General features: G+C 34.1%; 3 protein-coding genes across 3 annotated transcripts; 1 reads left to right on the top strand and 2 right to left on the bottom strand.

Moving 5' to 3' along the window:
* Positions 1–17,836: 17,836 nt before the first annotated feature.
* LOC101252712 (uncharacterized acetyltransferase At3g50280) lies at positions 17,837–19,814 on the top strand. The gene has a single exon (XM_004246289.5). It carries the CDS (start codon positions 17,987–17,989, stop codon positions 19,478–19,480), a length of 1,494 nt encoding a protein of 497 aa, XP_004246337.3. The 5' UTR covers positions 17,837–17,986; the 3' UTR covers positions 19,481–19,814.
* An 11,246-nt stretch (positions 19,815–31,060) lies between these two features.
* Positions 31,061–32,214, bottom strand: LOC138338274 (uncharacterized). The gene is made up of 2 exons (XM_069289063.1): positions 31,780–32,214; positions 31,061–31,510 (listed from the first exon to the last, which is right to left on the bottom strand). The coding sequence occupies exons 1-2, from the start codon at positions 32,212–32,214 to the stop codon at positions 31,061–31,063; spliced, it is 885 nt and encodes a 294-aa protein (XP_069145164.1).
* Positions 32,215–35,142: 2,928 nt separating this feature from the next.
* On the bottom strand, positions 35,143–41,261 carry LOC101252422 (sulfoquinovosyl transferase SQD2). The gene is made up of 11 exons (XM_004246288.5): positions 40,822–41,261; positions 39,242–39,308; positions 38,643–38,713; positions 38,340–38,457; positions 37,942–38,015; positions 37,646–37,701; positions 37,472–37,555; positions 37,233–37,320; positions 37,057–37,134; positions 36,735–36,791; positions 35,143–35,883 (listed from the first exon to the last, which is right to left on the bottom strand). The coding sequence occupies exons 1-11, from the start codon at positions 41,151–41,153 to the stop codon at positions 35,388–35,390; spliced, it is 1,521 nt and encodes a 506-aa protein (XP_004246336.1). The 5' UTR covers positions 41,154–41,261; the 3' UTR covers positions 35,143–35,387.
* Between the last annotated feature and the right edge of the window lie 19,687 nt (positions 41,262–60,948).

Consider the following 60,948-nt stretch of genomic DNA (forward strand, 5'->3'; position numbering starts at 1 on the left):
ATATAAAATTAGGTCTTTAGTCTAACTCACACCCCAAAAGTTAGCTTATACGGAGAAGGATTGTCCAAGCCTTATAAGGATTCACCCATCTCACTAACCACTGATGTGAGACTTTTTTTTATTTTTTAATAGTTATATATACCTAAAAAATAATTTTAACTATATATAATAAAAGTACATTTTTTGTCAAAAAGGATTAGAATGAACCCTCTAACATCTTGTTGGCTCCGCCCCTACCTATATATATGGAAAAAAATATGCCCCTACATACATATATATATATATATATATATGAAAAAAAATATCGTAGTAGATAATGGATTCTGTAATCAATTAAGATGTAGCTTAGTGACCGATAAAATAAATGTAAATGATTTTTAAATTCAACAGTTACATACCTACGTTAGATAACTTTCGTTGAAGGCAAGTAATTACATGAGATATGTGGTTCATCAAAAATAGCAAGTATTTAACGAAATAATTAAAATGCCAACCAACTATCTCAAATATTACCATTAAAAATTGAAGTCACCAAAATTTGTACAACTCGTAAAATTTTAACATGCATGCATGTAGAGAAATTATGTTGGTTTTTAACCATGTAGATGTTGGCAACTAATTTATATAACATATAGTCAGTACCCTAGTCTTAGGTGGCCAATTTTTTCTTCTATAATAGCTAATAGCTGGCATATCAATAATTAATCACATAATTATTTATTTCTGATTTTCAAATTCCAAATTCTGACAAAGTTTCACCTACATCAAGCTCCCCAAATAGACATGAAATTGTTGGTTCAGTTAACATTCCAAAGTAGATATATATACATTGTAAAGAGTCAAAAAAAAAAAATGTATTTTCCTTCTTTTTTTCTGACATGAAAGAAGTATCCATCAATCAAAAAATTGAATGTATTTTTTTATTATTAATAGATGGTAGTTAATATATATTTATGTTCAACAAAAGAATATTTGGTCTTTCAATAATGATTTTTAGTTAGTCATATGTGCCAAACTACTCCTAATTAATCATCAATGAAATAATGATTAGGGGGATTTAATTAAGCACATGATCCCAGGAATCAAATATTATTAGTCCTCCTTCCATTATATAGTTTTTTTGTACTCTTAACTTTTAAAAATGATTTTAAAAACATTATTCTTACACCTGTAATTAAGGCCTAGGGAGTTGAATATCGAGATAAAATAAATTGAGTTGGGTCAAGATATAGGATAAATAATGGGCAGTACCTAGCAAATCAAAAAAAAAAAAAAATAGTTTTTAACTTTTTTTTTGTTTGATTTTTTATTATTGTTTAATGGGGGTTTACCTAAATATCACTAATTTAGGAGTTAATTGGTTAGATATATTTCAATTTCCAGTATTAGAGTATCTTATCATATTTTAGTGCGTTTGAATATGTTGACATACATCGCGACTCATATATTATTGAGTTAAATAATGAGATCAAAATTAGATGGAATTTGTCCTAGAAATATTGTATCTAAGTAGATCTGCATGTATTTGGGATATGTAACAAATTTCGCTCGCATTCCTAATCTTTCTCTCATCTTGTCTGTATGTATTAGGTGTGTGGTTCACATGTATATGGATACAAACGTCTCTCACTTGCCTCTGTCATCATCTCGTTCGCCTCTCTCCTTGTTTTAGTATACTTGATAGTAAAAATACATTTATCTAAGTGTATTTTTTTCAATAAATAATAAGATATTCTTAGTTAGAGATAAGGTATATAATATTTTAAAATTATAAATAGTAATAATATATATGTTAGTAAAATATGTTTTTCCTTATTTAGCCATGAAGAAAAACTAACAACTTTTATTATAATTATGAATTGATTTCGACGGACCAAAATAGATAATATAACAAATAGACCAGTCATATTTTCACGGAAAACTGTATAAAATAACAAATTATAAATTCAAATTAAATGCTATAATTGCGGTTTGATTTCATTGTAACCCGTAGCAAACAATTGTCATTGGCCTGTCTCCTCGGTATTTTTGCTGCCAGTCTGTCTTTCACCTCTCTCATTTTATACAAACACAAATGTATAAAACACGTTTGCGTTTGTATAAAGCGAGAGAAAAATTTATATACAAATAAAAATACAAATACAAATATATATATTTTCATCATATTGCACTTAGAATTATACAAATAAAGATCTTCATTGCCCGGTTCTCTTTTGTCTTTCTCTCTTTCTCGCTTTATACAAACACAAATTATACAAATTACAATGTATAATTTCTGTTATATAAAGCGAGAAAGATATTTGATATACAAATATTTTATTTCGATTCAATTGTATAAATATTCAAATTTTATGCAAATATACAAACACATAAAATTATTTTGCAAGAGACTATCAACGATTTATGCAAACGAGAGGTTACCAAAGATTCAAACAAAATGAGAGGCTGACATCGATTTATAAATTATAATTATAGCATACAAATATGATTTTATATTTATCAAACCTAAAATTTACTTTGTTTTCACACGTGCAATTTGATCAGTCATCTAATCTCTCGTAAATATACTTACTATTACTGGGATTCACATAATTTAGTTAGAAATAATGCAAAGGAAAATATATAAGATTTTAAGATAAATTTCTAACAAGAATTTTTGTAAAAAGATATTTATTAAAGACATTATAATAAGTGATTAGCATTAAGTGACCTTTAGTGGTTTGGGAGGACAAGAAAAGGCTAAATACTCCTTTTTTTTTGGTCGAAGTTTTTTTCTAAGTGTCTTTTTTTTTTTTTTTTTTTTTTAAAAAAAAGAAGAAGATGTTTGGCTAAGTTTTTGATAGAAAAATTGTGTGATTGAAGAAACTGTTTTTCATAATTAAAAGAATATTTTTTTAATCGAAAAAAAATTAAAATGCTCCTCAACTATTTAAATTGATATAAAATTATTCTTCATCCACTTTGGAGCTCCTATATATATATATATATATATACCCATAACCTTAACCTTTTACTTAAAAATATTCTCTTTCAGATTTGTCAATTTCTGAAATTCTGTCATTTTCTTTTGAAGGGGAAAATAGATTATATAAAACAAAGGAAATTAAATAAATTAGATTGAAGAAGACATAATTACAACAATTGATGAAGTTAACATAAAACGTAAGAACAATCATCCAATACATACTTGCAAGTCAATTCTACTATAGTGTTTGTAATAAATTTTAAATATATAAAAAATAAATCAATCACAAATAAAATTTATATAGAAAAAAAGAGAATATTATTGATAAATATTATGGATATAGATTTGTTCCTTGAAATAATAATTTTTATTTCTGCGTTTTCTTCAATAGACAAATTACAAATTTCTATTTTCACTTAATCAAATATCTCAACTCTCTATAATAAATATCGTCAGAAATCATAGAAAGAGCAAAATAAATAAATAAAATATATTTTTATACTAAATATTTACGTCTAACCAAATAAATATATAAAATATACTTGAACACAACTATCAACTATATTGGTAATATTTACCTTACTATATTAATTTTTTGTAGATTTTCTTAACATAGAAAACAAATCCCACCTAATCATATATTTCTGTTTGTTTTTAAATAGTAAATTAGTCAGATGAAAATCTTATCTAAAGAAATTCACTCTAAACTTTAGTTTAACTTTTACTAATATAATACAAAGTTACTCAATCTCTTGGGACAACGTAATTTTGTTATCCTTTATTTATTTATTTGGGTGGTGGGTGGGTGGGTGGGTTAAGAGGTGTAAATTTCAATAATTATCAACAATAATGATGACAATGATAAGGTTGATAATACACCTAATTAATGAAAGATTAATTAGTGATGATTTTGTACGTATATTATTAATTAGTTGATTAGTCTAATACCAGACACAATTAGCAAAAGTTGATGAGAAGATATGATTGTGTCATTTTTGTGCTAATTAACAACTAATTTCCAAAGATTAAGCTTTTGTTTGGGCCTAATATGTATTACAAAAGGGTTAATTAGTAAATTAAATTAATAACAGAACACCCCAACTCTATCCTCAGATGCATGAACCAAGTTCTATTTTATTTAAGTTAATTTGTAATCTTTTTCACTTGATTTCGTCACACAATCCAGCACATAAAATTTGATATATATATATATATATATATATATATATATATGGGCGGGTCCAGGGTGTTCACCTGAACATTCTCGGTAAAAAAAATACACGATATATATATAATGTAAATTTTCTATATTTCTGTAGATAGATATATTTTGAACCCCTCAGTAATAAATAAAAATAGAAGGCTCAATGGTAAGACCCTTGAATATTAAGCTGCATGTCCCAAGTTCGAATTCATACAACAATATTTATTTATTATTCTTTATTCTTTATAGTTTTAATTTAGTTTTTATATATGTATATATTTTTTTTTATAGTTTCAGTTTATTTTAGTTTAAAAAAATCAGTTCTATTTTTCAAGCATTTTTATTTTAAAAACGTGTCAAAAGTGTGGTCTTAAACTCAAAAAAAGTTTAAAGGGTCCATTTCGAAAGACTTATTTACACGTTTATATTTTTATTTTTTGAACCTCCTAAACGAAAATCCTGAGTTCGCCACTGTATATATATGTTATTATTATTATTAGTATTATTATTATTATTATTTTCCCGAACGGTGTATCTAGGAAGAGGGAAGGTGTTCATCCGATCCTTTTAATAAAAATAAATTATACTTTATATTGAGATATTTTTTTATTTTTTAGTGTATGAATATGTATATAGATTTTAAATCTCCAAAAATAAAAGGTTAAATTAATGAGTCTCAAATTAAAATTCACTTTGACGTGGAGAATTCAAATCCCAAATTTATTTATTTTTTGAATTAATAGTAATTTATAGAAACTGAAAAATTCGATTCAAAATTGTATATTTATCTCTATTCGGAATATTAGATATTGCCAAACTAGCAAAGTTGTGGTTAGATACACCACTTTTTGAGAAAAAAAATAGTAAGTGGATGATGATGCAGCGACAGGTGGTGAGGTTGATAGGTTACATTAAATCGTTATTTTTATAAAATTAATCGTTATTTATTTTTTAATTTGAAAATTAATTTAAAATTACTATATATTTGTCCCTATTTTTTTCCCAAATACTCATTAGGTTGAGATATGAAGTGTTAGATCTTGCAAAACTAACAAAATTGTGGTTTGAACTTAATATTTGTAATAGTATAAGGGTAAAAAGAATTTTAATAGGGTGAACGAATGATACAACGATATGTGACAAAAATAATATATCATAACAGTTTGATTTACAAAAAAATATTGAATAATACTTTTTGGATATGATTGGTAAATGCAATTCAATCTGAAAAAACTTCAAAGTTGATATTACGATCACTAGTATCATGATGATAAGGTTCATCTAGTTTTAAAGACACAACGTGTGACAATCTTTCATGTCGTGACGAGTGAATTAATTATGAAAGAAATAGGATGAGAAAAACTTTTAAGGCAGTGAGGTAACATCTTTAGACTAGGCTTGACTCAAATAAAGTACGAGTAATATGAGGTATAGGACAATTCAAAGAAGATTTTGATAAAATATCTAAATTTGGATTGGTATTACTTGTATAACGCATGGCTAGGAAAATAGAAGGATTATAAAATGAAATGTCATATTGTTATCAAATGACATATAATGTATTTACTTGGCGTACAAATATGATTTGTTTTTATCGCGGTTGTGATTCATGATTGTTGGTTGACTCGAGTATCATGAGAGGTACATGATATCTCCTTGTTAGCTCAGGTACCACTCATGCTACATACTAATGATTGACATGAGTCACACGTCTAACACAAAGTATCCATGTATGATTGACTTGGATATCACACTAATACATACTAACGATTGGCTCGGATACTACACCTGATATATGATATTAATCCTTAATTGACTCTGATACCACATCTAGTACACTCAATTGATTGCCTTGAATATAGAATATCCATATATGGTTGGCTCGGATATCACTCCAATACATAAAAAAATATACATATATACTATTGACATTTAAAATGTGTGAAGAAAATGAAGAGTTGCGACTTTTATGAAAGATTGTGACTTTTGTGAAAAGTTGTGACTTTTATGAAAAATTGTGACTTTTATAAAAGGTGAAGACCTTTCCGAAACATTGTGACTTTTTTAAAGGTTTGTGACCTTTCCGGTAAGGCACAATAAGAACATTTTCTCACTACCCTTTGTTTTCTATAAAAAAATTGAGGAATTTTCTCTCATTTTAAAAATAGAATTTATGGACTTTTTCTTCTATTACTAAATCTAGTATTCTAAGTGTACTTTACTCCCGTTGAGTAACTCGCTGACACCAGCGTTTTGGGTATCAATACACTGGTGATTGAGATCATTCTACCTTGAGAGGACATATTCCAAATCAAACCTCGGATACTAGAGGGGAATAATTTCCTTAAGGGGACACTGTGCATTCAGTGGGCTTGATCTTCTTTCTGTTTTTCCAGATTCTGGTATGCGTTATAAATTTTAGATTTGTGAATTTGTTTCAGTTCTTCTATTCTTTTGTTCTTCACTGGTTCATTAAAGAAAAAACTACAAAAATGGCAAACTACCTTCTATATTAAAATAATATAGCTATATTATACTTTATTTATAATTTATGGTTATATTTAATGAATAAATAGCAAATTTGATTTAAAACGCCTAAATTCTTTTTATATAATTTCACACGCCTAATTCTTTTTTTCCCCTCTTTTCATGCTTCTCTCTTCCTATAGTCCAACTTTTTCAGTTTTTCTTTCATTATCTCAAATCAAATTCTTTACCCCAAATCAATTCAATTACTTTTAAATTAACTTCACCTTTTTAAATTATCCACGAAATGAATATTTTTGTCCATCAAATATTATTGAATACTTATAGTATACAATTATATTTTGAATACTTCCATTTGTATTTGAATACATTTTTGAATGCTTTCTAGTGTATTTAGAGTTATGTTGTTATTATGTTTTCTGAAAATGGCTGTAATAACGTGTAGTCATATGAGTGTAGTGTAACTTGAACAAATAAGTCTTTGTAGAGGGTATACCTTCCAAATTAGTATACTGTGGCATACATATAATCATTGAATTTTTATAGTGTGACATATCATTATACTTTGTATTTGAATACTTGTACATTTTTAAGTACCTTCTAGTGTATCTAAAAATACGTTGTCATTCTATGTTCAAATTATTACTTGCATCAATTTTGTTTTGTGTCAATGCATCTTCTATTTGAATGTGTTGTATTGTATGTATGCATAGAAGTAGATTACTAAGCAGCTATTAATGTAAAAAATGCAGTTTCATATTTTATTTTTTGATTTTGTATAACATCCTTCAAATGTAAACTTATCCATGTGTATTTGATCCACCGTTATCTCCTTTTGCGATTGTTCGTAATTATTTAATAATTTTTACCAACAGTGGTTGATCACCAAACGTTGAAACAATTGTCGATGTATCATCGGCACCAATTAATTCTTTATTATATTCAAGTTGCAACACATCACCTTCAATAGAAGTACTTCGAGAATCATAATATATTATGTCAATATAAAAAAATACTTACAAACACGGGATATACTCCAATTGACTGTTGATAATTTTCAACTAAACATATATCGCACACCTACTTACGATATTTTCATAGGTGTGTCTTTACCTTTGACAATATATTTAATTTTTATGTATTTTTTTGTAAGGTTGATGTTTAAGTGTATTGAAATCAAATCAACTAAATCAATATACGAAGCGTATTTCTTCAATACTGTCCTGTCAGTGCTATATTCACCTAACAATTCTCTTCGCTCCATTTTTTGAAATGCCAAAAAAAAGTGTGATAGTAGCCATGAAAGTGTATTTTTGTTTTAGGCATTAAATGAGAAGAAAAAAGAAACATAAAACTGATCAGAATCCTAAAAGGTATAAGACATTTACATTTTCTGAAATGCTAAATTAGTGGATTTTAAGGGCTAAAAAATAGCATTTTTTGTTACAATAATTAATTGACCACATTTAGTGGGAAATTATTTTGGATATATTTTTGTATTGAAAAAAATGAAGTACATATGGAATTCATCCATTTTAACTCAAAATGTAGCTATTTTTTTTTTTTATAAAAAATATGATACTTATAGCTATTTCAATCTAATAACCCTAAAACTATAGCTATTTTTGTAAGTTATACTTCATTAAGCTTTGGTAACTTTGTGTTTCTACAAAGTTTGTTGGAATCAATAAGATTCTTTAGACACATATTAACAACAATTTTTCTTTAAAAAAAATATTTCCTATATTTTTTCTAATTTGTTTCTAATTCTAGTTTCGCTAACACTTTTAATATTTTAGTTGTCAAAATGTTATTAATTCAGGGGCATAGTAAATGTCAAAGGACATTTACTTCCTTCGAATATGATTTAACATTTCTTCTTTCTTCTGTAGACTCATCCTTTGAGAAGATGGTGTCAATAGTGTGATTGATGCACTCTTGAGCAACCATATTGGAAGTAAATTGATCTTCTTCCAGAAAATAAACCTTTGGGTTCAAAGTGGATCTTTAAAAGGAAAATAACACTTGATGGAACTGTTGAGAAATATAAAGCAAGATTTTGTGTCAAAGTCTTTAGACAAAACAAGGTTTTAATCTTGTCGATATATGTATACTCATTAGTAACTAGAATTGCATCCATTCGGATGCTAAAATTATTTGTTATGGTATATGACCTCTCAATTCATCAAATGAATGTGAAAAGAACTTTCTGAAATGTAGAATTGGAGGAAGAAATTTACGTGAAACAACCCGAGGATTTTATGGTTCCTAGTAAATAAAAGAAAGTGTGCAAACTTGTTAAGTCACATTATGGACTAAAACAAGCACTTAAACAATGACATGAGAAATTTGACCAAACCATATTGGCAAATGGATTTAAGTTGTGTTCACATTAAAATCATAAGATCATTGTTTGTTTGTATATTGGTGATATGTTGATCATTAATAGAGACACTAATGACATAAATGCTATTAAAAATATGCTAGAAAGCAAGTTTGAAATGAAAAATATTGAAGTTGCTCATGCGATCTTACATATAAGAATCCTTAGAAATTCATAATGTTTAGCATTTTCACGGTCTCATTGCATTGAAAAGGTACTTGACTAGTTCAAATATTTAGATGTCAATATTGTCAAGTCTCCAATAATTGTGAGCTTTGCAATTTTTTTTTAAAAGTGACTTAAAATTGGATTGTGCTAGAGTATTGAGAAATATAATGTATATTATGAAGTGTGTGTGATCAGGTATAACATTTGCTATTATAAACTGAGTCGGTTCACAAGTGATCCAAAATAAACTCATTAGATTGCAATGGATAGAGTTTTGGAGTATTTAATATAATATTTAAAACTACGCCTTGCATTACAAGAATATCCAACAGTATTGAAAAGATATAGTGATGCAAATTAGATCATCGGACAAACAAAGTAAAATCCACGAGTGGATATGTATTTACTCTTTGTAAAAGAGCAGTCTCTTAGAAATATTTCAAAAGACACTTGTATCACTAGATCTACAATGATCTCTGAGCTAGGTGCTCTAGATAAGGTTGGTGAATAAGTTGAAAGACTCCATAATTTCTTGATAGATATTCTTTTTTGGCCCAAACCATTGACATTAGTATGCATACACTTTGATAGTCAAGATGCAATAGGTTGGGCATGGAGCATGACGTATAACGGAAAGTCTCGTCATATATGACATAGACATGATATCGTTGGAAAACTACTCTCTAGTGAAATTATCTGATTTGACTACGTAAAGTCAAAGGATAATGTGTCGGATCCACTTATAAAAAAGGCCTAATGTCACGACCCAAAATGAGCCGCGAGTGGCACCCACACTTACCCTCCTATGTGAGCGAACCAACCCATCTAAACCCCCACGTTTCAAACATAATAAACAGAATAAAATGCGGAGGAATTAAAACTCAAAAATATAACCAATAAATAACTTCTCAAATTTATCAATTACTATCCCCAAAATCTGGAAGTCATCACCACAAGAACATCTATCCTCAAGATACTAAATCTAAGAATATCTAGGAAGCTAAAATAATAAACAGCTAGTCTATGCTGGAACTTCAAGGCATCAAGACATGAAGAAGAAGATCCAGTCCAAGCTAGAAGCATAAGCTCACCCTGAGATCCGACCTGATGAAGACTGGCTAGAGTTGCGGTTGAGTTGAAGTAGATGGCACGTTTGCTACACTCCACAAATAACAAAGAAAAACAATTACAAGTAGGGGTCAGTACAAAACACGAGTACTGAGTAGGTATCAACGGCCAACTCAAAATAGAAAGCAATATATTTCAGATAATAACATAAAATCAACTACAATACTCAACAGGTAGCAGCAAATAGTACAAAAATCATTGATAATATCGCCAAGTACACCTATGAGGACTCAAGCCTCCACATCATACTCTTTTTGGGAAACAGGTTATTTAGATTGAGTATATTAACATATTTCAAGATTCATTCTCTTTAATAATCCTGGTGTCAGAACGTGACACTCCGATCCATCCACTATCCTGGTGTCGGAACGTGACACTTTGATCCATATACTATCCTGGTGTCGGAATGTGACACCCGATCCATTACTATCCTGATGTCGGAACGTCACACTCCGATCCATATACTATCCTGGTGCCGAAACGTGACACCCGATCCATTACTATCCTGGTGTCGGAACGTGACACTCCGATCCATATACTATCCTGGTGCCGGAACGTTACACCCGATCCATATATTATCCTGGTGCCGGAACGTGACACCCGATCCATCTACTATTCTCAATCTTTTAGTTCATCAAGCCTTCTTTTATACCAAGGCATCATTATTAACAAAAAGATTTTAGGGTTTAAGATTCAACAGCCTCATCATGCTAATTCATCAAAATTATGTAATCATATCATACATACACACAATTAAGCAATATAGGAGACTTTACATTACTACCCAATACATATCATTCGCTATTAAGAGTTTACTATGAAATAGCATAAACCATAACCTACCTCCATCGAAGAATTGCGATCAAGCAATCTACTTTCCCAAAGTTGCGTTCTTCCTCTCTCTCAATCGATCGTTTCTCCCTCTCTCTCTCTGTTCTTTTTCTTTTTCTTATTCAAACCCTCTTTCTTTTACCCTAATTAGCATATAATTAAGTATAAAAGATGATAAAATACCCCTCTACTTGTTTCAAGGTCTCTTTTAACCCCCAAGTAATTAAATTATTAACATTAAACCACTAACTTTATAATTATAAGCAGGAATAGTCCAAAACGCCCCTTAAAATATTTAACAGAAATCCGACCCAGTCAGGGTCACGCAGCCTGTGACGGTCCGTCACAACTGTGACGGTCCGTCACAACTGTGACGGTCCGTCCTGCACGTCCGTCACAAAGTTCACAGAGTTAATTCTGTGGAAGGATTTGTGATGGTCCGTCGAGCCCTCAACGGTCCGTCCCGCCATTTCGTCGTGAAGTTCAGAAAGTCGATCTCAGTACCCAAATTTCTAAATTCTAAGTGTTTTGGAACGAGACACCCTCGACGGTCCGTCGTGCCCATGACGGTCCGTCGTGGGATCCGTCGATCCAGATAGTGATTTTCAGAAATTAACTCTGCTGCTCCAAACGACTAAACAGGTCGTTACACCTAACTAGAGAGAAAGTCGAAAGATCATCTAAGAGAATGGATTTACGGCTTAGGACAAGTCATCATGGCGCTAACTCTATATAGAAGACTGGAGATCCCAAGAGTTAGATTCAAAGAGAAAAACAAAGTTGTGAATGACGGTTCAGCATTATCAACAAACTCTATCCATTCTATGATGAAGACAATGCTCAGGGATAAGGATACAACATTAAGACTTGTTAATGAGTTAATAAAGCTTAATCGTTTTAATGATTTGCAAACTTTGACAGATTTGACCAAATAGTGTATCTACACGATAACACGGTTAGAAATCACCTATGTGAGTGTGAAGTGTAAGACGTTTCAAAGAAGGTGATTGTCAAAAGTCCATCTCTCTATACACTCATGAAATCAGGAGGTATTCATGGCCGAAACAAACACAACCGTAAGAACCATAAACAGTAAAGGATTGATCGTGTGACATATGGTTGTCTAGCTATACACCACAGCTCGACGATTCAAAGATATCACATCTACTTAGTGACCGAGTATGTCCGACATATGTTCACTATGGAAAGTCCAAAGGGAAACCTACTTATTCAAATATAATTAGTTCTTGCTTGTAAAATATACGTACTTGTCCGTTTCTTTGTCTTGGAGTGATTCCCCATTCATGTAGGGGATTGTTGGATTTTAAAAGGTTGAATAGAAAATGAAGAGTTGCGACTTTTATGAAGAGTTGTGACTTTTATGAAAGGCGCCGACTTTTGTGAAAAGTTGTGACTTTTATAGAAAGTTGTGACTTTTATGAAAGGTGAAGACCTTTCCGAAAGATTGTGACTTTTTCAAAGGTTTGTGATCTTTCCAGTAAGGCACAATAAGAACATTTTCTCACTACCCTTTGTTTTCTATAAATTGAGGGATTTCTTCTCATTTTAAAAATAGAATTTATGGACTTTTTCTTCTTCTACTAAATCTAGCATTCTAAGTGTACTTTACTGTCGTTGAGTGACTCGATGACACCAGCGTTCTAAGTATCAATACACTGGTGATTGAGATCATTCTACCCTGAGAGGACATATTCCAAATCAAACCTCGAATACTAGAGAGGAATAATTTCTTTAAGGGGACACTGTGCATTCAGTGGGCTTGATCTTCATTCTATTTTTTTCCCAATTCTGGTATGTGTTACAAATTTTAGATTTGTGAATTAATTTCAGTTCTTCTATTCTTTTGTTCTTCACAAGTTCATTAAACTTTGGTAACTTTGTGTTTCTACAAAGTTTGTTGGAATCAGTAAGATTCTTTAGACATATATTAACAACAATTCTTCTTTTTGAGAAAAATATTTTGTATATTTTTCCTAATCTGTTTTTAATTCTAGTTTTGCTACTAGTTTTAATTTTCTAATTGTGAAAATATTCTTAAACTTTGTTGTCTTACAAAGTTTTTCAAAGTTTTATTCTAAGTATGTTAGAAATACAAAATAAACAACATATACATCCTATCGAACCACTCTCAAGTCTTTAATCTACTAGTTAGATTGTTGAATAACAATTTATTCAATAGAGAGGAGGGAAAAAAAAGGTTGGTGAGTCATAAAATCAATTGTTACTAAATCACAGGGACTGATGGTGTATACAGTGAGATACACTTTGATTATATATACTCTAAAATAAATTTAAAAGCTTATTGAGAAATTCTCTTGCAATCAAATGAATTTGATTAATGTTCAATCCAAACTAATATACATATCAAGTGTCACCTTAGTTTCTGCATCTTTATATTTTATATTCATTATCTAATGTTGTTCTACTCTTTGCTAAGCAATTGGATATCATAAAACTGAATACTACGAATCATATACTTTTAGTACTTATTTTTTCATAGAGTTATAAATTTAAATGTTATAAAACTAAATACTACAAATCATAAGGTTTTAAAGTTAATGTTTCTTTTATACTTTTCATATAATTCCAAATTTAAGTATTATGAAACTAATACTACAAATCATAAGGTTTTATAATTAATGATTCTTTAATATTATCTAACATGGCATTATTTTCTCAAAAAAAAAAACAATACCTTTTACTGATAAAAATTAATATACAATATTTTTTGAATTTGGGAATAATTTAAATAATTTTTGTTTGCAACAAATTTTAAATATATGGAAAATAAAAAAGTCATACAAATAAAATATGAAGAAACATAATTTTATTGATAAAGATAGATTGCGGGTACAATTCTGTTGATCTCTTGATTCTACTCTCCTAAGATTTATCCATGATTCGAGGGCCGTTAGTGGCGTATTTCTCGAACTAGGATGATTTAGATTTGACCTCTCTATATGAATAATCTATCAATTGCGGAGTATTCGAGATCTTGATCTCTATGTGGAATATATGGAATTTCCGAGATAAACTAGGATTTATAGTTGAGTAGCCTCGAATAATCCTTATTTGAGTTGAACACAATTTGTAGAGTCTCAACTCGAATTAAACGCATCTTGTAGTCCCACAAAATTTTAATGTATACAATTTTTTACTAACAAAATTTGAAATTTCAAATGTGTAATAATGGTGTATACGTTTTAATATAAAATATATAAATCTGATATATTTGGAGGGAAGTTAATTAAATGTGATATGATCAAACACTAATTTTCAAATAATAAAGAGTTCTTTTTTTTTGAAAAAAAAATTAAAAAATTCTCATGAAAAGTTGTTTTAAAATCAAAACACCAAAGTGTTGAGATAATTATGGATAATAATAATTTGTGGCCGACCATATAACCAGGTTGCTATTTCTATATTTCGACCAATCCCACAATGAATGTACCCTTTTTGTCTTTTAATTAAAAAAATAAAATTGATTAATAGTGATGGGTCACAAACACGTGGGGTAAAATAGGTACTATAAGATCCTCTAATTACTTTATTACAATAGGTAAATTAAAAAAAATATTAATTATATCATGGAGCCATATACACCCACCATTCTATAAATTATAATAATTAACATTTCATAACAACAATCAAGTTAATTATGTTATAATTTATATTATATATTTCATTATAAAAAAGATAAATAAAATTTACAATCATATTAGAAATTCAAAAATCAAAATTAGAAATTATTTTCAATTGTATCGTTATAAACAGAAGTAACTAAATAAAACATACCTTGTATTTATAACTTTTCTAAATGGATGTGAAATAAACTAAAATAACAGATATAATGAAACAAAGAGAGTATGCAATAATTTGATTGTTTATCACGATAGTAAATAAGAGAAATGAACACATATGGTTGATATAAACCCTTACACGCTAAAAAATGTTTAGCTATCGTAATCCTTATTCTCGATATATGTAAAAAAGAAAAAGAATAACGAACTTATTTTTGACTTTGCATAAGCAACTTTTAGAAAAAAACAAAAAAAAAAGTTAGTAGAGTATCATTTTAAGCACGTTTTCCTTAATGGACAAAAAAAAAATGTATGGCTTCGAAGGAGTTTCCGACCACCAATAAGGAACAAGACTATTAACCTTCTTGGAAATTAGTTAAAAACACCAAAATGTGCAAATGTTATTATTATTTTTATGATTTTCGATTAGGTGTTTGATCTTTGAATTCAAATTAGACTGAATTTGGATTTTATTGAAAAATCTAAGATGAACGCTCTCTCACAAAAGTAATTTCATCATGTCTAGTAAATTTTGAACTCGAAATTTATGATTATTCGGTGCGAATATTTTCTCCCAACTATCAATTTGAGAAATAGAGGACCATATATCACATGTAAGGTTTAGTAGGCTAAGGTTGGCAACAAGTTAAATCATCTTTATGTCTAGTCAATGTTAAAAGTTCAATTAAGGCTAAACATACACATTTAAGGACTAACATGAATTAAACAAGTGTTGGGGCTTTGTGCAAGCACTGGCCAAATCATTTCTTAATGGCAATGTTTAGATTCCATGAAGTTTAAGAAATAATACAAGTTTTCTCAAACAAGTATTCAAAAAGATTCTAAAATATTTTTGAGATTAGGTATTATTTCCCTAATGATCATGGTACCAAATATTTCATGGCATAATATAATTACGATCTCTTATTATTTAACGAAAAGATTGTCATTTTGAATAACAATAGAATATTATAGAAAGGGATTAAAAGTAAGTGTATCAAAGTCGATTAAATCTTTTAAATAAGTTAAACCAACAAAGTAGAGATCGAGTATTAAAATATAGTTAGATTGTTCAAAGAAAAGGAAAATAAATAAGGGGAAAAGATGAAGGGCTTTCTTTCATTAGAACCATAAAATGTATCTTGTCATCTTTTTAGTGAGAGCCTTTGATACCCTTCTCTTTTCTTTTTCTTTCTTTTGGTAGGGCTCTTTTATAGTCCAAAAGGTCATGTCTAACTCATAATGTGAAAAGACTACATGTTAGTTTTGAAAAGGCTATTTGATAACACGCGACTCACTTCTGGCTGAGGGCTCGAGGCTTGTTGGAGGCATACTAGATTAGATTTGAGGTTGACTTCGATCTGTCTGAGTGCAATTATGCAGGCGATCCAACTTAAAAATGTTTTGTTTTTTTTAGAGAAATCTTGTAAGTTAACGATTACAAAGGGATCTTAGGTTGTATCAATGCGATAATGATTAATGTCATGCCGAGGACTATTTCACCCTATACAAATAGTCCTCCACTTTTCGGATACCTAAATATAATACGTTTGGGAAGTGAAAAAATTCCTGATTATAACTCAAATATTTAAATAAAATCTACGAGCAAGATTAAAGGGTCATCATTGTTATAATACATCCTATGAGAGTATATAAATTCATAATCAAAGTCAAAAATTTTAAATTTCATGAATTTAAGAATAATGATTATAAGTGATTAGGTCTAGATTCCTAATCTAATATTCTTATATATTCAATAATTTTCTAGTAACACATAACCTATTTAAACAAAAATTACTAAGTTCATCCGAATTCATAATCTGACATATGTCTACAACGTCAACATCCATCACACTCTACTCGGGATTAAATTTTTTGAATAAAGAGTTGAGGTAAAAGAGCAAATTTGTGTCAGCCATAGATCACATGATGAAACTACATGGAACTAGAGTGTTGAACAACCTTGTCCACCTAATATGGAATGGGTTAGTGTAATAGAAAAAAAAAACCCATTCCATGTACAAAAGTGTCTGGCACTTGTGACTTGTTACTTCATCACTAATTTCCCAACCTGTATGATTGTACAAACTCAGTAAACACCACAGCTATCTCCACTACACTCCTCATCATTCACTCATGTACTCTCTACTCATCATCAATGATTCAATACATGTGTGGTAGAAAGTAGATAAACAAGGACAATCAAAGAGTGTGGAGGTTAGATGAGATTTCTCCTTATACAAAATTTAAAATTTATGAATTTTTTATATTATACTCAAGTCAGTAAAATAATTCTTTATTTATTTTTTTAAAAAAATGATCTACTTTATTATTATTTTTGTCTTTAAAAAAGATGACCATTTCCTTTTTTTTTTTTTGAACAATTGAATTTTAGTTTTTAACATGACATGTTTAAGGTCATAAAATTAAAAAAATAGTGTGATATATTTGACATGATTTTAATTTAAAATCACGAGAATAAAAACTCTTTTCTTTATTTTCTTAAATTACGTAGCAAGACAAAATAGGTCATTTTGCCTTTAAATTGAGGAAATAATGCACTCACTATAAAGCAAAAGAAAGTTATGAACTTCCTTGCTATAATGTGTCCTAAGTTATTTAGAGGACTTCTATAATTTACCTAAAGAATATCAAAAATTATTCTACTCGTATGAAGCCATAAACTTAATTAGAAAATTTTGAGTTTGAGTTTCAAAGATATAAAGAAACTTATATGGGAAAGGCTTCTTCCTTTATTGAGCTCTACTTGTTGAAATTCAAATTGATCATCGCTAATATGTGTTATTTGATTATATTTGTGTCTTTTACACTTGATTAAAAAATAGCTTCGATACGCACAACTATTCATATGACAACACTATAAAAACAAATTACTCTTCTAAACATTATACTTATTACCATCGACTTTGAATACCAGATGATTAAAAAAAAAAAGGTCGAAATGATTCAAATTAAAAAGTCAGTAACAACCAAAGTGCATGAACCCAGACTTGACTCCTAAAAAATCTCTATATATACCTTCCAACTGTCTTACTTCTTTCCCCATCTCCATCCCCATTTCTTCCAACCCTCTAAAACTCCCTGCAAATATGCCTACTTCTTCACTTTTTGTAGTTTCAAAATGCACAATTTACCCTGATCATCATACATCGCTTAATAATACCTTAAAACTCTCTGTTTCTGATCTTCCTATGCTTTCTTGCCAATACATTCAAAAGGGTGTTTTGTTAACTCAATCTCCTTTTGAATCTTCAAATTCCCTTATTTCCCATCTCAAAACTGCACTTTCGAAGACCCTTTCTCATTTCCCACCACTCGCCGGACGGTTAATTACGGATTCTGATGGATATGTTTACATCCTATGTAACGATGCCGGAATTGATTTTGTACATACCAAAGCACCCCATCTCATGATTTCAACTCTTGTTCCACAAAATCAATCTGATATTCCCATTTATTTCAGAAAATTCTTCCAATTTGATAAAACACTTAGTTATGCTGGACATCATAAACCCTTAATGGCGATTCAGGTTACGGAGCTAAACGACGCCGTGTTCATCGGATGTACCATGAATCACGCCGTCGTTGATGGAACATCCTTCTGGAATTTCTTCAATACTTTTGCAGAGTTTTCAAAAGGGGAGATGAAGATTACTAGGCAGCCGTGTTTTGGGCGTAAAACGGTATTTGATTCACCGGCGGTGCTTAAGTTCCCGGAAGGTGGACCGTCGGCGACTTTCTCCGGCGACGAGCCGTTGCGTGAGAAGATCTTCCATTTTAGCCGAGAAGCTATTTTGAAGCTCAAGCTCAGAGCTAACAAAACGGGAGTTAACGGTAAAACTAACGGAAAGATAACGCCAGTTAATGATGAGACGGGTTTGAAAAACGGCGCGGCTATGAAGAATTCGGCTTCGGAGATTTCGTCGTTTCAGTCGTTAAGTGCTCAGCTGTGGAGATCCGTGACGAGGGCTAGGAAATTGGAAGGGAACAAAACGACGACGTTTAGGATGGCGGTCAATTGCCGACATCGGTTGGAGCAACGGTTGGAGCCGCTCTATTTTGGGAACGCGATCCAAAGCATCCCAACCATTGCTTCGGTTAAGGAGTTGTTATCTAACGACTTATATTGGAGTGCGAATCAGCTACATCAAAATGTAGTGGCGCATGGTGATGTCACCGTGCGCCAAGGTGTAAAGGACTGGGAAAGTAACCCTAGGTTATTTCCTTTAGGAAATTTTGATGGAGCTATGATTACTATGGGAAGTTCACCTAGGTTTCCAATGTATGATAATGATTTTGGGTGGGGTCGACCGGTTGCGGTCAGAAGTGGCATGGCTAATAAATTTGATGGTAAGATCTCCGCCTTCCCCGGACGAGAAGGAAATGGAACTGTTGATCTTGAAGTTGTTTTGGCACCCGAGACAATGGTGGGACTTGAAGAGGACATGGAATTTATGCAATATGTTTCTTAATGGTGTTTATTAATGTGCAAAAAAAATCGAATCAAGGTGTTTAAATGGAAAATTTGTAAGTTTATATACAATGCAAGTTTAAATGGTCATTTCGCAATTGTGTTTTATGTAACAAAATGTGTGAAGATTTATATTGAACAATACTTTTCTAAGTAATTGAAAAAAAGGATCGAAATGAGTCACGAAAATCAACCATAGAATATTTGAAATCACGAAGGGCAAAAAAGTTTTTTTTTTCTTATAAAAATGCTCCCCTTCTATTTTTAGTGGATATGTTCATGTGGTAATTGACCTATTTAAAGATAAAATGAATCATTAAGGTGAATTTATTTAATCTTTTGAGGCTCCTTGCGTTTGTTTTTCATTTTCAAGAACAAAGCTACAAACAAAGGGAAAAAATATTGAATGGTCCAAAATAGAATATTTGGGCCCTTTACTGTCAAGGATAAAATGTGGGGTTAGGCTACAATTAATGGTGCTTGATGCCTTAAACGGCATTTAATAGTTGATTAGAGCTATGCAATTATAGTAATATATATTATTAGGATCATATATTAATTATCTTGTCAAACGTTACATTTGATAGCAAAAATGTTACTTTATTTCTTAACTAAATCAACGAAGCAAAAGCTATATTCGATCATGACTTTGACCCGAGCTACCTAGTTCCTCATGGTCTTGTCAAAGGCATGATGTTGGCATTACCAACACATATAATAGTAACTAAGGGAGTTCGGACTCAAAATGACAAAAGATTGTTAAAAAATTTCAAAGGGCACATTGATTTTTTAACCAAAAGAGCAAAATCGCTCCTGACGAAGCTTTTTCCTTGTGACAAAATACATAATAAAAAAGGTTTCAAGACGCATATAAATACATATCATATACATATTTTCTTTTATATATATAGTAGAAAGGGGAAGCCCGTGCAAAAATCATTATTTGAAATTCATAATGTTTATTGAGGAACTTTCACATGTCGTCACTCAAAAATAGTCTAATTACTCTTCATAGCTATAGTTTGATAATTACAATTCATAGCTACATGTAATTGGGAGGAGAGAGGCAAGCGGGACTGAAGAGAGAGGAGAGAGGCCAGTGAGAGAGGACAAAGAGTAGGAGAGAAATGCATTTTATATGTATATCAGTTAGATAATGTATATATAGCAAGCTAGACTAGAAGAGAGAGGAAGAGGCAAGCGAGATTGAGAGAGGGAGTAGAGAAGCGAGCGAGATTGAGAGAGGGAGGAGAGAGGTGAGCGAAATTGGGCAGAGTAGGAGAGAGGTGAATTATATATGTATATCAATGAGATAATTGTATATTACACATATGTATTTGTATATTTTGGTGAATTATATATATACAAAAATGACTAATTAAACTTACTCGAAGTCATCCCACGTAATTAATGTATAATGTTAGTCGTGAGTGATAATTATAGCAAACTATATCTATGATGAATAATTAAGTAGTTTAAATTTGCTTAACCATGTTATTTTTTCATATTTTTGATATGTAGAAATTTAAAAATTATCTATAATATAATTAAAAATAAATAATAAAAATAAGGATTAATTACGTGAATATACAACTTAAGTTTACATATTCTCCATATTTCCCTTATTTTTTTAAAAAATACTAAAATCCCTATTTTTTAATAAGTCTAATTTAACAGATACATTATTAAATTAGAATCCTAATAAATCCTAACCAATTAAATCTTATCCCTAATTTTACTCTTTATTTTCCCCAAATAAAGAACCCATTTACACCACTCCCAAAATTAATGCGTCAATTTCTCAACGGTTCATCTTCTCAATTTTGAAAATCAAAATTTGTGCTATCCATCCATCAGCCTTCGTTTAATCTGTCCGCCATTTTTGTCTACTTTGTCAGCCTTTGAAAATCAAAATTGTGCTCTCCGTCCGTCCGTCTTCGTCTAATCTGTCCGCCATTTTTGTCTACTCTGTCCGCCTTAAAAAATCAAATCGCCAATTTCGTCTACTCTGTCCGCCATTTTCGTCCAATATTCTTGAAAGGTATTGTGTTCTTCTTCGATTCTCTCTTTTCATTCTTCTATTTTTCTAATATTTCATGGATCATCTGTCATTTAGTATTGGGATTACTCAAATAATCACTTCAAACTCTAAACAAATCTATATTTTTGAAGATCCGAAATTGGTTGAAAACAAGTCTAAGAGCTTGCATAATTGGTTTGCATTGTGTTGTTACAATTATGTATCAAGCACAATTTATGTTTCATGTATCATGTTAAAGTTTGTCGTTTATATAAAGTATCAAGTAGACAGACTTATAACTATAGTTACACGTATGTATCAAGTACAACTTTGCATTTTTTGTATCATGTTAGTATCAAGTAGACAGACTTATAACTGTAGTTACACTTATGTATCAAGTACAACTTTGCATTTTTTGTATCATGTTAGGCTATAAAGTGTCTGTTAAGTATCATTTTGACTGACGTATGATATGTTGTTAGAATTATGTATCAAGTTTATTTTTGCATTTTATGTATCATATTAACAACTTTGCATTTTTTGTATCATGTTAGTATCAAGCAGACAGACTTATAATTGTAGTTACCTTTATGTATCAAGTACAACTTTGCATTTTTTGTATCATGTTAGGCTATAAAGTGTCTGTTAAGTATCATTTTGACTGACTTATGATATGTTGTTAGAACAGATTGGGCAGCATTGGATGCATATAAAGACAAGAAAACTGGAGAACTTTTGGGTCCACAACATTCGTTTAATGTGGAGTTTGCTCAAGACAACATGCAACAAATAAGTGATAGCCTGTGAGTATTGTTTATTATTTTATTTTATTTTTTGTATCTATTCATCCTTATAATTATTCTTATTGTTTTTGTAGTGATTGCGGACTATTCGTAGTTGTATATGCAGAATTCTGAGTGACAAAATCAACATGTCATGTAATAGTTTTAAGAGTAGCTATCTTCGCAAAAGATATGCGATTCTTTTATTGAAGTATGGTCTCGACAAGATGAATGCTGGATATGTTAGCAACAGTGATGACCCTTCAAGAATGAAGAATGTATTAAACCCATCATCTGAAGATGAAATTGTTAATGTAGGCTAGTTAGTTTTCAATGTTTGATTTTTTTTTTATTTTTTGGATTTAAACAAGATGTTTGAAGTATTTATTAACATAACAACACATATTGTTAAATTATGAAAGTGTTTTGATTTTTAAAATTATTTATTCTATTACTTTAATTTTATTTTTATTACCGTTATGAATTCAGGAATTATGTATACTGTTATTGGGACATGAATGTCATTATTGTATCAAAACTATAATAATAATTACATTAATGTAATTATTGTCATAAAAAAACACTTATTATATATACGTAAATATATTGCATGATACAAAAAAAGAAAATTATATACGTAATTATATTTTGTATATGATACATGAAATATCAAAATATATAATATCACAAACAGTGATACTAGTTATTACACTAGATACATGCCAGTTTTTTTTTAAAAAAATTAATATCTTTTGTACAAATAAGATATATTCAGTACTATGATTTATATATATTACGAACAATTATTTGTCCTTCAAAATATGAAATTTTTTTAAGTATCTACACACATGATACTATATTACTAAATTAAATTAAATTAGAACTGACAATAATTTGGGTGAAATATCCGCAATTAATATTGATTAAAGTAAGTTTGAACAAAGATTATAAAATAAAGTATTTGATATATAAATATAATATAAAATTTAAATAGTGTTTAACAAAAAAAAAAAGAATTAGTCTGCCAAAAAAAAGGGAAGATCACTAATGAAAAATTATAATTTAATTTAGAGTTTTATATTGGATAAAACTGATCTTGAAACACACAAGTTAATGCTTTTTTATGGGATTAATAACTGTAGCATATTAAAAGTAGGAATTAATTCAAATTTCAGTTTTTAATCCCCCAAATCACTCAACAAACGGATAAAATAGCATAATATAGAATGTATCCGACTGTTTTATTATGTATCAGAAACTTCTTAAAAATAAGAGATTTTTTGTAAATTGAAAAAAAATAGGGATAGAAGGTAATTTATGTTTTACACTATGTGATTTACATAATTTTTACTAAAAATAAACATGATAAATATAAAATATAAATGAAGCCCATAAGATATTTTCATGACCCCATCTTAGGAAGAATCTTAAGAAAGTTTACAATTGAAATTTTAAATGGATTCCACATTTTTTCATTGGATGAAGAAGAGGTAGCACATAGCAGGTTTATTCCCATTTTTTAATTGGATGAAGAAGAGACGGTATGTAGCATTTTTTGTTTTAAATAAAGAGCATATAGTAGTTAGATAGTAATATGTATAACAACAACAATATATTTCAGTAAATTTCAATTAAGTGAAATCTCGAAAATATTAAACAAGATGGATTTAAATTTTAGCAAGTCCAACCTTGTCATTTTATCACGAGGATCAGAAGAGGATATAAAAATAGAGAATCAATAAAATGGATAGTGTAGCCATCATTTTGAAAGAATTGTGGAAGAAAGATACAATTTTATTTTGAGAATGTACATCGATACAGCTTAATTTTGTCTCAAGATTCTCAACTAGCAACTGAATACTCCAAATCTTCTTCATTGTGTGTCATGGACATTGGAATATAAATTTTTGAAGTATCTAAATAATCATTTTATAAATTGGGTCAAAGTGTTCAACTGACACAATAAGACAAGTTCGGATACATAAATATATATGCTTCAAGTTGGAGTGTGTAACGACCCTTTGGTCGTCTTGAGTACTAGATCTTTTATTTCATAAAAGACTCTTTCGATAGATTCTAAATAGGTATCTTGAACTATTCGCTATTAAATTATAAAATTAGTGGGGTAGATTTAATAATTAATTTAGTTGGTGATTAAAGAAGATAACATTAAACCTAGTAATGGGCCACTTTCACCCCTCTTATAATTATTTATATAATAATTAGCGTAAAATGAATCTGTAAAAGAAAAGAAAAGAAAAAAAGAGGAGAATAACAAAAAGCACCGTGAATAAAAGAACATGAGTGACTCGACTAAATCAATCACGCCTCTTAAATCTTGTTTACATTGTGGGTTGTTTCATATCATGATATCAATTATTATATAATGAATAGTGAAAAGGAGGTCGAAAAAGTGAATTGGAAAATATTAAAATGTTAGATCTTTAACACTATGTTTGGATCATTGTTACCCATTGTTTCATAATGTATTGTATTGTATTGTGTTTTATTGTACTGTATTGAATGGTAGATATAATGTTTGGCTAGACTGTATTGTTTGTTGTTGTTTAATAATATTTTAATTGTTTGATATGATTTTATCGAACTGTATTGTATTTTATAAATTTACAAAAATATCTTTAATTATTCTAGAGTAGGAGGTTGACTAGATTTGAATAATTAAAGGTAAAAGGTAAAATAGAATTGTGAAATATTATGTAAATACATAATTAAAGAAAAAGAAATTCAGTAACAATAGGAACACACCAAATTGGTTGTTCCATAAAATAGGGGTTTTCATTGTTACGTAATAATGAAATTTGACAATACAATATAATACATTTTAAGTAACAATCAAAACAAACATTATAGATATAATAACGATACAATACAATAAAATGAGTAACAATGATCCAAACATAGTGTAATAGTTAGGCAAGACAAATAATAGTTGATAATAATTGTCATAATGTTTGGCAATGATGAGATAATAATAATAAAAAAATAAAGGATGTGATTATTATAGAATAGACCAAATTCAATTCATGGCAAGAAATTATACTTCCTAGTTACTGGTATTAATGCCAATGACCTTTGATGTTCGAGTTTTTGTGTGTATGTTATCAAATTATAATTCAAGTTTAAATTTATTGAGAAAATAATAAAATATTGGATGTATTATTTAATTTTAGTATCAATAAAGTTATGATAATTGGAGAAATTGAGACTTGTTTTTGGATTTAAACTTTAGAAAATTGATCATATATTGAAATGGGTTATTGAATCTAGGTTTGGTATAAATATAGCAATATGAGTGTTATGGACTCATTTACTTACAAATAATGCATACTTGATAGATTGGGAGCATTCCAAGACATCCAAGGAAGGAAAAGAATTTGTGGCTTGCTTGATCTTGGTTCTTCAGTTGAGGTAGGTTATGATTTAGTCTATTTGATAGATAGATTCTTAATAGTGATTGATATGCGTTGAATGATATTGTGAAGTCCTCTATGTACTTGATTGTGTGATTGTGTAGCTTGGTCGTGCGATTTGTGATTAGTCTAAAATCCTGAGACCGTGAAATTTATAATCTTGAGCCTCTCTATAGAAGTTATGCCTTGAATAAAGAAGGCTCGATAAATATTGTTAATGCAGTCAAAAGTGGTGATAATAAATGATAAATTCACAGTATTATTGGATCGGAGTGTCACGTTTCTACACGATATAATGGATCAGAGTGTCATGTTTCGACACGGTATAATTGGATTGGAGTGTCACGTTCCGATGGGTTAGTATTGGATCGGAGTGTCACGTTTCGACACGGTATTGATTGGATCGGAGTGTCACTTTCTGACACGGTAACATAAAGGAAAAAGATTGATACCAATTGAAGAAACCTTACCCCAGAACAAGAACCAGGTTCTTGTAAGTTGCTTTTAAGTAAAGACACAAACACGTATTGAATTAAAAACCTTCCTCACTCAAGGAAGGAAAAACCTCGTTTTATTAAATCAATTATAAGATTTTGTGATTACAACTCAATAATCAAAAGTCTTATCTCTACTACCTCCCTCGACTGACTCCAATCGATCTCTCCAAAAGGCCAAACCCACCTTTTGTTACAACTCTTACTAACACTCAACCCTACAAAGAGTCAAACCCACCCTTTGTACAATAAACTATATATTACAATCAAAACAAAAACAAGACAAATAGTTCTACACAATAAAACCTTCTCACTCAAGAATGTTTTAAAAGTAGCAATCCTATCAACCTTGAAGACTTCAATTTGATGAATAATTCTCCTTTGTTCTCTGCGTGAAGTCGTCTTGTTTTCCTCTGCCTCGTGCTCTTCTTATAGAGTTTTTTTCCTTGTACACTGATAAGGTAAGAAAGTTATGTTTAAACAAGAATTCTTTTTTAAATTAGAATCCTTATTATACACAACTTCCTTCCTTAATAATATATTTAAGGTTTTCTTTATTTGTATTAACTTGTACCTTTAATATATTATTTTGGCTTTTACAAATAATTCTATTTTACTTGATCTTGGACTCTAGCTTGACTTCTTTTGCTGCGTACATTTGCTACTGTTCTTTGCGCTTTTTGTCTATCATCAAAATGAATTATCGATTCTATCACATTCTATCATATTCCCCCCTTTTTATGAAGACAAACGTGTAACGTGTGATGCATGCACAAATAACTCTTCCCCCTTTTGACGAATCAAAAAGAAACCAACAGCAGCTAATCAACACTAATCAATATCCATAGCAACAAAATACGCCCAGCCAGTTGAGCAATATAACTTGTTCTGGCAACAAAACAAAGAGCAACAATACAGAGTGAAACCAACTAAGAGAACTAGGTTCAACAACATGCTTTGTCATTGTGGAGGTTGACCAGGCTTAGTTGAAGCAGAAGCCAGCATATCCAAAACCCTGTCAACTCTTGCATTGTTAGCAAGTTGCTGCTGCACCAACTGATCTTTCAACCTGTGTATTTCAGCATTGATGAATCAAGCTCAGCACGTAACTTCTGGTTGCCTGATTCAAGAGAGGCGTTCTTTTCTTCAGCTACTTTAAGTTCCCTAAGTAACTGAGCAACAGGACCAGATGTACGTGGAGACGCAGTTGCAACCTGCTCCGACTCCATAGGAATGCCACAATCAGCAAGGATAGTTTGAGTGAACACTCTAGTCAACAAGTCAACAAGTTTCCAAAAGCTAACTGATGAGAACACTCTAGTCAACAAGTTTCCAAAAGCTAACTGATGAGAACCTAACTTAGGATCCACAATTCTAGCAAGATGTTTGATAATCAGTGTAGGCCAATCAATGCGCTCTTTGCACTCAAGTGCATTCATAAGTCCCATGTCTATTATGGAGGCAATGTGACGTTGGTGACCTCTAGGCAGTATCACCTTATGAACTATCTCAAAAAGAAGCTTATGCAAAGATCACATTATTCTCTTTAAAACAGTTTGAGCCCTAGAATTGACTCTACCTTGAGAGAATTTGGCTGGCAGACTAGAATATTCATCAAAACCCCAATTGTACTCATTTATCCCACAGATGGTATATGCAAGATTTCACCAAGCTTGGTTGCATCAAACACAATGTCAACCCCCTTTACACTAGACGACACCACATCTCCTTCTAGGATTACCAGGTTCGTATAGAAATCGACCACTTCCTTTTCATAAATCAAACTAGGTTCTAGAAATAACTCCTCCCATCCCTGAAACCTTAGTAGTTCACAAACCTGCTTCACTATATCCATTGAAAGTATATCAGGGTGAAAGTTTCTACCCCTAAGCACTGATTTGGTTTGGAAATACTTTTTCCGTCCCACTTTGAGAAATTTATCTGCATTTCTTTTTGCAGATTTTGATTTTGATTGGGGGGTAGCAGAATTTTTACCCTCAGACACATCATCAGTTGCAGAATCAAGATTCATTGGAGAGACTGATGAATGAACAGGAGACTTACCTAATCGGCGACGCTTCACCCCAGATGTTGCACCATCAGTTGGCTTGACCACATGCGCACTCCCTGTCACAGGCCAGTGTGGTAGAACCAACTTAACTGAACCTGGTTTATATCTCCTTAGAACTTGGTTGGACAGAGATCAATCCAAAAAGATGAGCCCTAACTCAAGTCTATTTTTCTGAAACGACTCTCTTCCTAGTGCCTTAGTGAAAACGTCAGCAACTTGATTCTTAGTTTTGCAGAACTCCATTACTATGTTTCCTTTTTCAACATTATCACGAAGAAAGTGATGTCTAACATCTATGTGTTTGGTGCGTTTGTGTTGAACTGGGTTTTTGGCCATGTTCATAGCACTTGTGTTATCACATAGAATAGGAATACAACCTGTTTCTATACCAAAGTCTTTAAGCTGCTGTTTTATCCAAAGGAGTTGGGCACAACATGAAGCAACTGCAACATACTCAGCCTCTGCAGTAGATAGAGCCACTAAATTTTGTTCTCTAGTTGCCCAAGATATTAAACATGGTCCTAAAAAGTGTGCCATCCCAGAGGTGCTTTTTCTATCAACCATATGTCCTGCATAATCTGCGTCAGCAAATCCCTTTAGATCAAAAGAGTCCCCAGTTGGATACCAAAGAACCAGGTTCATTGTGCCTTTCAAATATCTCAAGATTCTCTTGACAGCTTTCAGATGTGATTCCTTTGGACAGGACTGAAACCTTGCACATAGACCAATACTGTACACTATATCAGGTCTGCTGGTAGTGAGATATAGGAGTGATCCAATCATACCTCGATATCTGGTGTCGTTGACTGGTGAACCTGGTTCATCTTTATCAAGCTTTGTTGTTGTCCTAATGGGGGTGTCATTTGACTTGACTTCATTCATATCATACTTCTTCAGTAATTCCTTGATGTATTTTTGTTGATGAATTGATGTTCCAACTCAAGTTTGCTTAATTTGGAGTCCCAAAAAGAAGTTCAACTCTCCCATCATACTCATCTCAAACTCACTATTCATTAGTTGAGCAAATTCTACTCCCAGTGAGTCATTGGTTCCTCCAAATATGATGTCATCTACATATACTTGGACTATGAACAGATCTTTACCTTGTTTTCGAAGAAACAGTGTATTATCAATTTTTTCTCTTGTATATCCATGTGTGAGAAGGAAAGTAGACAATCGATCATACCATGCTCTAGGTGCTTATTTTAACCCATAGAGTGCTTTGTCCAGTTTATATACATGATCAGAATACATGGTATTCTCAAAACCTGGGGGTTGTTTTACATACACCTCTTCTTGTAGGTAACCATTTAAGAAGGCGCTTTTGACATCCATTTGGTAGAGTTTGAACTCCATGTGAGCAACATATGCGACCAATATTCTAATTGCCTCAATTCTTGCTACTGGTGCAAAGGTTTCATCATAGTCTATACCTTCTTCTTGGTTGTATCCCTGTACAACTAGCCTAGCTTTGTTGCGCACTATTTGACCTTGCTCATCGAGCTTGTTCCTAAACACCCACCTAGTTCCTATCACTGTCCTGTTTTGGGGTTTTGGAACCAGGTTCCACACTCTACTTCTTTCAAACTGGTTGAGTTCTTCTTGCATAACACCAATTCAATCGGAGTCTAGCAGTGGTTCCTTTATATTTTTAGGCTCAATCAGGGACACATAGGCAGAGAATGCACACATACTACGTAATTTGGATCTTGTAGATATGCATGAGTTAAGAGGAGTAAGAATGTTTTGCAAAGGGTGAGAACTTTGATGTTTCCAACTGTGAGTTGGAATACTTCCTGGTTCTTGAGGTGCAGATGAACCAGTTTCATTGGTAGACTTATCTCCTATTTCAGATGTTTTATCAGAGGGTATGGGTTCTTTTTCACATATTTTTGGTTCTGATGGCTTGGACCAGGTTCCCTCATTTTGTTCATCCTCTGAATTTCCTTCTTCACTAGTGTGTTCATTAAAGACACTTTCTTCTACACGGTTTGTTCTTTTGTTCAGTACCTTGTAGGCCTTGCTTTGTGATGAGTAGCCCAGAAAAATTCCTTCATCACTCTTGGCATCAAATTTTCCCAAATTGTCTTTGTCATTGTTGTGTATAAAACATGAACACCCAAAGGCCCTAAGATGTACTAGATTTGGTTTTCTTCCTTTTAGCAGCTCATATGGAGTTTTGTCTAACACTGATATGATCATACATCTGTTTATTAGATAGCATCATGTGTTCACTGCTTCAGCCCAATAGAATTTTGGAAGTTTGCTTGAGATTAGCATTGTTCTTGCAATATCTTCCAGTGTTCTATTTTTTCTCTCAACAACACCATTTTGTTGTGGTGTTCTAGGTGCTGAAAAGTTATGTTCAATCCCATTTGTAGTACAAAATTGTAGGAATTGTGAGTTCTCAAACTCCAGCCCATGATCAGATCTGATGCTGATTATTTCTTTGTTGAATTTCTTCTGAACCAGCTTTGCAAAGATTTCAAACATAGTGAATGTCTCGTCCTTTGCTGCAAGAAACAATGCCCAAGTGAATCTTGAGTAGTCATCAACTATTACAAACACATATCTCTTTCCACCCCTGCTTAGTACACGCATTGGTCCACACAGATCCATGTGAAGCAGCTCTAGTGGCTTGGTAGTACTTACTGTCAACTTTGGTTTGAAGGATGACCTAACCTGTTTTCCTTGAATGCAGGTTCCACATACTTGGTTGTCCTTGAAACTTTTGGTTGGCAGTCCCCTAACCAGGTCTTTAGATATGAGCTTTTTTATAGTTGTCATGCTAATGTGTCCCATCTTTTGTGCCATAGCATAGAGCAAGCAGACACTGCACTTAGACATTTAAGAGTACCTTCCTTGGAGTCAACAATCTTGGCTTTGTACACATTCTTGTGTCTCTTACCTAGCAGAACCATGTTCCCAGTTACTGAGTTTGTTACTCTGCATTCTTTTTTTGTAAAAAGAACATTGTTTCCTTTATCACATATTTGAGATACGCTCAATAGATTATGTTGTAGGCCATTGACATAATATATATTCTCAATTGCATGAGTATTCATTGATCCAACCTTTCCAATTCCCTGAATTTCACCACTTTTTCCATTACCAAAGGCAACGTTTTCTCCTTTGATGTTCTTGAGTGAGAGGAAGCTTCTTTTATCTCCAGTCATGTGTCTGGAACATGCACTATCCAGGTACCATTGTTGCTGCTTCCTCTTCACTGATCCCTGCAATTTAATTTTGGGAATTAGATTTTGGTACCCAAATCCACTTTGATTTATGCTTAGGGAATGGGTGGATAAGATTTCTTCTGGCCCATCTAGGAAGAGATTTGTCTTTAGGAATTTGGTTTTGCTCATTGGGTTTCTCATGATGAGGTTTTCTCAAGGACTTCAAGTTTTTGCTATGAGCAATTTGTTTTCTTTGACAATTATGGCTTTTATGTCCTTCCAGCCCACAGTGCATGCATAGACAATCTATGTTGAGATTTTTTTACTTGAAAGCTAGTTCTATCAAAACCTATCCCATGTTTCTCAGATGTGCGATTCTTGTGCATATTGTCAAGCAGTATGAAAGACCTGGTCCATCTCATTCCATTTTCTGCTTCAGTTTTAGTCACAAGAAGCTCTTTGGAGAGTGCTTTATTCCTTTTAGTTATCAAGTCTAGGTTTTTACTTAGTTTAGCATTTTTGGATAAAAGATGAAGATTCTGTTTTTCAAGAATCTTGTTTTCTTCTCTTAGTGATGCATAGTCTTCCATTATCAATTCCCTTTTTGAGTCTACGGTTTTATATGCATCAATGAGAGTGTAGAGTAGGGATTCTAGATCCCTTTTTGAGTATGAACTTAGATTGTCTTGTATGTGATGAAGACTAACCTTTTCATTCATATCTTCTTCTTCTTTCTCCTCTTCAGAATCTGATCCAGCCATGAGTGCTAGTATGGTTTCTTATGATCTGCATGTTTCCTTTTCTTCCTTGGTTTCCACTGCTACGACGGCAAGAAAGTCATAATCATCTTCTTTTTCTAGTGCAAGAAGAGACTGGTTTTCTGTCTCATCACCCTCAAACTCTTCATCAGATGAATTCCCCATTGCTGCAAAAGCCCTCTTCATTGACATGTCTGCCTCTTGAGTTGTCATTCTTTTGTTTGAGGGGACAAACTTATCCTTTTTGATATCTTTCCCTTTCTCAAACTTTACCTTTTTCTGCTCTAGGGCCCAAAGTGGACAGAATTTGATGAAGTGATCTGGGCTCCCACACTTGTGACAAGCCTGGTCTTTAGTGTTTTCAGATGGTTTTTGAAACGCTTTCTTTTGAAAGGTCTGCCCTCTCTTTAGCATTCTAGTGAACCTTTTGGTTATGAGGGAAATATTTTCATCTTCAAAATCATCTGATGCAGTAGCTTTTAGAACTAGGTTCCTTTCCTTTCTTTTTCCTCCAATTTCCTTTTCTTGGTTTTTCTTAAGTTCGTATCTGATGAGATTACCAATTAACTCATCCATTCCCAGTGAGTCTAGGTCGCGGGCTTCAGTGATAGCCTCGACTTTACTTTCCCAAGTTTCAGGAAGGACACTCAAGAGTTTCCTTACTGCCTTTCCGTTAGGCACTATCTCTCCTAAAGAGTACATCTCATTAATGATGGAGGTGAACCTGGTGTGCATGTCTTGAATAGTCTCCCCTTCTGCCATCCTGAACAGCTCATATTGCCTTTTCAAGTTATCAATTTTAGACTTCTTGACTTGCGTTGTTCCCTCATGAGCTGTTTGCAGTGTTTCCCATATGGCTTTGGCATCTTGACATGACGAGATTCGATTGTATTCGTCTGGTCCTATGCCACATCAGAATTTTCTTGGCTTTGGCATTGTTTTGAATTGCAAGCTTGTCTTCAACACTCCATTCTTTTCTTTCCTTTGGGATTTTGGTGATTCCATCAGTTGTGGTTTTCATAGGTATGGTTGGGCCATCTAGAATTACTCCCTATAGATCAGAGTTTTCGCCAATAAGATGGTCCATCATACGATTTTTCCACCATCCATAATATTTGCCATTAAACAGTGGTGGACGTGTTTGTGAAGCTCCCTCTTGTGGGGTAGGTGGTGCTGTCATTGAGTCTTTTCAAGGTGTGAATCTTTTAACGAAAACAAGACGACTTCACGCAGAGAACAAAGGAGAATTATTCATCAAATTGAAGCCTTCAAGGTTGATAGGATTGCTACTTTTAAAACATTCTTGAGTGAGAAGGTTTTATTGTGTAGAACTATTTGTCTTGTTTTTGTTTTGATTGTAATATATAGTTTATTGTACAAAGGGTGGGTTTGGCTCTTTGTAGGGTTGAGTGTTAGTAAGAGTTGTAACAAAAGGTAGGTTTGGCCTTTTGGAGAGATCGATTGGAGTCAATCGAGGGAGGTAGTAGAGATAAGACTTTTGATTATTGAGTTGTAATCACAAAATCTTATAATTGATTTAATAAAACGAGGTTTTTCCTTCCTTGAGTGAGGAAGGTTTTTAATTCAATACGTGTTTGTGTCTTTACTTAAAAGCAACTTACAAGAACCTGGTCTTGTTCTGGGGTAAGGTTTCTTCAAAGATATTGAATTAACTTAATGTACTCAACCTCAATGAACCCATTCCCTAAACGAGTGTGGTGTGGAGGCATGAGTCCTCGTGTGTGTGTTTGATATTGTGATTGAATACGTACTTGCTTCAATTGTCACTTGTTCATGTTATTTGTTGTTTATCACCTGTTAAGTGTTATAGTTGATTTTATACTATTATTCATTGCATATTAGTTACTATTTTGAATTAGCCGATGATATCTACCCAGTACATGTTGCTCTGTACAGAGCCTACTTGTGTTTTTCTTTATTTTCTTGTTATGGAGTGCAGCGAGTGTGCTAACGTCTTTGACTCGCCTTCAGCTCTAACCAGTCTCAACATATCAGTTTCAAGGGTGAGCTATTCATTCGAACTTGTGTTGGATTCTCTCGATCATGGCCTGATGTCCTTAGTTTTCGGACACAAAATACTTTATTTCATTTAATTTGGTGTCTTTGATACTCTTAGACTTAGTATTTGGAGATTAGATGTCCTCGACGTGACGACTTTCATGTTTTGACAATGACATATAGTAGACTTTTAAGGGATTTGTGTTTCTTACCTTAATAAGATTGAGATTCCGCATTATGGTTTGTGTTTCATAAGTTTAACAATTAATATATGTTGGGGTTTCGATTCCTTGTTTCGCCCACCTAGGAGGTTAAGTGTTGGTGCAACTCATGACTCGTTTTGAATCGTGATTGAGTGCTTACTCATCAACGAAGAGTTGTGACCATATTTGTTTATGTACTATGCCAAGAAGAAAATGTTTCAAGTTAAAAATCAAATGTTTTGAAAAAATTGACCACCTCAAGCAATTCCTACATATGTGAAGCATTACAAATTGAGAATTTTAGTAGGCAATTGATGCATAGAAAAACAAGTTTCATGTCATATTTTTATCCACCTTTTGGGCTTTTGATCAAAATTACTACTCTTACAAGGACACTTATTCTGAATAATTTGGATAGAGATTACTCATACAAAATAACAAAAAAGTATTTGCTTCAACAGGAATCACACATGAAGAGATGAGAGAACTATTTAATGCATAAATATAGGTCTTGAATCTATAAATGGTGATATCGTCGAAAATCACATGAATAAAATGGTGGTGAGATAGACAAAATGAAGAAATGTCAATCAAGTATCGTAAGTAAATTGCTCTCAATTATCCAATCACTGGATAACCAGAGTCATTCTTTGAGACCCTCAAGAAAATAGCTTCATCTCAAAAAAATAAGTACATGATTTGATTCATCTTGAGAGTAGAATATGCAGCTCACTAAATTCAAACAAACTTACATGTACATGAGTTTAATTTAAATACATAACAGCACAACAGACCTAGTTTTGAGGTCTACATTGTACAATCAATTGATAGCAAACATCATAGTATATTTTCAAGGCAATATTCTACAAACATATCTTGATGCAAAGCTATGAAGGATTACACCTTACAAAAAGCATAAAAAACAAGCTTTATGCTTTCAGAGAAAAGGATCTATTACCTACAGTCGACTTCTGGAGCTGCGAATATACGCTGAAACAACCATTGAAATGGTCTCAGGAATTGTGCTTTTTGCTTCCGACAGAACCAAATGGCTGCACTGTACTGTTCGTTACGAATTGTTCTTGTTGCAGCCTTCCAGTCATATTTCTCCATTTCTATACGTGCAGCTTTTCCCATGGTTTCTCTCAATTCTATATCGCGCAAAAGAGGCACTAGTTTACTCATGCAGTCGTCAAGGTCCCCAGGAGTAAACAGATATCCAATCTTGCCCTGCTGATCATCAGGAATGATGTCTGGAACTCCCCCGGCACGGGCAGCCACTACAGGAAGCCCTGATGACATGGCCTCCAAAACGACGAGCCCCAATGTCTCCGACTCTGAAGGCATAAGAAAAACATCTCCACTGGCATATGCTTGGGAAAGCTCCTCCCCTAGTAATGTACCTGTGAACACGGCTGGCATGCCCTGGAACATTTTCTCCAATTCCTCCCTACAAGCATGAACAGAATGATAATTTACAACCTTTGACGAACAAAAGAAGAATTGGTAGAAATCCTCACGAGTGAGGCAAATCAAACCTATTGCATCTCATTATAATGTTGAGAAACCATGAAGCATTTTTCTCGACAACACTTCTTTTAAAAATTGAGGAAATTCATATTATAAACAACATCCTCAAGGTATACATAATAACATCCTTAGTCAATTCAGCCCCACACTCCTTCCCCTTCTACACTTAATTCAAATTCGCGGCATGCACCTACCACAAGTTCAGAGTTGTGCTACCTTTACCGTCAAACCAGAGCCAGGGGGACATTTGAGAATAGATTCTTGCAAGCAAACAGCCATCCCTTATCAGAAAAAGCTGCTGGCGTCGCATCGTAAGAGTCTCAGCAATATTTAACTATTATTTCTGCCAAGAAGGTAATTATTCACTTTTGACAAGGAAAATACCAGAAAATGAATTCACCTATATAATGATCACACATCAAGTATCTATATAGGACCAGTCAAAGTGACTAAATAATGTGCTGAAGTCTACTTCTTACTTGTGTTATCTATCACATCCAATTAATTAACACAGTAATCCTTAACAAACGACTTCCTTTGAATTTTTTAGCGCACGACCTAAGTAACCATTCTCGTGATACTATTAAGAACAGGTAAATAACCCCTGAAGGGTCCAATCACGTCTTGGCATGCTCTAAAACTGCCATCACAAAAATTCGTAGACTGAACACTGATTATGGCACAAGAAACAAGATTTGGTGACTTTCTTAGCAAAGAACAGAAAACAGGCTGATGTTCCAGAAATAAAGCAAAACAATCATTATAACTCACCTGTATGGCCCATCTCCAATAAAAGCTATCCGAGCACCTGGAAGTCTATCCATTACCCTGTTTCAAAGTCATTCTCAAATGTCATGTGCAAGTTATCGACATATTAATTTGACAAGCACATAATGTGCTTGATACAATATATTGCCCAGAAATTGCAAGTACATTTCCCCCACATTGATGAAGGAAGATTATTTTGTAATGCTGCCCTGAGATGAATTTAAATGGTGAACATGAACAGTGAGGAATCATATAGACGATAGACGATTGTTTGAGACTGAGGCATAATAATTGTTATTGTATACTATTGAAGGAAGAGTTGTACCTTTTGAGGAAATCCAAACTCTTCTCAACTCCAATTCGTCCAACATGAACTATCAATGGTTTATCAGGTTCTCCACCACTTATTGTGAATAACAGCAGGAGAAAAGAAGAAAGAATAATCAGCACATACTAATGATTGCTTCATACTGGATCAAGTTTTCAGATAAAAGATCCTACCTAAGTCTCACTCGCATTTCATGAGACCGATATTGTGGGTGGAAGCTCACTGAATCGACACCCTTATTCCACAAACGTATTTTATTTGCTGAGAGTGAAAGAAAAAGAGTGACCAACTTGTATAGGTAAAGCATCTGAATCCAGCAAAACAACTGCTTTGACAGAATAAAGAAGACTTTTCTATCCGATCACTAATAACAAAATGAGAGCCATTGACTAGTTCAAGTTCTTCCTATTACCTGATGTTACCTTATAAGCTTCCAGATCCTTTGCAATAGCAGCAGATGGAACCAATGTAAGATCAGCCGCTCTATGTAGAAACTCTGGTGAGCAGTAAATGTATCTTAATTAGTATCAAGAAGCAGAGAAGTAAGAGAATAGCTAATTGATAAGACATTTCTCAACTGACATACTTATAACCATCCACATTGGTTGAACCAGCCAACTAAAGGTGTATCTCGGTATGTACCTAAAGAATAAGAATGAGAATCTAAGTACTTATCCAAAGAGAAAAGAAATGTGAATAGGATCAAAGTAAAGCCCTCCGATAATATTGTGTAATTGTTCTTGAAGAAACTTCCGAGACTTATTGCTTAGTATTCTCCACCAGAAAGATCAGTGTCAGATAGAACTTATGTTTCATGGTATTTAACATATCAAATTTTACTACGTGGATTTGAGCTAAGAACTTAAGGAGGAGCGAACTTACACTGGCACATGTGTGTGGTAAGACATTACAATCGGCACAGACAGAAGTTTAGCAATGATAAGAGCACCAAATACCTAAACAAGGAAAAATAAGGTTATACAAGACAGGAAGGAAGCTACAAACAACAACAACATACTCAGTGTAATACCAAAAAGTAGGGTGTGGGGACAGGAGAGTGCACGCAGACCTTACCAAACCTCAGAGGTAGAGAGATTGTTTCCGATAGATCACCAACTCAGGAAAAGAAGTAACATAAGTACAAGAAACAATAGATAATAACAAAAATAGCAGATAGTAACATACTATAATTGAGGTACAAGAAACAACATATAGTTACAGAAATTGAAGGACAGCAACAAGAACATAACTGAAAAGGAAAAGAGCAGCTGAAAACTTACCATTATACCAGGTGATGATGCATGTATGATATCAGGCTTGAATTGTGCTACCTCTGAGATTATTCTAGGGCTGAGAGCAAGTGAGAGAGGTACTTTCGCGTAGCAGGGGCAGGGAAAACTGCAAATAAAGGAAAAACATCAAGAAGAAGCTTTCTTAGGGGATAAGAAAAGCTCCATACATTGACAATCTTTTCATAATCATGGAGTCCTCAACCTCAACTGTTTGATGGTAACATAGAAAAATGAGTGATTTTAATTATTTAAACAAGGAAAGGGAAAACTAGTAATGGTAACAGTTGCAACCTTCGTGATCCTATCAACTTTGCCCCATAAAATTCTTCAGGTACTCCTTCATGTGTTGTCACAACCATAACCTGCATCAAATGCAAAAGATCTGTTCAGCAGTTGATCATCAGGAGTAAATCACCTTTGCTTATACCATACATACTGCTCCACTTAATAGACTATATGAACTATGCCTAGGGGTATATTTATGACAATGGATATCTCTGAGATATTACTATTTAAATAAACATTAGCTTCAATATGTATAGAAAAAGTATATAAAATTGCTTGACATTACTGGGAATCTACCTGCCAAGGTAGGGTAAGGTTTGTGTACACTCTACCCTCCCCACCCCCGACGACACTTGTGGGACTATACTGGGAATGTTGTTGTGAACTTGCTTGACATTGATTCAGGTGAAAGAAAATAGAAACGGTCTACGAATATTAAATTCTTTATTGATATAATATCATATAATATTCATTGGATTTAATAATATGAACATGGAAATTACACAAGCAGATCATTACGTTATTATCATGTCATTCAGGCCCTACCAAAAGAACACAAGCAGACATTATAAACTAACAACATCATTGTCAGACACAGAAAGTACCTCATCCCCCATTTCTCGGAGGTACTTTATAAAATTTTGGAACCTGTTCTTATATCCAGAAACATACCTGTATCACACAAAAGGAAAACTATGGTTATCATCAATAATAAGAAAATTCAAGAATAAACACTATCATGCATAAATCTTGATCATAAAATATGAAAAATTCAGTATAGAGCTAATTTTCTAAAACTAGAATCTTTCTTGTCTAAAGGCATATTTGCATATGCAAATGTCAATGTAAAGGTAAAATTTTAGTACTGGAGAGGACAGTGGAGACTCTCAGAGAAGGATCTCTCCCCAACCCCCACCCCACCTAAATGAAAAAAAGAAGAAGATGAAATAGGTACCGCTTATAAGGAATATAAACTAGAAGGAGGAATACACTTAAGTCTATCCAAGGTTGAAGGTCATCTATTTTGAACAAAAAATCATTCCAGAATATGACATCAAGATGACGTTTGATGTTTTGCAAATCTCATGAGGATCCCTCTAAGTTGTGTAAGCTTAAGGAACAATGCAGGGACAGTGAAGAGCCAAAATGTGGCGAAAAGCAATTAGCTTCATGTAGTTTAGCCGTAATGAGCATGATGAGCACTAGAATAGTGAATTGTACCTAAGAAGTATTTGTTCATAAGAAGAAATGAGAAAGAAAACACCACATTATGATCCATCAACACCACATTGCAGAGTAAAATTGATACTTGTCAACACATAATGGCAATCAACTTAGCTAAAATAACACAGGAATTCCAATACGATGAGCATATGATACAAAATACCACCAAGTAAGAAGAGTTGAATGCAAAATGCAAAGCAGAGTAGTGGCATTTCCCTAAAATGCGACTCACATAAGATAACTAACAAAGCTACTCATCGTAGGAGGAACAGATGGTTAGTCATCAACTCCTAAGCTGCAATATCTGGTAGCACACATGAATACACACATATGTATTAAAAATATATGGTCAGCAAGTATGAATACACTTCCTCATAACCACAGAGAAATGAAATAACAATAATAATAAGGCATTATACATAAACAGACACTCAAAACTTGATCTCAGGTGACAAGTAAGAACTCCAACTTTTAGTTTGCTCATCTAGGCTCCTCAACTTCATTAGTTGAACACTCCAACTTACAAAATCATCACCTAAGAAATCTCAAAAATTTATGTCATGTCAGCATCAGTGTCCACGAGACACAATGGGGACGAGTTGGAGTATTTAGTTGTTAGTTGAGACCGAATTGAGTTCTGACCAAGTTTGACTGTCCATTTAAGTATTATGCCTAATCATAATATAAGCATATATATATAACACCCCACATCCAAAAGTTCCTTTAATTCATAGTCATAGAGCTCATAAACAATTCAAAAGAAAGGGATCTAGTGGATCAAAAAAAACTGAAGTCAAACATATCAAACATAAAGAATCAAGAAACTAAAGTTTACTAGCAAATACATCTAAAGCCAACAACTTTCCTATTTGAGTAATAATTAAAAATTATTCAAGAAAATCTTACACACACAATAATATAATCAAGAATTGGGATATAACAAATTTTAGTATTTACTCACGAAAAAGGAGAAGGCTCAACAAAGAGAGCAATACGCCTAGGCTCTTTCATCTCAGATTCAAGTAAAAGAGGAGGATACTCTTCTTCCTCTTCATCTCTGTACTCAGTAATTGTCATCTTACTACTAATTAAGGCTCTTTTATTGATGGGTTCTCTTCTAAAACTCTTTTCACAGAGTAAAAAAGTGATCTTTTTGGAAATTAATCTAATGGGGTTTGTTCTTGAAGTAGAAAAGCAAGAAACTTTATATAGACTAGAGGTGAAAAAGGAACAAGGGAAAAATGGTTGTAAGGAATCAGACGGTATAAAGAGAGAAGAAGTAAAGGTGGACATGTTAAGAGTTGTCTAAATGATGTTTTATAATATACTTAAGGTGGGAGAGTTTTTTCTTCTTTTTTTTTTCGGCGGAGTGAGATTGTGGGGTCTTGTTTTTCACGTCATATTTCGATATCTATATTGTGATTCAACTAAAATAAAATCTACATCGAAAATTAATATGATAAGGAGGTAAAGCACTTCGTAACAAATGCGACTCTGTAGAAAAAGTCAAATTCACACTATAAAATATTATATTAGAAAATAAAATACTTCTTAATAAAAATAAATTTATATAAATATTTATATTAAAGTGTATGCTTAACTAAATTTGAATTCACAATCATAAAATTGAGGAGCCAATGAGAAGGAGACTCTAAGGGAATATTCTTTTTTAGAGAAGGGTGGAAATGTGGAATAATTGGAAACTATGAGTAGCATATGCTTATTTAGAATATGAGCCTTAATTCATTAGATGTAATTTTCAATGTGGGGTTTGATTTTATTTCTTATATTATAAAATTGTTGAAGCTTGTGAAATTGAATATCTGGCATTTGATAGAAATTTTATATTTTTGTGTGGCTGACAAATTTAATTTATAATTCTTTACAAATTTGATTTTAATTTTATATCTTTTTTATAAGAAGATATTATTTTCTTACATAAGATATATTTTTATTTCTCTAAATAGGAAATTTATATTATTTTCTTACATAAGATATATTTTTATTTCTCTAAATAGGAAATTTACAACTCCCATTTTTCTTTTATTTCAATTTAAATTGTTGATCATGATAGATTATTGTATAGAAAATATAAAGTTTCTAATTTTATGGTATAGTAAATTTTTCAAAATTGTATTTTGTAGCAGAATTTTACTTTGCTACAGATGTGACTTTTTGTATATTAGTGCACTGTGAAATTTTCTCAATTATAAAATTGTGTATATAGCTTTAATTTGTATATATGATCTTTTATATAATTGTATATTCAAAATATGTATATAAATATAAAGATAAAGTACATGTACGTCATATACATATAAATGTAAAGATAAAGTACATGTACGTTATATACATATTCATATTGATGTTGTTGAAGTATATGAAACTGTTGACTATTTATTGAGATTTGTAAGTTATATACATATACCTATTGAGTGTATTTTGTGAATTTTATAAGTATATGAAACTATTGAAGTTTATACGAATTTGTATATTTATATAGTGCAGGTTATTCTGTGTATTTATTTGTAATAAATATATGTATGTATAAATTATTTTAGGTTTGTAAATTGTATATTTGTGTAAAACTTTAATTTGTGTATATAAAGGTATATATGAGTATATAACTTGAAAATGTGTATAAGTGAAAATATAAATATATATTCTGCCTATTTAGAAAATGATGAGGACATGGAGAATTTTAAAATTTGAAATTGAATTTGTGAAGATTAAGGAGAAACTGAAGGAATGAAGAAAAGAGATTATATAAAATAAAGAGAAAAGAGAATCAAGATTTTGCTTATTAATAAAAATAACCGAAATAGTAAAATTACATTTAATTTAAATTATTAATTTATTATTCTCTACAATCATCCCTGGATTATTTCCTATGTATGGTTGTGTGCTTTTGAGTTTCAATATTGGAGATATTGAAAGCATATGCTATATGCTATATAGGATTCTATCGACAAAAAATTGTATAAAATATTATTTAAAATTAATTTATAAAGGGTACAAAAGCAATTATTTTTCACCTCAGAGTCTTTTTTCTCACGTTATAAATGTATTTTGTATTTGTATAATAGAAGAAAAGGAAATTGGAAACTTCGAATGTCTTTTTATGTATATTATTTAGTTTTTGTTTTGATATTTCTTTCTTCAAAATATCATGTGTAAGAGAGACACACATAAAGAGTATCTAGTTTAGGCTATAGTAAAAAAATTCCCCACTTTCAGGGTATTTTTAATACGGAGGAACATGTTTATGTTTGACTAATTAAAAAGTCTAATTATTTTTTGAGTAAAATAATTTCTTTTAATTTAAGAAATTATTTCGTGATAAAAATAAATTTTAAATACATACTCTCTATATAACACTTGTTTATATTAAGATATTTGCAACTTGTATATTTGAGACTTAGGTAGATGATTCTTAAAGGAGATGCCTTGTATTTTATGTTTGTTTTTTCTTGTCAACGTTTTAGGTCATATATTATTGTTAAAGCGCACACATTCATGACTTTTTTTTTCTTCATAATTGCAATTAAGATGTTTTTAATTTTATTTTCAATTAATAAAATTAAGTTAATTTAGGGACTTTTCTTTTGTTTTGTTTTTGTCTTTCACTCGGTGTTTGATATCTAATTTAGATCCCAACTTATTTAAATTTGTTGTGCAAGGCTTCATTCGGGAGAAAACACTTCCCCATTAAAAAAAATTATGTCTAGGACTCGAACTCGAGAGACTCTTGTATTCAGCCCCTAATGCATTTACTTCTTGTTACTTATGAACTAGGGATTAAAGTAACTTTTTTCAAGTTTCTTCATATCAAAACATATTGAACTAAAACGAATAAAATGTCAATTTTTATGTAAAAGAAAGAAGAAGAAAAAATCTATTAAAATCAATTAAGTGTTTAAATCTTAATAAAAACAAATATACTAAGCTTGAACTATTTAAATTCAAACATCCATTAAATGAGAATAAATGAGACTTAAGTTTCCTAACAAATACAAATTGTATGGACACCTACAATTGTATGTACATCTACTTTAATTATTGACTTCTAGTCTCATTATGGTCGATAAAAAAAATAAGCAGGATCTACAAAAAAAAATATCTTTTTTTCTAAAATAATGGTCCTCCCCCTACTACCCCTCCGCTTGAAGAAGATATATCATATTAGACGCGAATTTAATATTTAAGCATATTTCTAAATTTTAAAAATTTCAGTATTGAATTTATAATACTCTTAAAACTATGAATCTAATGCCTAATATACATTGAGTGTGTAATATTCATACTTCTATCTCTAAATTAGTATAAATCGTATAATTACTTAAATATGTTATATAAATACTTTGTTCAATATTGTTTACCCTAACAAATGAATGTATCATATATCTATATTTTATATACACATTTTGAATTGACAATTAACCGTAGTTAAATAATATGTATTTACATTTATATTTATCATCAGTCAAAACAACTTTTTGTGATTTTATCTTTGCATACATAGGAGGTAAGTAACTAATTATTGTAACGACCTGTTTAGTCGTTTTGAGCAGCATATTTTATTTCTGAAAAAACAGGCTGAGACGACGGAACCCACGACGGACTGTTATGAGCACGACGGACCGTCGAGGGGTCTCGTTTCAAAACACTTAGAAATTCTGAAAAATGGGTACTGAAATCGACTCTCTGAACTTCGTAACGGAATGGCAGGACGGACCGTCACAGGCGTGACGGACCGTCACAGACTCTTCAGAGAATTGAGTCTCTGAACTCTGTGACGGAGCAGCAGGACGGACCATCGCAGGCACGACGGCCCGTCACAGGCTGCGTAATCCCAGGCGGAGTCGGATTTCTTTAATGTTTTAAGGGACGTTTTTGACTATTCCGGCTTATAATTATAAAGTTAGTGGTTTAATATTAATAACTCAATTACTTGGGGGCTAAAAGAGGTAACCTTGAGCAAATTAGTGGGTTATTATTGCCATCTTTTATTCTTAATTATATGCTAATTAGGATAAAAGAAAGAGGGTTTGAATAAGAAAAAGAAAAGAACAGAAAGAGAGAGAGAGGGGATCGAACGAGAAAGAGGAGAAACGAGAAGAAAAACAAAGCTTTGGGAACTTGCTTGCTTGATTTCTAATCTTCGGTGGAGGTAGGTTATGGTTTCTCTTACGATATTCGTAGTAAACTCTTAATAGCGAATGATATGTATTGATAATATTGTAAACCCTGCTATGTGCTTAATTGTATGCTTGCATGAATGTAATTATATAATTGTGATTATATAAGCATGATGAAGTTATTGAATCCCAAATCTTGCAAAATCCTAATCTCTTTGTTAATGATGAGGCATTGGTATAAAAAAAGGCGTGATGAACTAAAATAATGAGATTGATGATGCCTTGGTGAGAAAGAAGGCTTGATGAATTTATAGAAGTAGATTTAAGGGATCGGGTGTCACGAACCAACACGTAGATTTAGGGATCGGGTGTCACGAAACGACACGTAGATTTAGGAGATCGGGTGTCACGAACCGACACGTAGATTTAGGGGATCGGGTGTCATGAACCGACACGTAGATTTAGGGGATCGGGTGTCACGAACCGACACGTAGATTTAGGGGATCGGGTGTCACGAACCGACATGTAAATTTAGGGGATCGAGTGTCACGAACTGACACGTAGATTTAGGGGATCGGGTGTCACGAATCGACACGTAGATTTAGGGGATCGGGTGTCACGAACCGACACGTAGATTTAGGGGATCGGAGTGTCACGTTCCGACACATAGTAGTAGGGGATCGGAGTGTCACGTACCGACACAAGAGGATTAATGAATATGAGGGAGCGGAGTGTCACGTACCGACACAAGAGAAATAAAGATAATGAATCTTGAAAGATGTTAATATACTCAATCTAATGAACATAATTCCCAAATAAGTATGGTATCGAGGCTTGAGTCCTCATGTGTGAACTTGACGGTAATTGTTAATGATATAGTACTTGCTGTTGCTACATGTTTAGTATCATAGTTGATTTTATGATATTACTTGGTATATATTCCTTTCTATTTTGAGTTGGCCGATGATATCTACTCAGTACCCGTGTTTTGTACTGACCCCTACTTTTATGTTTTCTTCTTGTTTAATTGTGGAGTGCAGCAAATGTGCCGTCATCTTCGACTCAACAGTAACTCTAGCCAGTCTTCATTACTCCGGATATCAGGGTGAGCTAATGCTTCTAGCTTGGACTGGATCTTCCTCTTCATGTCTTGATGCCTTGAAGTTCCGGCATGGACTAGCTTTTATGTATTTTTAGCTTCTTAGAAACTCTTAGATTTAGTAATTTGAAGTAGATGTTCTTGTGATGATGACTTCCAGATTTTGGGGATAAAAATAATTATTGATTTTATTAATGAGTTTAAGTCTTCCGCATTACTTTCTGTTGATATTATATTGAAATGTTAAGGTTTAGATTGGTTGGTTCGCTCACATAGGAGGGTAAGTGTGGGTGCCAGTCGCGGCTCGGTTTTGGGTCGTGACAAACTTGGTATCAGAGCATTAGGTTCATTGGTCTCATCACACAAGAACGAGTTTAGTAGAGTCTTAAGGAACGGTAGGGGGACACCTTTACTTTTCTTTGAGAGGCTATCAGACTTTAGGAAAAATTCCATTCTTTCTTTCTTTCTTTCGTGCTACTACTTGGATCTAGGTGATACAAATTGGTATCTAGGTGATACAAATTGGTATCTGACCATCTTCACTTTATTTCGCAGATGGTTAGAACTAGAGCAACAACCGCGCCAACATCAACATCGGCAAGACAAGATACATCTGAGCCAGCCACTAGGGTTGTAGCTCGAGGAAGAGCAGCGGCAAGAGGCCATGGTAGAGGTCGTGGGAGGACGTCCTCTAGAGGAAGGGGACGAGCACCTAGCCCATCTGATACTAGGGCGGTGACTCCTCCACCGACTGAAGAAGTAGTAATAGAAGGGGAGGATGGGGAAAATGAACAAGCACAGAATGAGGAATTACCACCCCAACCTACCCCAGAAATGATCAATCAGGTTCTTGCTTATTTTAGCGGGTTATCTGATCAAGGCCAGACACCTCCAGTGTTTTCTGCACCAGCACCTCAGGCTCCTGAGGTACAACATGCGGCTACTATGGCTTCCCGCATGGATGCCTCATTGGGAATAGGCACGTTTCCTCGTCTGACTACAGGGCCGATAATGACAAATGATCAGCATGAACTTTTCAGTAAGTTCTTGAAATTGAAACTTCCAGTCTTCAAGGGTGCTGAATCGGAGGATGCTTACGATTTTCTGGTTGACTGTCATGAGCTACTACACAAGATGGGTATAGTAGAACGGTTTGGTGTTGAGTTTGTGACTTATCAGTTTCAAGGGAACGCCAAAATGTGGTGGCGGTCACATGTTGAGTGTCAACCAACAGAGGCACCATCTATGACTTGAGCATCATTCTCTAGCTTGTTTATGGAGAAGTATATCCCCCGAACTTTGTGGGATAGGAAAAGAGATGAATTTTTTAGCCTAGAGCAAGGTAGGATGTCGGTTACTGCATATGAGGCTAAGTTTCATGCATTATACCGGTATGCCACCCAACTTTGTTTCAGTCCACAAGAGCGAATTCGCCATTTTGTGAAGGGGTTGAGATCAGAGTTGCGGATTTCAGCCTTACAAGTAGCGACTACAGCGAAATCCTTTCAAGAAGTGGTAGACTTCGTGATAGAGGTGGAAAAAGTGAAGCCAGATGACTTCACCATGGCAACTACTTCGAAAGGGAGGTGAGTTTAATGGTTCTTACTTTAGAGGACAGGGTTCAGGAGGTTACTCAGTCCGACCAATTCAATCTTCACTACAGACTGTAGTTGGGGGACCACCTCAGACCGGTCAACACTTCTCTGAGAGACCTATGCTCGACTCTAGAGAGTGTTATGGATGTGGAGAGACTGGACATATTAGGAGGAATTGTCCAAAACAGAGTTATAGACCCACAATGGCTAGAGGTAGAGGTGGTCATGGTAAAAGTCGTTATTTTGGAGGACGTGGTGGTCGAGGTAATGGTGGTCACCAAAACGGCCGGGGTGATGGGCAAACTGGAGCCACTACATCACAACATGGTAGGGGCAATGGACAGACAAACGATAGGGCCCATTGTTACGCTTTCCCTGGGTGGTCTGAAGCGGAGGCATCTGATGCTGTCATCACAGGTAATCTTTTGGTTTGTGATTGCATGTCTTCTGTATTGTTCGATCCCGGATCCACATTTTCTTATGTATCTTCCTCATTTGCTAATGGTCTTAATTTACATTGTGAATTACTTGACATGCCTATTCGTGTTTCTACTTCGGTGGGTGAGTCTGTGATAGTTGAAAAAGTGTATAGGTCTTGTTTGGTGACTTTTGTAGGGAGTAACACTCATATAGATTTGGTTATCTTAGAAATGGTTGACTTTGATGTAATTCTGGGTATGATTTGGCTTTCTCCGAATTTTGTGATTTTGGATTGTAATGCTAAAACAGTGACGTTAGCCAAGCCCGGGACAGATCCGCTAGTGTGGGAGGGTGACTACACTTCCAATCTGGTGCGTATCATCTCCTTTCTTCGTGCTAAGAAAACGGTTAGTAAGGGTTGTTTAGCGTTCTTGGCACATCTCAGGGATGATACTACCCAAGTACCTCCAATTGAGTCGGTCTCGATAGTTCATGAGTTTTTAGATGTGTTTCCCGCAGACCTTTCTGGCATGCCACCGGATAGAGATATTGACTTCTGCATCGATCTTGAACGGGTACTCGCCCCATTTCTATACCCCCTTATAGAATGGCTCCCGTGGAGTTAAGAGAGTTAAAGGCCCAACTTCAAGAGTTGCCAAGCAAAGTCTTTATTAGACCAAGTGTATCTCCATGGGGTGCTCCGGTATTATTTGTGAAAAAAAAGGATGGGAGTTTTAGGATGTGCATAGACTACAAGCAGTTGAACAAGGTAACTATTAAGAACAAGTATCCCATTCCTCGCATTGATGACTTGTTCGATCAGTTACAAGGTGCTTGTGTCTTCTCTAAGATTGACTTAAGATCCGGTTATCACCAATTGAAGATACGGGCAACGGATGTGCCAAAGACTGCTTTTCGGACCAGGTATGGGCATTACGAATTTGTAGTGATGTCTTTTGGTCATACGAATGCCCCTGCTGCTTTCATGAGCTTGATGAACGGGATTTTTAAGCCATATCTGGATCTATTTGTGATCGTATTTATTGATGATATATTGGTATACTCAAAGAGCAAGAAGGGACATGAAGAGCATTTGAGAATGGTATTGGAAATGTTGAGGGAGAAAAAGCTTTATGCCAAATTCTCCAAGTGTGAGTTTTGGCTAGATGCAGTGTCCTTCTTGGGGCATGTGGTTTCTAAGGATGGGGTGATGGTAGATCCTTCTAAGATTGAGACAGTGAAGAATTGGGTAAGACCTACTAATGTGTCAGAAATAAGAAGCTTTGTTGGTTTAGCTAGCTATTACCGCCGATTTGTCAAGGGATTGTCTTCCATTGCTTCCCAATTGACGAACTTGACTAAACAGAATGTTCCATTTGTATGGTCGGACGAATGTGAGGAAAGCTTTCAGAAACTCAAGACCTTGTTGACTACTGCACCAATCCTTACCCTGCCAGTGGAAGGTAAGAATTTCATTGTCTATTGTGATGCATCCTATTCGGGCTTGGGTGCCGTGATAATGCAAGAGAAGAATGTAATTTCTTATGCTTTGAGGCAATTAAAGGTGCTTGAACGTAACTATCCGACCCATGATTTGGAGTTGGCTGCGGTAGTATTTGCATTAAAGCAATGGAGACACTATCTATATGGGGTTAAGTGTGAAGTATACACGGATCATCGTAGCCTACAGTATGTTTTTACTCAAAAAGATTTGAATTTGAGACAGAGGAGATGGATGGAACTACTGAAGGACTACGATATCACTATCTTGTATCATCCGGGAAAGGCTAATGTTGTGGTAGACGCCCTAAGTAGAAAGGCAGGGAGCATGGGAAGTCTAGCTCACTTGCAAGTTTCTAGACGTCCATTGGATAGAGAGGTTCAAACTCTGGCTAACGACTTGATGAGGTTAGAAGTAAATGAGTAGGGAAGATTGTTGGCCAGTGTGGAGGCGAGATCTTCTTTTCTTGACAAGATCAAGGGGAAACAGTTTGATGATGAGAAGCTAAGCCGAATTCGGGATAAAGTATTGCGAGGAGAGGCTAAGGAAGCACAAATTGATGAGGAAGGTGTTTTGAGAATCAAGGGAAGGGTACGTGTACCCCGCGTCGATGATTTGATCAACACTATTCTGACAGAGGCTCATAGTTCAAGGTATTCTATACATCCTGGTGCAACCAAGATGTATCGTGACCTAAAGCAACACTTTTGGTGGAGTAGGATGAAGCGTGATATTGTTAATTTTATTGTCAAATGTCCAAATTGCCAGCAAGTAAAGTATGAACACCAAAGGCCCGGAGGAACACTTCAGAGAATGTCCATTCCTGAATGGAAGTGGGAAAGGATTGCAATGGATTTCGTGGTTGGTCTTCCAAAGACAATGGGTAAGTATGACTCTATTTGGGTGATTGTTGATAGGTTAACTAAGTCTGCTCATTTCATTCCGGTCAAGGTGACTTACAATGCAGAGAAGTTAGCCAAAATCTGTATCTCAGAAATTGTTCGGTTGCATGGGGTTCCACTCTCCATCATATCAGATAGAGGTACGCAGTTTACTTCTATGTTTTTGAAAACATTGCATGCGGAATTGGGTACTAGGTTGGACCTTAGTACTGCGTTTCATCCTCAGACCGATGGTCAGTCTGAGAGAACGATTCAAGTGTTGGAGGATATGCTTCGCACATGTGTGATAGAATTTGGTGGTCATTGGGATAACTTCTTACCCTTAGCGGAGTTTTCATACAATAATAGCTATCACTCAAGTATTGATATGGCTCCATTCGAAGCATTGTATGGGAGGAGATGTAGGTCTCCCATTGGGTGGTTTGATGCATTCGAGGTTAGACCTTGAGGTACTGACCTTCTGAGAGAATCGTTAGATAAAGTGAAATCTATTCAAGAAAAGCTATTAGCGGCGCAAAGTAGGCAAAAGGAATATGCCGATCGAAAGGTTAAAGACTTGGAGTTCATGGAGGGTGAACAAGTCTTACTGAAGGTTTCACCCATGAAAGAGGTGATGCGTTTCGGTAAAAGGGGTAAATTAAGCCCAAGGTATATTGGTCCCTTTGAAGTACTTAAGCGAGTAGGGGAGGTGGCTTATGAGTTAGCCTTGCCTCCAGGGCTGTCCGGAGTACATCCGGTATTTCATGTGTCTATGTTGAAAGGATACCTTGGGGATGAAAACTACATCATCCGTTGGAATTCAGTTTTGCTTGATGAGAATTTGACTTATGAGGAGGAGCATGTTGCCATTCTACATAGAGAAATCCGCAAGTTGAGATCAAGGGAGATTGCATCCATTAAAGTTCAATGGAAGAATCGACCAGTCAAAGAAGCCACTTGGGAGAAAGAGGCAGATATGCAAAAAAGATACCCACACCTGTTTACAGATTCAGGTACTCCTTTTCGCCCTTGTTTTTCTTCTTACGATCGTTCGGGGACTAACGATGGGTAAATTGGTATCTAATGTAACGACCTATTTAGTCGTTTTGAGCAGCAGATTTTATTTCTGGAAAACAGGCTGAGACGACGGAACCCACGACGGACCATCATGAGCACGACGGACCGTCGAGGGGTCTCGTTTCAAAACACTTAGAAATTCTGAAAAATGGGTACTGAAATCGACTCTCTGAACTTCGTAACGGAATGGCGGGACGAACCGTCACAGGCGTGACGGACCGTCACAGACTCTTCAGAGAATTGAGTCTCTGAACTCTGTGACGGAGCAGCAGGACGGACCATCGCAGGCACGACGGCCCATCACAGGCTGCGTAATCCCAGGCGGAGTCGGATTTCTTTAATGTTTTAAGGGACATTTTTGACTATTCCGGCTTATAATTATAAAGTTAGTGGTTTAATATTAATAACTCAATTACTTGGGGGCTAAAAGAGGTAACCTTGAGCAAATTAGTGGGTTATTATTGCCATCTTTTATCTTAATTATATGCTAATTAGGGTAAAAGAAAGAGGGTTTGAATAAGAAAAAGAAAAGAACAGAAAGAGAGAGAGAGGGGATCGAACGAGAAAGAGGAGAAACGAGAAGAAGAACAAAGCTTTGGGAACTTGCTTGCTTGATTTCTAATCTTCGGTGGAGGTAGGTTATGGTTTCTCTTACGATATTCGTAGTAAACTCTTAATAGCGAATGATATGTATTGATAATATTGTAAACCCTGCTATGTGCTTAATTGTATGCTTGCATGAATGTAATTATATAATTGTGATTATATAAGCATGATGAAGTTATTGAATCCCAAATCTTGCAAAACCCTAATCTCTTTGTTAATGATGAGGCATTGGTATAAAAGAAGGAGTGATGAACTAAAATAATGAGATTGATGATGCTTTGGTGAGAAAGAAGGCTTGATGAATTTATAGAAGTAGATTTAGGGGATCGGGTGTCACGAACCGACACGTAGATTTAGGGGATCGGGTGTCACGAACCGACACGTAGATTTAGGGGATCGGGTGTCACGAACCGATACGTAGATTTAGGGGATCGGGTGTCACGAACCGACACGTAGATTTAGGGGATCAGGTGTCATGAACCGACACGTAGATTTAGGGGATCGGGTGTCACGAACTGACACGTAGATTTAGGGGATCGGGTGTCACGAATCGACACGTAGATTTAGGGGATCGGGTGTCACGAACCGACACGTAGATTTAGGGGATCGGGTGTCACAAACCGACACGTAGATTTAAGGGATCGGAGTGTCACATTCCGACACATAGTAGTAGGGGATCGGAGTGTCACGTACCGATACAAGAGGATTAATGAATATGAGGTAGCGGGGTGTCACGTACCGACACAAGAGAAATAAAGATAATGAATCTTGAAATATGTTAATATACTCAATCTAATGAACATAATTCCCAAATAAGTATGGTATCGAGGCTTGAGTCCTCATGTGTGAACTTGACGGTAATTGTTAATGATATAGTACTTGCTGTTGCTACATGTTTAGTATCATAGTTGATTTTATGATATTACTTGGTATATATTCCTTTCTATTTTGAGTTGGCCGATGATATCTACTCAGTACCCGTGTTTTGTACTGACCCCTACTTTTATGTTTTCTTCTTGTTTAATTGTGGAGTGCAGCAAACGTGCCGTCATCTTCGACTCAACAGTAACTCTAGCCAGTCTTCATTACTCCGGATATCAGGGTGAGCTAATGCTTCTAGCTTGGACTGGATCTTCCTCTTCATGTCTTGATGCCTTGAAGTTCCGGCATGGACTAACTTTTATGTATTTTTAGCTTCTTAGAAACTCTTAAATTTAGTAATTTGAAGTAGATGTTCTTGTGATGATGACTTCCAGATTTTGGGGATAAAAATAGTTATTGATTTTATTAATGAGTTTAAGTCTTCCGCATTACTTTCTGTTGATATTATATTGAAATGTTAAGGTTTAGATTGGTTGGTTCGCTCACATAGGAGGGTAAGTGTGGGTGTCAGTCGCGGCTCGGATTTGGGTCGTGACAATCATAATCTTGTTCAATGTTTGCTTCTCCACTTGTCTGCTTTTCACTTTCAATCTTTAAGTTGATTAAATTACAAATTTTACCTATCATTTGTACTAAATACAGAAGTGCTTCTGTTATTACGAACTTAATAATTTTCTTTTCTCAAGCTATTCTTTTTATATTTTTAAAGTTATTTTTATTGTGATTTATTATACTTTTTACATTATAATGATAACGTCTAATTAGAAAAATACTTCTCTTGAGAAAGAAATCGTGTGACGATGAAGCTTTAGAATAATCATGACTTAGCTTATGTAATATTCCCACGAATTCATCTTACTTATCACTTTTCTATAGGTTCCTTAAGAAATTAAATATTTTAATTATTATATCTCTATTTATTTTTAATTATTAGAATGTTAAATATTCTTTCATTAAATATTCTCTTTATTTATGTGTATACTTCACCTAGGTTTTCTATGTATTAATCAAACAAAATTTATTACTTTCAAGATTAATTTAAGATCAAGGGCAAATGAGAAAAATATATTCAATATATCATAATTGTCTAAAATGAAAATTAATTTAAACCATCTATTTTTTAATAACAAGAACACGTGAAATGAACCAAAGGGAATAATACTAAATAACTTTAAAATACAATAATCTTAACTTTACATTGAGTAAAATATTCCATACTATATCCTTTAGATATTTAATTAGTTTGGAACATGTCATTCTCATAAGCAATTTATAAGCTGGAAATTAGTGTGACATCATTAATCATATTTAACTATTCATAATCAGTTTGTGTAATTTAGGGTTTAAAGATTTTGTCTTTCGTTTACAAGGTGATAAATGCAATTACATAGTTTGATTTAATTGTACCCCATAAGCAAACTGTTGTTATTTCGCCTCTCTTCTGGTGAATCTCACTCGCCACTCTCGTTCTCGCTGGCAGTCTCCCTCGCTTCTCTCACTTTTATATAAACAGAAGTGTATAAAAGGTGCTTGTGTTTGTATAAAGAGCGAGAAAATTATATATACTATATATATTATCATTCCCCTCTCTCCCCTCTTCCAGATCTCGCTCGTCACTTCCACTCGTCTCTCACACTTTATACAAACACGAATATATACATTGTGTTTGTGTTTGTATAAATCGAGAGAAAATTGTATATACAAATACAAATACATATATTTTTATCCTATACACGTATAATTATACAAATACGGTCTTCCCTTGCCCAGTTTTTTTAATCTTTCTGTAACGACCCGCTAGGTCGTTTTGAGAACTAGGACTAGTTTGACTCCTTTTGAAAATTTAAAGGGGTATTTTTAAATTATTAGATAACTATGAGTACCCAATTGATGAAACTTTTATTAAATAAATAATTAGAAAATAGGTTAGTGGAGTTTCACGGTTAATAATTTCTTATTTAGAAGAAAAGGAAAACGAAAAGTGGGGAGGCGAAACCTTACCAAAGGCGACCAACAAGAGGGAAAAAAATCATAGCATTGTTCAGGTAAAGATATGAGATATTCGTTCTTTTCAATTCTATATATAGTAATATATTGTTGGAGTGCTTGGAATTGTGTTATTATTTTATGCTATAATGATAATGGGTGATAAGAAATAATGGGTAAGTTGGTGATGATTACTAAATTATATTATATTGTTAGCAATTGGGTTAGTATTCAAATATATATATATATATATATATATATATATATATATATATATATATATATATATATATATATATATATATAAAACCGATCGAAGTCGAATAGTTCAATGGCTGCAGGTTAATGTTTTCTGGGATTTTGTCAAAAGAATTTATCATATATATTGTTAGTTTCAGAATGGTAGGAATAAGATTGAGCCAATCATTGGACAATCATTGTCAATGATTGCCAATGATTGGAATTGGATAAATATTTTAGGAAATTGGCACTTCTTTACAAATGGGTTTCTGCAAAAAAAAAAATGTATACAATGATAATAGATTTTTTAATTGGAAATTAATGGTAGATTTTTTTTTTATGTTTTTATGTTTGGATTATATAGTGGGGGTGATAAAAATGGATGCCAATCATTGGGCAACCATATGCCAATGGTTGGCATGGGAGATGCTTGAATTAGCAGTGCAGAACGAAGGGGAAAAAATGGGAAAAAGGGAGGGGCGTTCCACTTCTGCCAACGGGTGGAAATTTGGTTCATATTTTATTCATATATTAAAATGCTAGTTTTTAATATATTGGGATTGGTGATTAATTATTAGGTGTTATTTTATATGATCTAACATTGAATTTTAGTCCATTTGAAGAGGTTAGAGTTAAGTTCTTGGCTTGAAATTTAGCAAGTATGAAAAATTTGGCATGCCAATATATATCAAGATTTGGAGTTTGTTGAAAAAAAATGAGTGAGTGTTAGCGTCTATGATAGACATATAATAATTTGAATGTCTACAAAAATTGCTTACTTACGAATATTGCAAAATTGGTAGATTGGGAACGTTCCGAAACCTAGCGAAAAGGAAAGGAAAAATCTTAAAAGATTCGTGGCACAAGCTCGGCATCTGAGGTATGTTAAGACTTGTTAGACTTGTTGAAGGACGTTTTCCTAATTAAAGATTAAAAATAAAAATAGACAAAGGGGTAAGGGGAAAATATGGTGGTCTCGTATCAATGGTGTGATGGCCATTGGTACGAGTACCGGTGTTATAAAACGGAAAATTTCTATTATAGAATGTGGATTGAAATTTGAGAATGCCAAAGCATATGAGCATTAGCTGATATATTATTGACTTGAATTCCTTGTGTGATTGTGTTTTATTTATTTCACCCGTATAGTTGAGATAATTGAGGTGGTTATGTATTATATTCATATTGATTGATTGAGATGCATCATCATCCCCTCTATTGAAACAATATTGTGCACATGCACAAAGATGCGACTGAGTATAAGTTGGGCATGTGGAGATCGTCCATGCTGGGGATGGTGAGATGTTAAGATTGTAATTTGGGCACGTGGAGACCGTCCGTGCAAAAAATTATTTGATATTATGATAGTGCGTTGATATCGTCCGCACAGACACGTGGAGATCGTCCGTGTCGGTATATGGACCTCGCGAGTCCCCCATGGGTCATGAACTCTCGATGTATTTCCGAGGAGTATCGTGTATATACGGTTGAGTGAGTACTGGGTATTCTGAGACATATCATTACATGGCATCATATTGCATTGCATTTTATCCCATCATTCATTCTTGATGATGGTGTTTGGAAAATATTAAATGTTGATGTCCTTTATTGATGAAACTTAAATAGTAAAGTGTAATATATATATATATATATACATATACTTGTACAATCTAAGAATTTATTTTCTTATATAACTCCCGTCACTACTTCTTCGTTGTCGGTTAATGAGACATACTGGGTACACTTGGTTTCGTACTCATACTACACTTGTTGCACTCTTTATGGTGCAGATTCAATTCCGAGTAGAAGCACATCTCGTGGAGCAATTTGAGTCCGAGCTTGGAGTTGTGGTGAGCTGCTTGGTTGTTCCGTGGCCCACACCTCCCTCTATCTTTTATTTATTCTGTTATTAGTATTCAAACAGGATATCCCTTATGTTAGATTTGTCATTTACTTACAGACTTGCATCGAATTTTAGAAGCTCTTGTACTTAAGACACCAATTCTTGGGGTGATATATTTTATCTTCCGCATTTCGTACTTATAAGGAACTCAATGTTGGAGATTCTTGCTAAGCGTTGGTCTTTTTTTACTCATTTGTTGGTTTAGTTGGGTTAATATGTTGGGTTGGCTTACCTATTGGTTGGGAACATAGGTGCCATCACGACTTGCAAAATTTGGGTCGTGACAAATTTGGTATCAGAGCCCTAGGTTCATCCGTCTCAAGAGTACAAGAGCAATGTCTAGTAGAGTCTTGCGGATCGGTATGAAGACGTCCATACCTATCTTCGAAAGGATATAGGACATTTAGGAAATAATCTGTTCTTTTAGTCATTATCGTGCACACTTGACCTTGTAGAAATTCTAATCTTGATATTTCATTCTCTCTCAGATGGCGAGGAATCGTACATCGGCAAGTGGTGGTCAGGATCATATTCCTGCGCCTGCTTCTGGGAACATAGTCCGAGGTAGAGGTAGGAGACGAGCTCGAGGTCGGGGTAGGGGCCGTGTTGCAGCACCTGTGGATGTTCAAGTACTAGTAGCTACCCAGGGTCGTGATATGGCCGTACCTCCTGATGCAGAGGTTATTCATGGGGATGTACAAGATCGTATCGAGGGGGATGGGCCAGCTCAGGCTCCAACCAGTACTATTGTCCCCAGTGCTTCAAGATACCTTGGCTCGTATGTTAGGAATCCTAGAGGGGATGGCCCAGGCAGAAGCTTTGCCTGTCACTTCTGATGGCTCACAGACCCGTGTTGGAGGTCAAACTCCAGATCCGATAGTTGCTCCAGATTCTCAGACTCCCAGGACTCAGCCAGCTGCCGCTGTAGCTCCTCGTTTGGATAGTATGGAGTTTCCAGCTATGACATCACATTTGGTGAACAGGCATTGTATGACTATTGATGAGCAAAAGATGTTTGGGAGGTTCAGACTAATGAATCCTCTTACTTATACTGGTGACTTAGCTGAGGATGCATATGAATTCATAGTTAGTTGTCATGAGAGGTTGCATAATCTTGGATTAGTGGAGTCTCATGGAGTTGAATACACAACGTTTCAGATGACTGGCTTTGCTAAGCAGTGGTGGAGGGATTATATTAGTAGTAGGCCAGCTGGATCCCATCCACTATCCTGGACTGAGTTTACTCAGGTATTTCTATCCAAATTTGTTCCACGCAGAGAGAGGGAGCGCAAGAGGGTCGAGTTTGAGGGTTTGCAGCAAAATGGTATGTCAGTTGCAGAGTATGAGGGTAAATTTCATGCCTTGGCTAGGCATGCTTCGATGATACTTCCCACAGAGGCTGAGAGAGTGGGGAGGTTTGTTAAGGGGTTGATTATTCCGATCCGTCTAGGAGTTTCTCAGGTTGCTACTTCTGGTGTTCCATTCCAGAAAGTGGTAGATGCTGCTAAGGAGTTGGAGATGATTCGACGTGAGGGATTTGAGCAGCGAGAGGGCAAGAGGACTCGTTATTCAGGTGATTATGGTGGTGCTCCGCCTAGGAGTTGGGGTTACTTGGGCAGAGGTTATCACCCTCAGTCCAGCAGACCCATTCATGCTGCTATACCAGCGTCTGGGCTGGTTACGTTGGGCATAACTCTTCGAGCTCGATACATACTTCGCAGGGTTCATCTTCTAGGCCTGTAGTTCGTGGAGAGCATTCTGGTCATTCCGGTTCCTCTCATCAGCTGGCGTCTTGTAGGGGTTGCTTTGAGTGTGGTGATATGGGACACTTTGTGAGAGACTGCCCTAGGACCAGACGTGATGGCTTACATTAGGGTTCTCAGGTTTTGACTTCCAGGGTTGCACAACCTCCAGCTAGGGGTGGTGCACAGAATGGTAGAGGTGGTTCTCATTCAGGTAGAGGTGGTTCTCCTTCTGGTCGAGGTGGTTCTCCTTCTGGTCGAGGTGGTGGTCATGGAGGTTCACAATCTGATGGAGGTCGTTCTCACTGTTATACTTTTCCAGGTAGGCCAGAGGCTGAAGCCTCAGATGCTGTTATTACAGGTATTATTCCGGTTTGTCATCGACCAGCTACTGTATTATTTGATCCAGTCTCTACTTATTCTTATGTGTCCACATATTTTGCTCCTAGTCTGGATATATTGTGCGAGTCTCTTGATTTGCCGATACGTGTTTCTACTCCTGTCGGGGATTCTGTAGTTGTAGATCAAGTGTATCGTTTATGTACTGTTACTTTGATGGGGTATGACACTCATGCAGATTTAAAGGTCTTAGATATGATAGATTTTGATGTGATTCTTGGTATGGATTGGTTATCTTCTTACCACGCAATTTTAAATTGTCATGCCAAGACCATCACTTTAGCTATGCCTGGAATTCCTATAGTAGAATGGAGAGGTACTCTTAGTCATCTTTCTAAGGGTGTGATATCATTCCTTAAGGCTCGTCAGTTGGTACAGAGAGGATGTTTGGCATACTTGGCCCACATTCGAGATACTAGTATTGAGACTGCTTGAGTCTATTCCAGTAGTGAGTGAATTTTCAGAAGTATTTCTGACCGATTTGCCAGGTCTTCCACCAGATCGAGATATTGATTTTTGTATTGATGTGGAGCCAGGCACTCGGCCTATTTCCATTCCTCCTTATCGTATGGCACCAGCTGAATTGAAAGAGTTGAAGGAGCAGCTGCAGGATTTGTTGAGCAAAGGTTTTATTAGACCAAGTGTATCTCCTTGGGGTGCTCCAGTGTTATTTGTGAAGAAGAAAGATGGATCTATGCGTATGTGTATTGACTATCGGCAGTTGAACAAGGTAACCATCAGAAATAAGTATCCGATACCTCATATTGATGATTTATTTGATCAGTTGCAGGGTGCTTCAGTTTTCTCCAAAATTGACTTGAGATCTGGCTATCATCAGCTGAAGGTTAGGGTGGAGGATATCCCTTAGACGGGCTTTTCGAACACGTTATGGTCATTACGAGTTTTTGGTGATGTCTTTCGGACTGACTAATGCCCCAGCAGCTTTTATGGACTTGATGAATGGAGTGTTCAGACCGTATTTAGATTCCTTTGTTATTGTCTTCATAGATGATATATTGATATACTCACGCACTAAGGAGGAGCATGAACATCATTTGAGGATTGTTCTTGGGATTCTGAAGGAGAAGAAGCTTTATGCAAAGTTTTCAAAGTGTGAGTTTTGGCTTAGTTTGGTAGCATTCTTGAGACATGTAGTGTCCAAGGAGGGTATCATGGTGGATCCTAAGAAGATTGAGACGGTTAGAGATTGGGTCAGACCTACTTCAGTTACTGGGATTCGGAGTTTCTTGGGCCTTGCAGGTTATTATCGACGGTTTGTTGAGGGTTTCTCATCCATTGCATCTCCATTAACTAGATTGACACAGAAGGAGGTGACTTTTCAGTGGTCTGACGAATGTGAGGTTAGTTTCCAAAAGCTCAAGACTTTATTGACTACTGCTCCGATTTTGACCTTACCCGTGGAGGGAGAGGGTTTTGTTGTATATTATGATGTTTCTCGGGTTGGTCTTGGTTGTGTGTTGATGCAGAAGGAAAGAGTGATAGCTTATGCTTCGAGGCAGTTAAAGGTTCATGAGAAGAACTACCCTATTCATGATTTAGAATTGGCGGCTGTGGTGTTTGAATTAAAGATTTGGAGGCATTATCTTTATGGTGTGCAT

Source organism: Solanum lycopersicum, chromosome 9 (genome assembly GCF_036512215.1).
Source record: "Solanum lycopersicum chromosome 9, SLM_r2.1".
In the NCBI taxonomy this organism is placed as follows: domain Eukaryota; kingdom Viridiplantae; phylum Streptophyta; class Magnoliopsida; order Solanales; family Solanaceae; genus Solanum; species Solanum lycopersicum.

Excerpts from the sequence above, each read along its gene's own strand:
- LOC138338274 (XM_069289063.1), bottom strand. The coding sequence starts at position 32,214 with ATGGCTGGATCAGATTCTGAAGAGGAGAAAGAAGAAGAAGATATGAAT. Across the intron at positions 31,511-31,779 it reads TTGATAGAACTAGCTTTCAA|GGATCAGTGAAGAGGAAGCA; the intron begins GTAAAAAAATCT and ends ATTAAATTGCAG.
- LOC101252712 (XM_004246289.5), top strand. The coding sequence starts at position 17,987 with ATGAACCCAGACTTGACTCCTAAAAAATCTCTATATATACCTTCCAAC.
- LOC101252422 (XM_004246288.5), bottom strand. The coding sequence starts at position 41,153 with ATGTCCACCTTTACTTCTTCTCTCTTTATACCGTCTGATTCCTTACAA. Across the intron at positions 37,321-37,471 it reads AGCTTATAAGGTAACATCAG|CAAATAAAATACGTTTGTGG; the intron begins GTAATAGGAAGA and ends TTTCACTCTCAG. Across the intron at positions 35,884-36,734 it reads ATTGGAGATGGGCCATACAG|GGAGGAATTGGAGAAAATGT; the intron begins GTGAGTTATAAT and ends TCATGCTTGTAG.